Source organism: Tachyglossus aculeatus, chromosome 14 (assembly GCF_015852505.1).
Source record: "Tachyglossus aculeatus isolate mTacAcu1 chromosome 14, mTacAcu1.pri, whole genome shotgun sequence".
Classification (NCBI taxonomy): domain Eukaryota; kingdom Metazoa; phylum Chordata; class Mammalia; order Monotremata; family Tachyglossidae; genus Tachyglossus; species Tachyglossus aculeatus.
The window spans coordinates 43113883-43185971 of NC_052079.1; the positions used below are offsets into that span (position 1 = coordinate 43113883).

General features: G+C 44.5%; 2 protein-coding genes across 3 annotated transcripts; one reads left to right on the forward strand and one right to left on the reverse strand.

Moving 5' to 3' along the window:
* Positions 1-946: 946 nt before the first annotated feature.
* Positions 947-43963, reverse strand: PAH (phenylalanine hydroxylase). 2 transcript variants are annotated; one of them, XM_038756165.1, is made up of 13 exons: positions 43811-43963; positions 39925-40032; positions 30236-30419; positions 21070-21158; positions 15559-15626; positions 12357-12553; positions 10674-10809; positions 9599-9668; positions 7588-7644; positions 6304-6399; positions 4141-4274; positions 2186-2301; positions 947-1314 (listed from the first exon to the last, which is right to left on the reverse strand). In XM_038756165.1, exons 1-13 carry the CDS (start codon positions 43895-43897, stop codon positions 1271-1273), a joined length of 1386 nt encoding a protein of 461 aa, XP_038612093.1. In that variant the 5' UTR covers positions 43898-43963; the 3' UTR covers positions 947-1270. The 2 variants fall into 2 exon arrangements, with proteins under 2 accessions (XP_038612093.1, XP_038612094.1); XM_038756166.1 differs by having other exon boundaries at positions 43856-43962.
* An 18544-nt stretch (positions 43964-62507) lies between these two features.
* ASCL1 (achaete-scute family bHLH transcription factor 1) lies at positions 62508-63857 on the forward strand. Its single transcript, XM_038756950.1, has 2 exons — positions 62508-63445; positions 63771-63857. The coding sequence occupies exon 1, from the start codon at positions 62689-62691 to the stop codon at positions 63397-63399; it is 711 nt and encodes a 236-aa protein (XP_038612878.1). The 5' UTR covers positions 62508-62688; the 3' UTR covers positions 63400-63445; positions 63771-63857.
* The last annotated feature ends 8232 nt before the right edge of the window (positions 63858-72089 follow it).

Consider the following 72089-nt stretch of genomic DNA (forward strand, 5'->3'; position numbering starts at 1 on the left):
CATTCAGCCTACACAATTCAGTTTTAGATGCACCTATTTTCTTCTGGGAAAAAGACTGGCAACCAGAAGTAACTAACCTTCAAATTAAACTCCTTGAATATATTTTGAAGCTAAATCAAGAGATCATTTTTGCATTAAATATTTCATTTTTACAATACTTAAATCAAAGAAGAGATCGTAAATCTTAAATAATGAGACTAGTCTTATTTTTAACTATATCTCGGTGGATTCACCAATACTGAATCAGAGAGGAAAAAGATTATTTTTGTTCTTAATAAATGCCAAGGCAATGAGCCTCAAAATATGGATGCAAAATTGAATAACAAACTTCAAAGCTATAACACCAGGCTATTTAACCCTTTCAAGCCAAATGCTTCCAGCCAACAATCTAAGATGAATATTACTACATTTGGGTTTTTTTCACCTAGAAGATATATATTGGCAGGGACTAAATTTCTTTGTCAAAAACAAATATTAAACTGATGCAAGAATATCATATTTTAAATCATATTGTATGTATTGGTAAGGACTACATTTCTTTGCCAGAAACAAATGCTAGATGATTTTTTTTCAATAGCATTTGTTAGTGCTATGTGCACTACTAAGTACTGGGCAGATACAAGCTAATCAGCTTGGACAGTCAGTCCAGTCCACTGTCATTTGGACAATCAGTCAATCAACTAATAATAATGATGACATTTGTTGAACATTTTACTACGTGCAAAGCACTGTTCTAAGCATCTGTCCAAGTCCCACAAAGGGCTGAATTCTAAAGGATATCCTAGTGTACAGAAAGATTTATAGACTCTCCAGAAGCGTCTGTCTTTCGTCAAGTAATAGCTAAGGCACTGACGAAGGAATCTATTACCTTGAAACTACTTTGCCCACCTATTTCTAGGTGGAAACTTCATTAAAAATTGGTAAGATTTACAATAGAGACCAAAAATTCAATTGAATCTAACATATAATTTTCATCATTCCTTCATGAGTTCATATTCCATCAACAGCAAAATAGGACATTGTTTGACTAATACAGGTCCTAAATTCAAATTAGAATCAAAGTCTTGTCAAAAAAGCCAAAGCTAAACTGAGAAAATAGAATCATATCTAATCAAATTATATCCCCAAGCTCAGAAGGACAGTAATTCGTAGGGTTAATGCTAGAGAGTTTACACTTAGGGATTAGGTGAGAAAAATAAAGAGAATGCAATATTTTCCTGCAATCAATTTGGTGTGTTACTTCTGGCACATGAGGTTGCTGAATCAATCTTCATTTTATTTTCTGAAGGGCACCGCAGAGTATTCCAACTTCACCTACAAGGTAAGACAACAAAAGCAGCATTGGACCTTTATCCTATGCTATTTTCCAGTGGAGTAAGGAGCCACCTGGGTGATGCAGCTTCCACAGGTGACCTGGAGTCCCAGCAAGGGCTTGGGATGAATGAGCCTTCCTGCAAGAGTGACAATGTCTGAACAGCTCAATTGTTCAGAAGCTGAAGTTTCCCTCCAGCCTGTGGAAGTGTCGAATGGGGAGAGACATGTCACTTTCTCTCTACCCAGGCTCAAACCTGGTTTACTATTCTCTTTTCACTTGCCCTTTGTGCTTTCCAAGTTTAAAGTGCTAAAACCCAGGAGAGTTTGGTTCAAATAAAAGTTGGAAGAATGAAGCTGTATGCTCAATACAGGAACTGGGGTAGGTATATTCAGACTCCAGTCTTGGGACTGGGGATTGAGTTTCATAGCCTTTTTCTTTCTCAGGGAGACAGGAAAAGGGATACTGGTTTTATTTGTGGTTATCTTTTCCCCAGAGAAGTGGTGAGAGACAACAAATTACAGATTGCATCCACTGTATCCTACAGGGGAAAACTAAACCTGGGTGTCATTGAATGGGTTCTCAAAGGTTGACATTTTTTGATTACTGAGGAAATTCACCAAACATGACTGTTTAGGGTAAGGCAGGGCAGGCATTGTTCTTCAGGTGAAGTTGTTTTCAGTTAACTATTATGCAGACGCATTGTTTTCAGTTCAAGTCTCCAAAGTAGTTTGTGGTTGGTATCCAGCAGAGGTGAGAAAATGCAAGCCCAGCCTCTAGGAGGAACCAACTGATCAAAGGTAGTTATTATCCATTTACTGTGTGCAAAGCACTATACTAAGTGCTTAATGGCATAACACTGCAATCACTTACCACTGATGGAATCGGCCAAAATTTTAAGCTGATCTGCATTGTCCAAGACCTCAATCCTCTGTGTGTATGGATCATAGCGCACTGAGAAGGGTCGAGGAATTGTTGAAGCAAAGTTTCTGAAGAAACAAAAACAACTTTTGGTGAAGGAAAAATGTGGGGGAGAACTTACTGATGTTCAAAAAATACTTTAAATAGAGACTTCTCTAAAACCCCGGAACCCATAGGTATAATATTGTTCTGGATATTAGGACTCAAACCATACAGGGAAAGTCATTTTTGAAAAGTATTTTTCCTTTCAAAGTTTACACAGACGAGACAATCATTCATCTGATTTTATGGAACTATTAAATTCCATCTTCATATGAATCCAGGGTAACCATGGGGTATTTTAAGGGAAAAATCTCTGGAACTGTATTAAAATGACAGAATCAGAGGTGTGAGTTAGCTACTAGGAAGTAATTCCTAACTAAGGAAGTTGTTAAACATGTAAGATACAAATGTGACTGGGATCAATTCCCTTCTGTTCTTGTATTTGCCCAGGTATCTGCTGAAGAAAGAATGCCACAAAACAATGTCTGTGACATAAGAAGGCTTGGAGCTCTATGAGGAAGTTTCAGCTTAAAAAGAAGGCACACCAATTGAAGTTTGTTCTTCACAAATCACCAGGAGCTGACTTGTCACCACCTCTATATGTCCTTAAAAGGAGAAGGAGTATGGAATAGCTGAGAGAGATCATACAGCTGTAGGCAAAGACCACAGAGAGAGCAAAATAGTGACTCCCAAAGCAGAAAGAGAAACAGAGTGGAAAAAAAAATTAAAGCTGAAAAATCTCTTTAGAGGGAGTTGAGTTGGTCCATGGAATGGCTTTCCCTTAGATCTTATGTGATCTTCATTGTTTGAGGGAGTTTATGCCCCAGAAGGGGCTTGACAATATATTTGTTATTGGGAATTAGCCTGATTCAGGAAGAGGTTACTTACTGCACAAAGGCATTCAGAAACTGATCATTTCAGACACAACCAGCCGTGGATCTCCATCTCAAATGCTAATGCTTTAGCTGTGACCTCTGCTAAAGTTTGGAAATTCCCAAATGTTTAGGAAATAATGATGCAGATTTACCAAGTTCCCTTCATTCATTCAATCAATCATATTTATTGAGCGCTTACTGTGTGCAGAGCACAGTACTAACCACTTGATCCAAAAAGGGTTCATTTCCTCTCCACTGGACACTGTTGAATGACTTGCCCATGATTCCAAAGAGAGCCTGTGTCAGAAGTGGGACCAGAACCCAATCCTCTTTTCACTTGACCTTTGTGCTTCACAAGTTTAAAGTGCTAAAACCCAGAAGGGTTTGGTTCAAATAAAAGTTGGAAGAATGAAGCTGCATGCTCAATGTGATCTGACACAGGTAACCATTGCCACAAGCATTGTTGGTGGCAAGCATACATGAAGAGAAATTTTGGAGAGGCCATGACGCTACTCTGATGAATGGACTCCTCATTCCCAATTGCCCTAACATTACAGCTGAAGGCCTTGCTCTCTGAGGAAGTTTATTCTGTTTAACCTCATCCCCCTATCCAGCCTCAAAATCTTGGGGCCACCCAAGCTCTCCAACTCTTTCTTAGTACTACTGTGTTCGTATCTTACACATTACTTTTACTACATGTTTGTAGTAGTGTGATGCACTGTATTAAACCCTGTGGAAGTATAACTGAAGCATAAGACACGTTCTTTGCTCAAAAGGAACGTACACTCTGTCTCATCTCCCCCACAGACTGTGTTTAGTCTTTAACACGTATCCATCTCAACCCCCTGAAATCATTTTCCTTTATTCCCTGGGGAAATCAATAAATACCTGTTGATGAAGATGACCCAAACTCAACTAGGGAGACAAACAAAACTGGTGAACAAGCTTAAAATTGTCAAATTACCAGTACTCTAGGGAGAGCAAACTTACCTCACTTTTTCCTTTGCATCTTTAAAGCTTTCAGCAACAAAATAAGTGGGCTGAAATTCAGTGACGCTGTATTTCTGGACTGATGTTTTTTCCAGGTCCAGTGGCAGAAGCTGAGGCTTTTCCGATAAACAATACTGACAGCCACGCAATCCGGTGTTTTTACAATTAAAGATGGGATTAGTAGGTAGAAAATACAACTAAAAACAACTAGATGGCTTGTTTCTTACCAGACCCATTGAGCTCCCTGCATCCTCCCCTTTTCTGGCAGGGTGCAGGAATCTTCCTTGGGTTCCATGAAGGAAATATGTTTGTTTTGGTTTTTTTTTTTTTAATTTTCAGAAGTGTCATTATATACCTTGAAACAGCAGCCTGGGAAGTTAACCCAAGGGAATGCAAAAGTAACTGTTCACTGACCTGGGGAATTCCCACTAGAGGGAAACTTCTGGGCCTGCCCCTCTGCCCCCAGCCCACCCTGCCCCTACCCTCTCCCTTGAGATGTAGTGTGGCCTAGTGGACAGAGCACAGGCCTGGGTTCTAATTCCACCTACACCACTTGTCAGCTATGTGATTTTGGGCAAGTTGCTTTACTTTTCTCTGCCTCAGTTACCTCATCTGTGAAAATGGGATTAAGACTGTGAGCCTCATGTAGGACAGGGACTGTGTTCAACCTGATTAACTTGTATCTATCCCAGCACTAGTACATGCCTGGCACATAGTAAGCACCTAACAAATATCAGAATTATTATTGTTATTATTATCCCTTTTCAAGACTACACTCTGTGACTATACCAGTGCAGCAATCCCACATTATTCTTATATAAAACACTTATATTCGCCCCTACATTGGTGTGAGGTTTGGTGGGGGGGGGGGGGGGGCAGTTGGTTTCGATATGGATCCAAATCAATAAAAGATGGTGCTCACTGTGTGCACAGCATTGTACCAAGCACTTGGGAGAGTACAATAGGGCTGGGAAACACTATCTCTACCCAAATCTGCCTCTTTAACACCCCCTTGAAAGAATCTCCTCAGCAGATGGTCCAGAGGGCCCACTTTACTGTAAGCAGTGTGAGTGTAGGTGTGAAATCTGGAATGGGCACAAAGAAAAATGGCTACAGTAGCCATTGTTGTGGTTACGGGTACACTATGGACCCTGAATCATGAGGAGCCTGAATTTCCACTCCTCTAGCCACAGTGCCCTACTGTCTCTTGTTTTTATTTTGTGTGTTGTGCATTTATACTCATCTCTTATGCTGCCTTCATGTTTTATGTTTTATTGCCTATGGTGTGTCTGTCTCCAGTCCTCTCCTTAACCTATAGTCATTGATTATGAGAGCCTCAAGGGACATGGTTCATGTCTTATTCCCATTTCCCATTAATACTCTTTCCCAGCCCTTAGCACACAGTAAACACTTACTATTACTACTACTATTATTCCCTTTACTTCCCTTTTTCCCCTGGCTCCAGCTGCCACAGGTAAACAGAGGTCACTATTGGGCATTATCAGACTGGGTAGTTCTTAGAGGGTCTCCCACATTCCAGTTCTTCTTACACAATGCTCTCCCCCAGTAGGTAGGGCCAGGTCACTTGTCCCTATCCCCCTGCTTTTTTTAGTAAAACCAAGATTGGCAGTAGCTGTGGGTGGGGAGGGGAAGACACAAAATGGCCACCAGCATTTTCCACATAGAAAAGTGGCTTATTTTGGAAACTAGGACATAGATATGTGTTTTTATCTGCCAAACCATTCCCAAATGGCACAAATTTCATAGTCATTAATAAAAGGAACTCACACTACAGATATAATGATGATCCAGGAGTTTCACAGTATAACACAGGACACTTGCCCCTATCCCCCTGCTTCTTTTAGTAAAACCAAGATTGACAGTAGCTGTGGGTGGGGAGGGGAAGACACAAAATGGCCACCAGCATTTTCCAAATAGAAAAGTGGCTTATTTTGGAAACTAGGACACAGATATGTGTTTTTATCTGCCAAACCATTCCCAAATGGCACAGATTTCATAGTCATCAATAAAAGAAACTCACACTACAGATCTAATGATGATCCAGGAGTTTCACAGTATAACACCATGTGATAGTAGAGTCACAATAACTGCCAAATCTACATTACATATGCCAAATTGTGACGAGGGACCTTGGGAACCCACCTGTAATTCACCAAATGAAGACAGAAGCCCGGCACCGTAAGCTTTTATGGAGCCACCTTGTTTACACAGCCCAAACTCCACAGTAAACCAGTAAATCTAAAATGAAAATCTATTTTAAAGCACATTACCAAGCATATCAAAACAAAATTTTTCAAGTCCCCACAGCTGGAGAGGTGGGAGTTGGGACCGTTCCCAAAATTCAGGAAGAATTTCTAGCCAATCAGTGCAAAATCTGATGGAAAAAAAGCAACTTCAGTGTAGGGTCCTTCAGAGTAGGGATAGACAACTATGGCTCAGGAGTCAATTCTGGCTTGTCTTGATACAAGATGTGTCTCTAGAGCAGTGGAGCCCCCTCTGTGGTTGGGTTTAGCACCATAGGTGCCATGCAACTAGCTTTACCCTCACAGATGTTTGGAAAGAAAGTAGCTGGCCCACCTTGACCCTTTGAGCTGGAAAGCAAGATGGTGACTCCACTCCTTTCCTTCCTCTGGCTGGACATGGCTCCTGCTGATCTGGTTTGCTTTCCACTATCCTCACTGGAAAGGAGGGTGAGCTGAAGCTGCTCTTGTTCCCTCTCTCTCAGTGGTGCCTGGGCAAGGGGCAATGATACCAAAGCAGGCCAGCCAAGCTGGGCAGAGAAAAAGAATGCACACACCCTGGCTGGTGGCTGGGTGCCGTATGCACTGGCACAGGAGCAGTGAGATGTGATTCAGGCAGGGAAGCTCTATTGGAGGGGGCAAGAGTGGATTCTGTGCCAGGTCTGAGCACCATGCTCCCCACAGTTACTAGAATAAATGATTCACTGCCACCCTCCCTCTCTGCCCCCCACCCCAACACATGCACACCTTTGTGTGTGTGTGTGTGTGTGTGTGTGTGTGTGTGTGTGTGTGTGTCAAGTCTAGAAACGTGGCAGTGACTTAAGTCAAAGAGGGATGGGAAAGTGGGAATTTGCAACTCTGTCTCTCACCTACCCCCTTCCCAAATAAAATCATCCAGGAATCAGTTTCTTTCTCTCTCTTTCTCTTTCCTTTCCTACCTTTACCTTCATTGCCCTCCTTTTCCCTCTCACACTTCTTTTGAAATTGCCTGACTGGTTCTTTGCACCCCACTGCTGAAAGTTTCCATTTTGTTTGGTTCTTCAGTACAAATGTGCTGCAGACTTCTGGCATAGAATCTGGAGCCCAGAACAATGACCTAGACTGGATCCACCTTGAGGATCACCTACCAACAATCTGAGGTCATTACCCTAACAGATCTGAGGTGTGTTAAGTTTCAACACATTACCGTAGCGAGCTTCTCAATATATTCATCAGGGGCACCCAAAGACGCAAGTCCAATTTCCTGCATCGATTTAAAAAAAAAAACAGGTTTACCAACGCATCTGAGATTGTTTTCCAAGAAAGGAGCCCTGGAGGTTACAAAGTAAACATCCTAAAGAACTATGTAGGGAAATCCAAAACTGCCACTGTGGGGATTTAAAGTCTCTCCCGCATGCTGCTTTTGAAGCTCTCCAATACAACCTTCAGGGCAATCTGAACAGCAAGCGATGAAACTATTATTTTGCTAAATCTTATTATTTGCAGAGCTATGAGCTCAAAGAAATCCATTTGGGGTGTCACCACACAATAGACTGGAAGGTCCTCATAGACAGGCACTTAAAAGGCACAGAATCTAATGCTATACTCAGGACCAAGGCCCATTCATCCATCCTGATGAGCGGCTCCTTCAACATTAGTGTGAGGCTCTGCTCCCAGTGAATAAAGCTGACTGTCTGACAAGAAAGAAAAGAATTTCTGACTTCACGTGACAGTCGCAAGTTTACATCATTATTTTGGATGAACTAAGTCCTAACACTCTAAATCACATCAACCCAACAGCCACCCTTAGCACTTTCTTTTAATGATATTTGTTAACCACTTATTACGTGCCAGGTGCTGTGCTAAGCACCAGGGTAGGTACAGGATAATAATAATAATAATAATGGCATTTGTTAAGCGCTTACTATGTGTGAAGCACTGTTCTAAGTGCTGGGGAGGACACAAGATGTTCACGTTGTCACAAGATGTTCACGTTGTCCCAGGTGGGGCTCACAGTCTTAATCCCCATTTTGCAGATGAGGTAACTGAGGCTCAGAGAAGTTAAGTGACTTGCCCAAGGTCACACAGCAGACATGTGGGGGAGCCAGGATTGGAACCCATGACCTCTGACCCCCAAGCCCGTGCTCTTTCCACTCAGCCATGCTGCTAATCATGTTGGACGTAGTCCCCATGCCACATGGAGCCCACAGTATTAATCCCTATTTTACAGACAAGGTAACTGAGGCACTGAGAAGTTAAGTGACTTGTCCAAGGTCACACAGCAGACAAGTGGAAGAGTTGGGATTCTTTCTCTGACTCCAAGGCCCATGCTATTTCCACTAGACCATGCTGCTCCCCACACTCATCATTTATACCAACCTCCGCACTTATGTATATGCTATATTCATTTGTCCATTCAATTATTTTCTCTTACTTTGCTCAGATAATTATTCCTGGCAGGTTTTCCCTACTCCCTCTTTGTTCCTTGTTCTCCCTCCTGTCCTGATTACATGTAAATCATTTTGTGTGTGTCAATCTTCCCCCCATTCAATTTGCAAGCTTCTTGTGGACAAGGAATGTGTGTTTTGCTTCTGTTGTACTTTCCCAAGTGCTTAGTACAGTGCTTTGAAATCAGTAGACACTAGATAAATATCACTGATTGACTGATTGAACCACTCTAATAATGTAACTCAGGGTGGGGCACTCCTGCTGCTCAACAGTCAATTGTATTTATTGAGCACTTACTGTGTGCAGAGCACTGTACTGAACGCTGAGGAGAGTACAATATAACAGTATAACAGACATATTCCCTGCCCACAAAGAGCTTACAGTCTAGAGGGCCAATGACTAGAGGCAATTTCACACTTTGGTTTTCCCAGGAGACTCCAGCTTGCCCTCCATCTCCCTCCTGGGGCTGCTTGAAAGGAAGAAAATCAATTCTTATTGTGCTTGGTTTAGCCCAGTGTCCAATCAATCAATCAATCATATTTATTGAGGGCTTACTGTGTGCAGAGCTCTGTACTAAGCGCTTGGGAAGTACAAGTTGGCAACATATAGAGACAGTCCCTACCCAACAGTGGGTTCATGAGCCAATGGTGAGTGAAATTCTACCTGAATGTAAACGTTGATTTTTCCCAAGCCCCAGGCTAACTCCAAGGGAAAAAATGATCCTAACACTGTACATTCACTAGGTCTGGTAAAAGAATTCACCTCCTCACCTGGGAAAACTGGGCAAAGCTCCGGTCAGAAAACAATGGCACGTGTCCGAGAAGCTCATGGCAGATGTCCCTAAGAAAAACATGTAGCAGAGGAGTTTAGGATAAAGCATGTGCATGAATCCTCTGCACAGAGTAAGCACTCAATAAATAAGATTGAATGAATGACTGAAGTATCCCGTTTCTTCCCTCAGAGGCTATTCCATACACAGGCCATATACAGTGGAGCTTCTGGGTGGCTCATCCCCCTGCTACTAAAGAAAATGGAATTTGGGAGGGGAAAATATTATTATTATTGTATTTGTTTAGCACAGTGTGTCAAGCATTATATTAAGTGCTGGGGTAGATACAAGCAATTCGGGTTGGACACAATCCCTGTTCCACATGGAGCTCGCAATCTTAATCCCCATTTCACAGATGAGGTAATTGAAGCACAGAGAAGTGAAGTGACTTGCCCAAGGTCACATGGCAGAGAAGTGGCAGAGTGGGGATTAGAACCCCAGGGCCTTCTGACTCCCCTGCCTCTGCTCCATCTATTAGGCCATAGCAGGCTGCCTGGGTCTGGGTAGGTCGGCAAGGTAAGTGTGCATGATAGATGGAGCTAAGGCCAGAAAAAGTTTAGAGCTCCCATTGTGAAGCAACTGTGGAATCAGTGGAGCTACAACCATCCTTGTGACCACCAAAATCCTCTCCTTAGCATCTCTGGTGCTTGGCCCAGATTCCACCCCCCACCTAGGCCCGTGAACAAGTGAGAATCACCAGACACCAATATCGATGAGAGAGCCCCTTCTCCCTCACACATTACTTTATATGTCCTATGGCTTCTGCAAAACTGTCTCTACCTGGAGCTCATCCTGTCTAATGCTTTTTCAACCTCGAATTCCTAAAACCAAAACTCTGAAAGCCTCTGGATCCAGTCCAGACCTACCTCCAAATCTATAAGTCAAAATAACCAATTGCACAACTGGAGGTCAAATAAGAAAAAACTGATCTCAATGCATGGGTTCAATCATCTGGCTCCCCCAGTGAAAGTTAGTTTGGGGGCAATAAGGCAGGTAATTTCCCATCAGATACTCACGGTTCTGGTGTGTACATCGGTTTGGATCCGTGTCTGATGTACTGGGTACAGTGGAACACTCGGAATGCCAGCCCGCCCAAAAAATCCCGGGAAGAAAGAAGGCCGGCCACGGGTCGAATGCGAAACCCAGTACAGGCTGGAGTGGCAGGAAGGGGAAGAAATGGAAGTCAAAGCAGAAACCAAAAAGGTGTTAAAACTCTAGTGGTCCATTATAAAATCTCATGGACTCCTTCATTAGCTAAATTAATTAGACATCTTAATCCTTAGGGTCCATGAGACATAACACTGAGCTAGACAACCACTGGGGTTTCAGCCTAAAACAGCTGGTCCCTGCCTCTGGAATGGTACTTCAGTGGTACTGATTTACCACAAGGAGTAGCTCAGGAGTACAGAATTCCATCACTGTCCTCACTGCATGTGCTTATGTATTGCCTAGCAATCAATCATATTTACTGAGTGCTTACTGTGTGCAGAGCACTGTAATAGGCACTTGGGAGAGTATAATATAGCAATATAACAGAGTTGGTAGACACATTTCCTGCCCACAGTGAGCTAGTCTAGAGGATAAACCAATGTATTGGTTGAGGCTATCAATCAATCAATCGTATTTATTGAGCACTTACTGTGTGCACAGCACTGTACTAAGTGCTTGGCAGATTACAATGTAACAGAGTTGGTAGACACCTACCCTGCCCTTAATGAGTTTACAATTTAGAGAATATTCAAGGAGCTTGTTTCAGTGGGTTCTTTGTGGGATCATTAATCTGGAGGCCATTTCACCCTATTTCCCTCTAGGTAATAATTGTGGCATTTGTTAAGCACTTACTATATACCAAGCACTGGGGCAGATACAATAAATCTGATCATACACAGTCCCTGTCCCACTCAGGGTTCAGAGTCTAAAGGAGAGGGAGAATAGGTATTTAATCCTGATTTTACAAGGAAAGTAAGGCACAGAGATGTCAAGTAACTGGCCCAAGATCACACAGCAGGCAAGTGGCAGACCTGGGATTAGAACCCAAGTCTCCTGACTACCAGTACTCTGCTCGTTCCACTAAGCCATGGAATCATTCTCTTTTCACTCTCATTCCAGGCTCTGACAACCTTTTTCACCACTTTCCTTTGTTTCTGTCATCTCACAACTAGGAAGAGGCTAACCCTAAAGAGAGAGAACAACATGTTAAATGTTCTTAAAAGTAGGGATCAATCTACCTTCTTTATTTGACAAAAATGCTATATTCCATGAATGTCTTCTTGCTATCCTGCCCATTTTTTCTTAGCTGTTAGGTTTGTCCAAAAAAGTGTCCATTTTAGAATGCAAGCCCCAGAAGTCATGGGACCCTTTTTTCTATTAGTCTCTGGCACCAAGGTTTAATTTAATGTCTGGCACAGTGCTTTTTGATGGTGATGGATTTACCTGGAAACCACAAATAGGTCATTACTTGAGCCAAGTGAAAAACCCCTCTGAATGTCCGCTGGACTATGTGTGCCTATTATAATAAAGGGGAAGATTAGCTACCTCAGCACTGCCTCCAACTTAGACTGTGAGCCCCAAGTGGGACAGACACGTTTCAATCTGATTATCTCACTCCACACCAGAGCTTAGTACAGTGCCTGGCACATAGTAAGCACTTAACAAGTACCAAAAAACCAAAAACAAAAACACCCCAAAATGCCACTTACTTTGGAGGAACTGTGAAACATCTTCTAGTTGTGGAATGTTGCCTTCTTGAAAACCACAGTACTTTTCCAGAAGAGGGAAAATGTGGTTGTGTTCATAGCAGGCATGTGTTGTATATAATGATTTTAGGGTTCTGAACACTGTGCCCCATGTTTTCTTCTCCTCTTCTGTATATTCAATCTTCGGGATGGGTTGCCCACTGAAAAACAGCAGATATACTTTGTAAACAATAAAAATAAGCAAACACATGATCATAACACCAATCAACGGTACTGTGTGTAGATCACTGCAATGAGTACTTTAGAATGTACAGTATAACAGAGTTGGTAGATATGTTCCCTGCCCACAAAAAGCTTGCAGTCTAGAGGGGGAGACAGACGTTAAAATAAATTACAGATATAGAGTGCTGTGGGTCTAAGGGTGGAATGAATATCAAGTGATTATCAATATCAAGTGATTTCCACTAGGCTCTTACATGGCCTAGTGGAAAGAGCACGGGCTTGAGAGTCAGAGGACCTTCGTTCTAATCCCAGCTCTGCCACTTGTCTGCTATGTGACCTTGGGCAAGTCGCTTCTTTGTGCCTCAGTTACCTCATCTGTAAAATGGGGATTGAGATTTTGAGCTCCATGTGGGACAGTGTCCAACCTGATTACCTTGTATCTACTCCAGCGCTTAGATAAGTGCTTGTCATGTACTAAGTGCTTAACAAATACCACTATTATTATTATTATTGTTAGTCCTTAAACAACCATACAGGGCCCTTTCATGCCATCATCCCCTCCATAGTAGATAGTTCTAATTCCGGCTCCGCCACTTGTCAGCTGTGTGACTTCGGGTGTATCGCTTAACTTCTCTGGGCCTCAGTTCCCTCATCTGTAAAATGAGGATTAAGACCGTGAGCGCCACGTGGGACAACCTGATTACCCTGTATCAACCCCAGTGCTTAGAAAGCTGCTTTGCACATAGTAAGCACTTAACAAATACCATAATAATAAAAAAAGTGATTAAGGTACAGATCCAAGTGCATAGGTGATGCAGAAGGGAGAGGGAGTAGGGGAGATGAGGGCTTAGTTGCGGAAGGTCTCTTGGAGGAGATTTGATTTTAGTAAGGCTTTGAAGGTGGGGAGAGTTGTTATCTGTCTTACATGAAGGGGAAATTCCAGGTTAGGGGGAGAATGTGGGCAAGCGGTAAGTGATGAGATCAAGGTATAGTGAGTAAGTTGGAGGAGGAGCAAAATGTGCAGTTTGGGTTGTATTAGCAAATCACCGAGGTAAGATAGGAGCAGGAGAGCTGATAGAGTGCTTTAAAATTGATGGTAAGAGGTTTAATAATAATAATAATAATAATAATGGCATTTGTTAAGCGCTTACTATGTGCGAAGTTTCTGTTTGATTTGGTGATAGATGGGCAACTGTTGGAGTTGTTTGAAGAGTCAGGAGACATGAACTGAATTTTTTTTAGATAGAGGTCTGGGCAACAGAGTGAAGTAAGGACTGGAGTGGAGAAAGAAAGAACACACGGAGATCAGCCAGGAGGCTGATGCAATAATAGTCAGGGCTTGAATCAGTTTAGTAGCAATTTGGATAGGGAGGAAAAGGTGGATTTTAGTGATGTTGTGAAGGTAGACCTGACAGGAATTGGAGGCAGAGTAAATATGTGGGTTGAATGAGAGCGATGAGTTGAGAATAATGCCAAGGTTACGGTTTTGTGAGACAGGGAGGATAGTGCTATTCTCTATGGTGATGAGAAAGACAAGGGGAGGTCAGGATTTGAGTAGGAAGATGAGTTCTGTTTTGGACATGCAAAACATGAGTTGGCAGGACATCCAAGAGATGTCTTGAAAGCAGGAGGAAATATGAGATTGCAGAGAAGGAAGGAGGTCAAGGCTGGACAAGTAGATTTGTGAATCATCTGTATAGAAATGGTAGGTGAAGCCATGGGAATGAATTAGTTCTCCAAGGGAGTGAATATTGATTGCGAATAGGAAACACAAAACTGAGCCTTGAGGGACTCCCACAGTTAGAAGTTGGGAGGCAGAGGAGGAGCCTGAGAAGGATACTGAGGAGGAACAGCCAGAGAGTTAGGAGGAGATCCATGAGAGGATAATGCCAGTGAAGCTAGGAGAAGGGGGTTGTCTGTAATGACAAAGGCAGCTCAGAGGTAGAGGAGTCTTAGGATGGGGTAGAGGCCATTGGATTTGGCAAGAAAGAGGAAAGGCAGTTTCCGAGGGGAAAAGGGGATGGAAGCCAAACTGGAGAGGAGCCAAGAAGAGAATTGGAGGAGAGGAAGTGGAGGGAGCAGGTGTAGTCAACTCTTTAAAGGAGTTTGGAGAGGAATGTAGGAAGAAGATGGGGTGAAAACCGGAGGGAGCTATAAGGTTAAGGGAGAGGGGTTTTTTTTAGGATGGGGATACATGAGCATGGTTGAAGGCAATAGGAAATAATAATAACCATGGTATTAGTTAAGTGCTTACTATGTGCTAGGCACTGAACTAAGTGCTGGGGTAGATATAAGAAATAAGTGTACACATTCTTTGAAATTTATGGCATGGCATACCGCAGCTTGCTAAACTTCCATATTTGTTCCTTGGAACAAATAGGTTTTTAATCTCCCCTACCTCCCTGGTAACTTTTCCTGAACACCTGGCTCTATCTATTAAAAACACCCATCTTATGAATTACTATAAACTTAAAGATTCCAGTTTTTAGTCTCTGCTGTTCATACTGGATTGAGAATAGAAAAAAACATATTTACTTTTGACATTTTCTTCATCTGAAATAATAATAATAATAAATACCCTTAAAATTGTTCAGTGCAGCTGGGTCATATGGGATAAAAGTAGAGCATTGCATGCTAAATTACACTGGAACCATAAGTGATTCATTATTTTAATAATGTGTCCAGCTCTTTCTTTAATGTAAATTATTCTTTCTCCCTCCTTTAAAGCGTTTAATGTGAAGAATACCAGAGGCTTCATTATTCAATGCTTAGGTCTTTGTAGTAGCATGTGATATTGCTGAGCAATTAGACACCAAAGCTTAGGAGTGTTCATTTGAATGGGTGCCTGGAACTATTCTGTTGGTTTCACCATCAATTTTTGATTAATGCTATTAGCAGGAGAGTTAAAACAGGAAGAATTTCGCCTCTGAGTAAAAGAAAGATGCATTTAGATTTCTTCCCTATCAGAATAGGCTTTACTCACTGTCTGTAGTTGTAGGCAATATCAGCAAACTGCTTCCGTCTAGCCCGGTATACAGGATCTTTAAAACCCTGGAAACAAATCATCACATTGATTCTTTTCTTAGCATAATATAATGAAAGTTTTCTTACAGTCAAGGGTGGTTTCTCTGGGGATGAAGGAAAGCTATCAGTAAAAGCAGAAATCGTTCTGGCCTTCCAACCAATGACTGCACAAGTGCCTAGATCACACAGCTTTTGGTTGTTTGTTGCAATCATATAAAGATGAAGGCCAGAGGCGAACTGATATTTCAGTCTTTTTGTTTTATGATCTTCCTTGAAGATATTTAAGAGGTTAAAGATAACTGGTATTTGTTGGTGCTATGTGCCATGCATTGTGCATAAGGGTATATGCAATTCAGTCAGACAGATCAGACTTCCTATTCCACAGCTGCTTATTTTCCCTAAGAAAAACAGTCTGTTGAACTGTGGGCAGAATTCATTATTGGAAAAAGAAAGACTAGGATAGTTCACACTGCTTCTTGAAGGAAAATGGCAGACAGCCATACGGATGACAGCCTTGTACCCCAAAAGTCTCAGAGAATGAAGTGCAGATTCCCACCTCACTGTAATCGTGGCCAGCAGATTGAATGGATGGCTAATTGCTCATTAGTCAACAGTGTGGAATGGAGTATTAGTGTTCCTTTCGGTCAGCGAGGCTCAAAAAGGTTTATGCTCACTTAGCCAAGTCACCCTAAGAGGTCTCTATTGGCAACCAGATGTATATTCCAGCCCTTCAAGTTCGTCCCTGGGTCCCAGAGGACCATGGACAGGCAGGCAGATGCTAACTGAACTGAAAGTGCAAGAGAAACTGAAAGCATGTAGACTGGAAGAAAGTGTTAAAACTGGGGGAAACCTGTGTGAGAACTCAGTTATAGTCCCTGACTTCAGGACTGTCTACCAACTTTAGTGTACTATATGCGCTCCCAAGTGCATAATAAAATACTCTGCACACAGCAAGCACTCAGTAAATATCATCGATATATTGACTGATAGATGATCACCTTCTGATCCCTGGTGGGAGTGTCTCTTTAGGAGCAGCTGTGGTAAAAAACACAAAACCTAAGAGGCCATTTTCAGGATTCCAAAAGCTGAAAGAGGTAAAACTGCCTAGTATCAAAGGAGTAGGCTGATTCTCTAGGAGGAAATGACATGCTGAGAGAGTCAAACTTAAATGACTATTCATGATAAGAAGGATGAGAAGCAATATTGTTGGAAGGGTCAAAGCTTTCAAGGGGCACTGATCTTCTGGAAGGCCTTCACTCAAAGTCACAGGTCATTTCACTGCAGTGCTACAGGTAAACATAATAGGCTTGTTGGTTGGCCAGGTGAAAGGCTTTCATTCTGTGCTATTTCCCCCAAATTGGGCTGTGTAAGCCCCAATCACCTCAAAAAAATTGCATATTGTCCTTGTGCTTAAATCCACCTGTTGGACAAATCCACCTGTTGGACATCTTTGTTTCTTGACACTTACTTTGAGGAAGTGTAAGTGGAGATCACACAATGGTAAATTGACTGTACACTTATTTGATGTTTCTAACGATGGTATTTATTAAGAAAGCACTGTACAAAGTGCTAGGGAGATTCAAGATAATCAGTTTGGACACAGTCCCTATCTCATACAGAGATAATAATAGCAATAATAATGATGGTATTTGTTAAGCACTTAACTTTGTGCCAGGCACTGTACCAAGCACTGGGGTTGATACAAGCAAATCGGGTTGGACACAGTCCCTGTCCCATGTGGGGCTCACAGTCTCAATCCTCATTTTACAGAGGAGGTAACTGAGGCCCAGAGAAGTGTAGTGACTTGCCCAAGGTCACAGAGCAGACAAGTGGCCAAGGCGGGATTAGAACCCATGACTTTCTGACTCCCAGGCCTGTGCTCTATCCACTATGCCATGCTGCACAGTCCTGTCACAGAGGGAGGGAGGACAGGCATTTTATCTCCTTTTTAGAGATGATGCGGAAACTGAATCAATTCAGTATACTGATTAGTGTGCAATTGAGACTTTCCGATCAGATCAATGGATCAGATATAATTTATTCATTTCAGGACTTGATTTGGATTATCTTTGCTTGTGTTTAAATTCTGTGTTATTTCAGTTGATGTGAAAAATGAGGGGTGGCATTGAATCTACTCACTATAGTACTATTGGCTTTTGATTTCCCGACAACCATACTGGGTATCTTGAAAATCTGAATACAACATGTAATACATTTTGGATCAAATAGTAGTTGGTGAATGACTAATCACCCTGTCTCAGTTAAACTAATAGCAGCAATTTTAGTGGCACTGCATGTAATTTATTTATAATCACCCCATCTCAATTAAACTAATAGCAGCAATTTTTGTTACGCTGCATATATCTGAGTATGTTTTGACATGAAAATAAGTTGTTGTTGAAAGAGGGAGGAGGGGGGTATTTCTGTGTGATGTGGAGTTATAAAAACACCTGAAGGCTGCATGCAATAATTATTGGAAACAAACTCACGGTTTCTATTATTCGGGAAGCTTAACAAAACAATACAGGTTTTTATCAAAGGAAAGAAAAAAAACTGGCTGTTTTGCCGGACTGAGGTACTGAATTTTTCTCATTATCTCCACATTTGTATTGGAGGCATGCATTCTTATTCCACAAATTTTACTGAAATGTTTAAACCAGTGCTTTGAGTGCCCAGATGGTCTTCTAAACTCCGTGTTGGGCTGAATCCCATTAGGCCTTTCCCAAAAGTCCCATTCAGGTGTGTGAAGCAGTAAGAAAGCCCTCAAATGTAGTTTACAAGTCTCCCTATAGGAACCGTGCAGTCTAGTCTCAAGCTAGTTTCAAATTGCCACACATCTGGTTGTCAATTCTAATTTTAATATCCATTCGTGCCATCACACCTGATTCCTTAAACCAAAAGTAGACTGCAGAGAAAGGAGGGGTGCAGCACCACAGGAAGTGGGGGTCCAGGAAGCTGAGGGTCACCTAAATCTTTGGCAGGATCTCAACTGTTCCTGAGCCAGTTTGGAGCATGCTGTTCTAGAGGCAGTAGTAGAGCTATGCAGGGAGAAGATGAGCAGGAGAAACTGGCATGACACAGTAGCAGCCTCCTACGTATGCTGAAACTCCATTTTGGAGCCTGGGTCATCATGGAATAGAATTCAATGAGGCAAACATTCAGTGACTTCACCTTCCCCTTGCCATATCCCCACCCAACCCCTTTCCCATCAAGGGACCAGGCTTTGCCTGGCCAGAAGAACGGGGGATGATGAGAACACCTGGGTCTGTTCTAGGGAAGCTCTGGAGAACTAAATTGAACTCAGGGTATTTGGGGAGAGAAGCAAAAGGGAAGAGAGGAGGTGGAGGAAAGGTAGGGTTCTGTTTAAACAGTTGCTGAATTCTCTTCACAGAGCAGACAAATGTTTGAAAAAAGAATATGACCTGATCTGTACTACCCTTTGTATATACTGGCACTTTTTATCTGGCTAAATTGAAATCATACTGGATTATCTATCATACACTCCAGTAGGGAAAATTAGGTTAAAGTTTTAAATTACTTATTCTTTGCTCCTACTGCAACCACATTTTATTTCTAGTGGGAGTACTTTAGCAAACTCATGTTTGAGAACAGTATAAAGGTTTACAGTAAAAAGCAGGGCTAAAATTGAATGTTATTGAAATTCAACAATTTTATTTCTCGATGCTTTGGACTGCTAGTAGTACAGTAAAATAATTCAGCCTGTTTGGGTCTTCCTTCTTTTCATGTTACTTCTTTTTAACATTTCAACTCACGAACAAATAATGAAACATTTTACTCTCAATTTTGAGGCCAGTCTCTTTTCTCCTCATCCCTAAAAATGACTGGCTCTGAGACTCTGATATGAAATCTAAGTGAAATCAGTTTAAAGTACCAAACTGAAAGAGTGGGAAGAAGGAGGTCAAATTCAGTGCACCAGAAAAATCAGAACAGAGGGTCCTTCTGGAAGGAACACGCCTGCTTTTCTCTGGTCCGTATTTACATTTTTCACGATATATCTGTTTCATTCCATGATGTTGTTCGAGGGGCTTATGCTGATGGGGAGAAACAAGCTGCTAAGTTTGCTCTGTCCTTGGACTAATTTCCCAGGGCTTGGCTAAACCCCCAGGAACACCAAGAACCTGGCTCATCCTTTGGGGTTCAAATGTACCTGATGAATTTTATTTTTATAAGAAAACTCACTGCTCTGAGTCAAGTACACTAGCTGGATTTGAAAAAGAAACACCAGCTAATGTTATGACCAACCATATCTGTGGTTCTGCTAGGATAAGACTAATAAGAGCTCAGGGTCAGGGTATATCTCCCTGCCTTCAATTCACATTCTCCCTCTCCCACTGTCTTGTGCAACCAGAGAGATGTTTAATGGAGAGAAATAGGGATGGGAGGAGGAGCAGATGAACCTGAAGAATTGACCATGGTGGAAACAGGACCTTGGATCCAAGAATGATGTTTTGGTAAACAGATGCCAATGGAAATGATTAGCTGTCAATCTGGGCTTCTAAAAGATATCAGCCTGAATCATTGATATCTAACTCTAGTTGAGGCTTCAATTGAACCAGTTCTCATAAACTCTTCCTATATATGTCCACGCCCATCACTCCAACCAAAACTATTCTTTCTCATCCAAATATGTGATCCAATGCAACAGCCCAGTACATTTTCTATGGTAATCCCTGCAAGGAAACATAGCCTGGGAACAGATAACAGGTCTGCAGAGGATGAAAATGAGACATCTTTGGGGAAAAGCCAGAACATGCCCTGTGGTCCAATGGGCCATTAGGGAGACTCCCCCTCATAAATGACTACTGCTCCAGCACACTAACAGCACCCTGGGGAACCTGAAAGAAGCTCATCTGTTTAAAAGATGATCTTTAACTCTCTGTCTTCCAAAATTCTGTCTGTCCGACTGCAGGCTTCTAGGGAACTGAGACACAGAGTGATGAAGCTTCCCAGTAACCAGAAGATCTCTCCTGTTCTCCTTCATGAGTTGACCAGCCAACCTGGTTGGGATTTGGGCCCAGAGCTCCGCAATTTATTCCAATTCTGGGTGGAAACTGTAGCAAATCAGCAAACCTGATTCTATTTGCCATTTGGTGAACTCCCTATGAGCAGGGAGGGGTGGGTTCTATCAAGGATGGAGTTCACGTTGAGCTAGCAGCGTGGCTCAGTGGTAAGAGCCCGGGCTTTGGAGTCAGAGGTCAAGGGTTCAAATCCCATCTCCGCCAATTGTCAGCTGTGTGACTTTGGGCAAGTCACTTAACTTCTCTGTGCATCAGTTACCTCATCTGGAAAATGGGGATTAAGATTGTGAGCCCCCCCGTGGGACAACCTGATCACCTTGTTACCTCCCCAGCACTTAGAACAGTGCTTTGCACATAGTAAGCACTTAATAAATGCCATTATTATTAATATTATTAAAATATACAACCCACTGTTAAAGCATTACACTTACTGGGTGGTCTGCGTCCAGTTCAGCCCCATAGCTGAGAATCTGATTGGCAAATTTATCTAACTCTTGAATTGTTCTTGGGAACCAAGGCACTAGAAAATAGAAAGGGAAACAACAGTTTTTATTTCTTCCGGCCACCTCTTAAGAAATATTAGCAGACAGGAGTTGAGAGTAGGTCCCAGTTTAGAAAGACCATCTACTCCGGTTACTTGAACAAGCAGAGATTAAGGGCAGTTGGCAAGGGACTAACACCCTAAGGGATCCCCTTAGCCAAAACCCCCCTCAGTCTCTGGAGGCTCCACCAGATCCATCCCAGCAGCTCTCCCCACTTCTTCTAGACTGTGAGCCCACTGTTGGGTAGGGACTGTCTCTAAATGTTGCCAACTTGTACTTCCCAAGCGCTTAGTACGGTGCTCTGCACACAGTAAGTGCTCAATAAATATGATTGATTGATTGATTTCATGCATCCCCCAACATTCACCTCAGCCACAGAGCACAGACCTGGGAGTCAGAAGGTTGTGGGTTCTAATCTCAGCTCCACAAGGTCTGCTGTGTGACCTTGGGCAAGATACTTCACTTCTCTGTTCCTCAGTTACCTCATCTGTAAAATGGGGATTGAAAGTGTGTGCCTCATGTGGGACAGGGAGGCACAGGAGGAGATGCGGGCCTGGAGAGAGGGGGAGAGAGCAGGGGCAGAGATGTAGATCTGGGTGTCATCAGCGTAGAGATGATAGTTGAAGCCGTGGGAGTGAATGAGGTCACCAAGGGAGTGCGTGTAGATTGAGAACAGAAGGGGACCAAGCACACTTGTCAGCTGTGTGACTTTGGGCAAGGCACTTAACTTCTCTGTGCCTCAGTCCTCTCATCTGTAAAATGGGGATTAAGACTGTGAGCCCCCCATGGGACAACCTGATCACCTTGTAACCTCTCCAGTGCTTAGAACAATGCTTTGCACAAAGTAAGCGCTTAATAAATGCCATTATTATTATTATTATTATTATTATTATTATTATTATTATTATTACTCGGTTTCTCCACCCCTTGGTCTTCCTGGTAAGAATGTGGTGGGAACAAGCCCCAGAAAGCTTGGCAAGGAATATGTCTACCTACTCGGTTATACTGTTGCACTGTACTCTCCCAAGTTCTCAGACAGTGGTTTGCACACAGTGCAATCAGTCAATAAATACCACTGATTGATTGAGAAATTCCCAGAAAGACTTTAACATACTCTGCCTGCATAAAGTCAGCAGTAGAGACTCTTCCAGAGCCCACGCATTCACGCCCATTACCCAGAGAGATCTGGGGATCCCCAAGGAAATGGCAAGAAGTTGCAAAATGGACACTGATAATCAGAAGGGCTTTTTCCAAAAACTTTATGAAATGGTCATGAACACAGAGATTCAAGGCAAGGAACTTGTGTAATAAATGTATCAGATGCTCATTCACCTAAGAATGTTAATGAAAGGAGGGTAGAATAGAGTCGAAATTGATTTTTTTTTCTTAATGGAGGAACTTTCGTTCTTCATTAACTTAGGTAAATTGGTCCAAAAACTTTGTTGCTATACTCCAAAGTGTCACTAGATGGCATCAGAAACAGCACACCCACAATTTGGATTTTTATAAGGCTTCAGTATTTTGGAAGAAAGGTTCCCATATTTAGTTTAGGGTCCCAAAAAGAAACCAAGGAGAAATCGTTGAAGACGATCAAGAAGAGAGCAACTAAAATGATTAAAGGTCTGAGAAACGGATCCTATGAGAAAAAAGCTAAAAGGATAGGGTATTTAATTCTATGGTGTTCTCCGGAGCATTTAGTACAGTACTCCTTTACACAGTGAGTGGTCTATAAATACCATCGACTGATTGCTTGATTGAATTACGAAAAGAGAAATTTGAAGGGGCTGAGAACTGCCTTTGAAAATAAGAAGGATCCCTCTGAAGGAGAGGTAGTGGTGTGCAATTTTTCTCTGATGCCTTGGAAGTCATCATCATCATCAATGGTATTTATTGAAGCTTAATGTGTGCAGAGCTCTGTACTAACCGCTTGAACAGGCATAAACCATAGACCTTCCTGAAAAGGTTAGAAGACACTGGATTATGTCAACAAGGGGGGTTGTGGAATCTATTTTGGGGGAATTTCTAAGGATGAGTGTGAAATTACCTCAGAAGACAATGGACATGGGTGGGGGACAGAGGAGCTGGGATGATAGCTAAGGGAACTTTCTCCCTTTCTAACCCTAAGTTTTGAGGAAATATCTTAACGAGGGAGGAGGTATGCAATAAGACCTGAAAGTGCCTTCCTGATAACTGTGAATTACCTTTTACCTCAGGCTCCCTCCTGCAATTATGAAATCATTAAGATCAAATATTTCTGGAGAACCTTTCTGACTCAACACATTTTCTACTTCTTTAAAACTTTCTGGCTCCAGGGTCACCAATTCCTCCTAAGTATCTTATCCATTTACTTTTAATTACCCCAGTGCTTAACACTGAGGGAGCTCTTATTAAAGACCATTATATTACACTAGGAAACTTAGGGGAGGATCATTTAAAAGGAATGGCAGAATTGGATCAAGTTTAAGGAAAATATTTCCTTGACAAATAGATGTCTGGGGGAGCATTTGGATTGAAAACACTTTAAAAACACCCAATCACCTTGCCCCCTCCCATTTTACCTCACTGATTTCCTTCTACAACCCAGCACATTCACTTCACTCTAATGCCAACCTACTCACAGTACCTCGCTTTCATCTCTCTCACTGCTGACCCCTTGCTCACGTCCTGCTTCTAGCCTGGAACTTCCTCCCTCTTCATTTCTGACAGATGATCACTCTTCTCACCTTCAAAGTCTTATTAAAATCACATCTCCTCCAAGAGGCCTTCCCCAATTAAGCCCTTATTTTTTCTACTCCCTGTCCCTTCTACCTCACTTTTGCACTTGGATTTGTACCCCTTATTTAGGCCACACTCAGTCCCATAGCACTTATGTACACTTCCGTAATGTATTTCAATATCTGCCTCCCCCTCTAGACTGTAAACCCCTTGTTGGCAGCGAAAATTTCTACCAAGTCTCTTGTATTGTACTCTCCCAAGCACATAATACAGTGCTCCGCACAAAGCTCTCAATAAATGATTGTCTGAATGACGGATGAATTAGCATAGAGAATACAATGCTTGTTCACTACAACATGCATTCATTTCCATAGAAAAATGTAATGATTGTCATAGGAAAATGCTATGAAGGAATCAATCAAAATGCTGACCTTCTATCTCCCAAAGCCCATAAATAAGTGTACCTTATCTGACCTTCTTATTTACTACACAAGTTCATACCTAACATCTTCAGAAAATATTGATCTGGCACTGAAGTTAACATAGAACTTGGCCAGTGGTGGTCTGTGTGATCTTGGGTAAGTTATTTAACTTCTCTGTGCCTCAGTTTCCTTATCTGTAAAATGGGAATCAATAGTAGCATTAGTATACATGAAGGAATGTATGAGAATAAAGGACGCCACAATTGACATGAAAGCACTTCAGAAACACAAAGCACTACTCAAATACTAGTATTATTACTATTACTTACTGTTTTTATTATTACACCAGATACTGGCAGGAAAATATTCTTATAGAAATTCTCAAACTCCCCATCTTCCCACTACTGTAAATGTGTTCTCTCACACAGACCTCAATAAACCCTGCAACTATGAAAAAAGACAAATGGCATTATCCAGTTAATGGGTGTTTAAAATACTTTGTCAAGGCCTAGTCGCTGGCCTTGGCTCGGCAGACAGGCTGACTGCTTGCACTGCAGTTAATGAATTACCACGGTAGATGGGCTCAACACAGACTGAAGGAACAGAGTGGGCAGATCATTAATAAATATTGATTTGTTTCTAACTGAAACTGCAGCATTTATGAGTTTGCCCTGGACACCCAAGTTGTGGTCAAATTAACATGGGGTCAAGTGCTGAATGGGAGACTCAACAGCTATTTATATGTGGGTGACCCAACAGAAGCACTGAGGAGCTGGTGCCCAGAGTCTGCTTTCTGACCATTGGGATGGGGTCATGTACGGGTCTATTAAATTTAGAGAAACTCAAGGCTCATGTTGAGCCCAGTCTAAACAGCCCCAAATGCTCTGGCCAGCCCCAGGGTTTAGTAAACAATGCCCCCATGTAACATCAGCCTCCAGTCTGCCTCAGAAAAGCAATAAATCCTCCATCCCTTTTGCCTGAAATAGAATAATATTTAATTCTCCCTCTTGTGGGCTCCTGGAGGTCTACCAAGAGGCAACGAGTTTCCAGAAACATTAGTGAAGAGATGCTCTGTGTCAGTCTGATCAACTATTTTAACCCAAGACAGAGTTCAGAACAATGAATGACTTCATAGGCCTGGCATCACTGAAGGACACAACTAAATGACTTCCAGACCAGAGACTTCATTTTCTTAAGAACTCCTAATTTGCTATTTAATTTTACTCCACAGACCAGAGTGGAGCTGTGCGATGTGTTCCTGAGTTACACTGGGTCACTTATCCCTAGCTGGCGTGCGGGAGATTGAGACAGAGATGGAAAAAGTGAGAGAATGGGTAAGAGAGGCAGTAGTGGGTCAAGTGGGATTTGTTAAAAACTCAATGTGTGCAACACACCATGATGAACAATCAATCAAATTTATTGAGCGTTTACTGTGTGCAGAGCACTGTACTAAACTCTTGGGAACTACAAGTCGGCAACACATAGAGACAGTCCCTATGCAACAGCGGGCTCACAGTCTAGAAGGGGGAGACAGAGAACAAAACCAAACATACTGACAAAATAAAATAAATAGAATAGATATGTACAAGATAAATAAATAGAGTAATAAATAAATAAAGAACAGCTGGGAAAGTTCAATAGAAGTGAGGTGCTTCCTATTCACTAGGAGCCTACACTCTAATGAGAAGTTTACACCCTTCATTCATTCATTCATTCATTCATTCAATCATAGCATGGTGTAGTGGATAGAGCACGGACCTGGGAGTCAGAAGGTCGTGGGTTCTAATCTCAGCTCCACAAGGTCTGCTGTGTGACCTTGGGCAAGATACTTCACTTCTCTGTTCCTCAGTTACCTCATCTGTAAAATGGGGATTGAACGTGTGTGCCCCATGTGGGATAGGGAATGTGTCCATCCCGATTTGCTTGTATTCACCCAGTGCTTAGTACAGTGTCCGGCACATAGTAAGCACTTAAATACCATGATTACTATTACTATGATTATTACTGTGAGCAAAGCACCGTACTAAGTGCTTGGGAGAGTACAGTACAACAAACTATGATTTACGTAGTCCCTGTGATTTGGGGTTTCTATTATGCTAAGAATAATTATGGTACTTCTTGGGTGCTTATTATGTTCCAGGTACTGTACTAAGTACTGGAGAAGAGCCTACAGCACCCAGTATTCTCAGGCAGTCTCCCATCCAAGTACTAATCAGGCCTGACCCTGTTTAGCTTTTGAGATCAGAGGAGAGTGGGCGTGTTCAGGGTGGTATGGCCAGAGACATGCGCACAGCATACTGCATTTGCAAAATACTTTAAAGTTATGGGTTAGTTGTTTCCTAAAATAACCTTGGGAGCCACAGTCAGCATTTCCTCTTGAACCTTCCTAGCCTCATCCTCCCCATCAAACTTCAGGTATTTCCTGGGCACTCACAGTATGACAGGAAATACCAATGTCGTTAAGGCACCATTCTTGCCTTCTTCTAATTGTTCCTAGTAATAGTGACTATGGACATTCCCAGAGTGGGGTGATTTTGTGCTGGGGTTAGGCAGTAGAGCTCCAATCTTAGAAGCTCAGCCTCCTCAGTTATCTTATTCACCCCCAGCTATTCCTTTGCCCTACCATTTCTCTAAATTCCAGCCTGCCCAGCAATGAAATGATTAATTGCTCCTAGACCATCAGGGCAATAATGCTGAAACTGAAAAACAGAAAAGGAAAAGCGGGCAGTGAAGTGGTAGAAAGACAGGAGCGGGCAGGTGGGAACTGATTTAGCTTTGGTTTTCTACAACAAATTGCTTCTCCGAAGCTTTAGTTTTAAGTTTGGCTTTCCTGAAAGGAACAAACAGAACTGTAAGTTCCCTGAGAGAGAGAGAGTCTTTTTGATCCACACAGGACATACAGTCTCATTATGCCTGGGCCAGCCTGACACCCTGCTGTGACACCTTTAATCACTGGAGCTTAGTGAAACCCACTCCAGTCATTTTCTTTCCGTAATTCAAAACAGAAAACCCTCTTCAAAAATTTGATGTTCATAAATCTCTTTCCAGCCATATTGCTTTGTCTCCTTTTTTCTTGATCGCCGCAATCTGTCTCCACGCAGGAATGTTTTCACCCTCTAAATGTAATGTCATGGAGAAGACTCAAAGGGGAAGGTAAAGGGATTAACCGATTTATTGATGGAAGATATTAATGCTCTTTCATGTTGTTTTGAGGAAGGATTTTAGAACATCAGGAAGGGGAAGAATAGACCCAAAGCATTCAAAGCCCCTCTCATCCGAAATCCTATTAAACTCACATTGGTTTCTCAAGGAGGAATTAGGCATTTATAAGGTTGGGATTTCTGTTTAACATGGCATTGTAATTAACATTCACTTAAGCTGTGTGGGGTGGGGAACTTTCACAATTAAAAGCCTAAAACTTCAATTTTCATCCCTACTTAGGCCCTTGAGCCATTTAATGAACAGTAATGAAGACTAGTTGAGTTTAATTTCCTTTAGGGGTTCAAATGATCCAGTTCAACATGCTGGCCTGCTCCTGTCATCCATCCTTACTCCTTGAATTCTTCCTCGGGCCAAATTTCCATTCAAATCGAGAAAAGCAGCTCTTCAAAGCTAAATTGCAGCAATGGGCCTGATCTGTCAGCTGACTACTCTCTTTCAAGGGCTCCCTAGAAGGGACAGCTTTGGAAAGTCATGGAGAGCTTCCCCAAAGAGAATAAAGGACAGTAACTGTTCCCTATCTAGCTAGCAGTGGCCTACATCATAGCCCAAGGGTACCAACATTCCTAGAGGTGGTGAAAAGAAATCTGTTTTCAATATCTATTCAATTCCAAGCAGATGGTATGTTGCCTGTAAAATAATGTGGAATAATAGGATGTTCTATCTCTGTTTAGGATCAGAAATCTCCCTGTTCACTTCTGAATTTATATAATAGTTACAGAAGTGCCCAGAAAGACATACAAAGTGCCTCCCAACTTGACTCTTTCCTCAGCAGATAAAAGCTGGGCATGCTATTTAATGGCATGTTCGGTCTCTTTGGATTGCTTCAATTTCAGAATTTTCCACAATTTTATAGACTGGGAGATTTAACATCAATGGTATTTACTGAGTGCTTATTGTTTGCCCAGCACTGTACTAAGCCCTTGGGAGAGTACAATACAACAGAGTTAATAGACACGTTCCCTGTCCACAAGGAGCTCACAGTCTAGAGGGGGAGACAGACATTATTATACATATATTACAGATATTCATATAAGTGCTGTGGGTCTGAAGGTAGCATAAAGATCGAGAGTCTAAAGGGTACAGATCCAAGTGTAGATCAACACCATGAAATCTCACTTAGGTCAACAGCAAAGCTTAAGGAAACAAAATAACTTAAAATGTACTCTTAAATGGAAGAACAAACCAATTTTGTACTTACTGGTTCACTTTCTCCTTGGTATTCTGACCAAGGAGAGGATTCTTCCCCACACCATTCCCTTTCACTTCTCAAAATAGCTCCTCCTGGCAAATGTTCCTCTCTACTCTGCCTCTTTCCCCATATCAGCTGAGACAGTCAACTATCTTGCTTTCCTGTGGTGTTTGATTCTTGGGGTGAGGTGATGGAGAACACTATCAGTACAGATAGGGAGGAAATCAATCAAGCAATCAATCGTATTTATTGAGCACTTAGTACATGCAGAGCATTGTAATAAGCACTTGGGAGAGTAATAATATAAGAGAATTGGTAGACACATTCCTTGCCCATAGAGAGCTTACAGTCTAGAGGACGAAAGGTGAATGTAGAAATATGTAAGAAATAAGAATAGTTTTGCTTCAAGTTGTAATCTGTGGGTTTTGACCTGACAGTTTTTCTTTTTAGTGCATCATGCTAACTTTACTCATTTGTTTTTCTCAAGTATCCCACATAACCACTTCCCGAACTACTGTGGAACATCTTAGTAGACTGACTGCTTGTTGCTTGATGCTCCTTTGAGGCAGCCACCTTCTTGTTTTCCTGCTCAATGATCCTTCTGAGGCCACCCAGATTCTATCTGCCTGAGCTGACATAATCACGTTTCCCTTTCTTACTCACTGGCCTGAGGCTTAGGCTTAAACAGGTGCACAAGAAAAGGAAAAGATGCTAGCAATCAGGGAATCAGCCATGGATTTGAAAAAAAGAGAGTGAGATGAGCTGAAGATTGCCCTACCCAAGAATTTTCTGAACCTTGAAACCCTTCTGCCTGATTCAGAGCCCTCCTGCAGCTTCCCCCAAAACATTAGGAAATAGGTCCAAGCTGTCATTCATCTGGGATTCAGTCTCTTTGAACTGATTGTTGCTCAATAAGGGGTCAGGGTTAGAAGAGGAAAAAATAGTGCAATTTAGTTTTCACTTAGCCATTTTAAAATTATATAAGGTTGAGAGTGAGCTCCTTCAGCAGCAGACAAAATTTAAGTTTGCAATGAGAGTGTCTTCCCATTAGAAAATATCTTGACAGATTTTGAGAGCCAGGTGAATAATCTACAAAAACTACCACCATCATCACCACCCTGCTTTGTGAATATTTGTGATAAATATAATGCATCTAAAACCTAAGCCCCCATATAGCTTTTCTCTGAAATTGTGTCTACAAGGAAACTAACAGGCTGAATTTACTGTAGTTCCACAAAAAGAATCCAGTTTCTCCTCAGGATAATGTTAGCCTCTAACCACCAATCATTCAAGGATGAGTAACTGGATTACATTTCACAAGTAGAGTATATGGCCTTTTAGCCACCTGACAATAATAACCGTGAGATAAGATAAATGTGAAAATAACAGGGCTGTGAAAAGAAACAACTTTGCCATGGGAAATAGCAGTAGATTCAAGATGATCAGGCTGTTGGTATTTCATAGCCATTGCTGCCTTAGGCAAAACTCAGGAGTCTCTCTTTCTTACCTGTGTCCTTCTTCTTGTCTCGAGAAAGTTCATGAACAGTGGCACCGATTTCGAGTCTCAGGCTCTTTATGATTTCATCCAGGGCTGGTATGTTCCTGTTATCCAGATTTATGAAGAACTCATATTCGTCTTTATTTAGAAGAGATGGCCTGGATTCAATGTGGGTTAGATTTATATCTTTCTCCTACAAGAAAAGATTGGGAGCATAATCTGTGCTTCTGTAGACTGTGGATAAAGGGGACAGTTATAATCAGAAGTAGAAAAATTAAGAACTGGTCAGTTATTTTACATAGGCTGTTAGAATTATGTACCCCTCTCCTACCTAGTTCACCCGAGCCACAGGAGGAAAATAAAAAAACAAATCCCAGGACCCCACTGCTGATTAAGTACTCCCAATCTTTCCCCTTGCCTGTGCGCCCTCCACAGACAGCAGTGGCACCACGCAGAACTCTAATGGCACCTTACCTGGTCACCTTCTGAGTCTAAGATGAATTCTGCAAAACTTCTTGCCCTGCAGTTTTATCCTGCTGCCAAATGAGGTAACTTAGGAACAGAGAAGTTAAGTGACTTGCACAAGGCCACATGGCAGACAAGTGGCAGAGCTGCAATTAGAACCCACGACCTTCTGACTCCCAGGCTGTTTTACTAGGAATGGCTGTGGTGATGGTGGGCTGCTAGAAAAGAGATTGGCAATCTATGGTTCTTACAAGCCTCCTCAGGTTCTTCTTGGAGAAGGGAATGTGGGTCTCTGAGCTCTAGCCCTTTTGAGGGGAAGAGGGGCCCTCCCTCGTCTTCCCCATGGTCCAACCTTGGGAAGTAGCTGGTGGGCGACCACAGCAAATACCAAGACTGTAGGACATTTTCTTAGTTTCACACTCTCGAGGCAGAGAACTGCATGAATGGGTGATGGCACGATGGGGGCGGTGATGTCTGCCTACCGGGATCCGGAGAGCAGAGAGGCGGACTGGCACGAGTCGAGCAGCAACACAGGAGGGAGGAGCAGTAGCAGCAGGGAAGGCAATGTGGTGGCAGAGCTGTCACCATGCCCTGCTACTACTGCTACCACTCCATCTACTCCATCACATCCAGAGCCCCCATGGAAATGACAGCACAGGATAAGGCAGTAGGGAAGGGGAGGATGTGTTGCGTCAGCTCGGCTTCTGCTCCTTTTGCTCTGGGTAGTTTTTCTATTCCTACTGTTGCTCTCTGTTGGGCTACCACTCCCTGTGCTGCGTGGCTGTTGCGGCTGCCAATAGCCCTGCCACTATGCTGCCTCCTCTGCAGCCATATGGAGGAGAGCAGAAGCAGCAGGGAGCCTAACGGAGATCCCCACACCCGCAGGCCCACATGAATCAGTGCAGTCCATGCTCCTCGTTGCCATCAGCTGGCTGCTAAGGGGCAGGGTGACTCCATCCCTACTGAAGAAGCAGCTTGGCTTAGTGGATAGCCTGGGAGTAAGAAGGAATTGAGTTCTAATCCCGGCCCCACCGCATGTCTATTGTGAGACTTTGGGCAAGTCAATTAACTTCTCAGTTACCTCATCTGTAAAGTGGGGATAAAGACTGTGAGCCCTGTGTGGGGCAGGGACTGTGTCCAATCTGATTAACTTGTATCAACCTCACCACTTAGAACAGTGCTTGGCACATAGGAAGCACTTAACAAGTAACATTATTATTATTATGAAGACAGTATGCTGCTGGGAAACTCACTCTGTGTATGTGTGTGTATATATGTGTATCTCTTGGCTCCAGGCCTTTCTCTCTTCTTCTCCTGTCTTTCCCCTCCCTCTCTTCCCTCACCTGCTCTCTCTGTCGCTGTCTTTCTGGCTTGCCTTCTACCTTAGAAGCCATCTACTGGAGGCCAGCCTTCACCCAAGCCCCCCATCTATTTGAGCTCCTGAAAATACAACAGCCCTAAAGGATGGTGAGAGAAGATTAGGATGGCGTTCCCTTTCTCCCTCCACTCAACTGGTGAGAACCCTTTCTTCTAGAAGCCACCAACACCCTTCCCCTGCAGCAGACTGAGAGCTGCCCTCTGGATTGCTGCCCAAGTTCCCAGTGAAATTGGGGCTGGTTCTGGAGGCCCAACCTGATATCAAATGTGTGACTCATTCCTTTTCCCACAACAATGAATCCATAAAACATGCAAAGGATCAGGTGATTGACCCTAACCCACCACTGGCACCTATGCCAGGACTGCAACTTCGAGGGGGGAAGGAATGGTGTGGAAAGAGGATGGAAAGAAGGGCGCACAGAACCAGTTAAATATGGGGACCAACTAGTGGGTGCTGGTTTGTACCACCCCTCTCTAGGCTGGTTTCACCTAACCTCAACCATCAGTCAAGAGTATTTACTGAGCGCTATGTGCAGAGCAGTCAGCCGTATTTATTGAGCGCTTACTGTGTCGTATTTATTGAGGGCTTACTGTGTGCAGAGCACTGTACTGAGTGCTTGGTAGTGTACAATATAACAGACACATTCCCTGCCCACAATGACCTTGCAGTCTAGAACACTGTGCTAGGCGCTTGGGTGAGAACAATACAACAGAATTAGCGGACACTGCACAGGGAGGCCATTTACCCAGCGCTTTATTATCTTTGAGGCGGGAGAGGCCACGCAATCCTGAAGAAAACACTGCCAGTTTTTTCATAAACCAGTCCCTCTCCAGTCTGTTTGGAGATTGACAGACTAGATTAATTAAATCGGTACTACACTTTCAGTTCCTAATCTTAGCAGTTCTCTCAATTACGACATCACTTAAGCCAAAATCAGTTCTTCCGAAAGGACTTAAGTGGATATTCTGCTATTGGTAGCGGAGCAAACAGAACGAACAGATTTCCGAAAAATCCGCGGAAAAGCCCAGAGCGGGTAGTCACTGAAAGTCATCTTGGAACAACCACTCCCCCTGGTGTCGAGAGTTGGTATTTTTTGCCATTAGGATTCTCTCTCTCAACCCAAATTTGCCATGAAACTGACTTAGATACCCATTACTGGACCCCGTAATATAACATATTGTACCCCTATTAGAAAAACATTGTCCTTCATCTTGCAGAAGATCAGTTACAGGGAGCTACAGCGAGAAGCACTGTGGCTCAGTGGAAAGAGCCCGGGCTTTGGAGTCAGAGGTCATGGGTTCAAATCCCTGCTCCACCAACTGTCTGCTGTGTGACTTTGGGCAAGTCACTTAACTTCTCTGGGCCTCAGTTCCCTCATCTGTAAAATGGGGATGAAGACTGTGAGCCCCACGTGGGGCAACCTGATCACCTTGTAACCTCCCCAGCGCTTATAACAGTGCTTTGCACATAGTAAGCACTTAATAAATGCCATAATCATCATTATTATTATAATTAATAATCATTATTATATTAATATTATATATTATCATTCAGACTTGAGGGTTTACTCTTGAGTAATGCATCCTTGAGATGGGTGTAGTAACCTTTGAAGCTGAGACAGCCCGCCAGGGAGTTCTATTATTATTATTATTATTACTACTACTATTATTGTACTTATTAGCACTTACTATGACAAGCACTGTTCGAAGCACTGGGGTAGATAAAAGTTAATCAGGTTGAACACAGTCCCTTTCCCACATGGGCTCACAGTCTAGGTAGGAAGGACTAGGGTTTAATCCCCAGTTTAAAGATGAAGTAATTGAGGCACAGAGAAGTTAAATGATTTTCCCAATGTCACACAGCAGACATGTGGCAGAGCTGGGATTAGAACTAAAGTCTTCTGACTCCAAGGCCCGTGCTCTTTCCACTAGACCAACGCTGCTTCTCCATGAGCTGCATAAGCGGGTTTTCCTCTCTCCGAGCTTGATTCAAAGCTCATTATTCATCCAATCACATCTCCCCACCCATCCAATCCCCCAACCTTTACTTACACACTTACACACCACCTAAACACTTGGGTACACTCACCCATACCAATCATGTACATCTTATTATATTCTTTAACTTCCTCCTCTCTATAAATTTATTTTCATTTCTGTCTCCCTGCTAGACTCTATGCTCTCTAAGGGTAGGGATAACATTTACTAATTTTATGGTACTCTCCTAAATGCATACTACAGTGTCCTGCACAGAACAGACAGAAGAGAAGAGACCAGAAGTAGTGAAGTCTGGTGGAAAGAATGCAGTCCTGGTAGTCAGAAGACCTAGGTTCTAATCCCACTTGTCTGTTGGGTGACCTTGGGCAAGTCACCTAACTTCTCTATGCCTTGGTTACCACAGCTGTTAAATGGGGATTAAGATTGTGGGTTCCATATGGGACAGGGACTTCGTCCAAACTGATTATCTTGTATCTACCCCAGCCTTAGTACAGTGCCTGGCACGGAGTTAAGGTTTATCAAAAACTATTAACAAATAGGTGCTCAGTAAATACCATTGATTGAGAGCTGTTTCTTTGAGGAAGTTTCCCATTGTTCCTGATTCACTGAGTGACCCAAGCACTGGGCAATGAACCTGGTAATGCTGCCCACATTCAAACAGTGCAAGGGTACAAAGAGACTCAGCCTGTCTCATCACTCTCCGTGGTCCCCGATCCCCTAATAGGGAAGCTAGACCCATAAATAACTACATTTATAAATGCCAATCAGTGAAAAAAGTGTTGTTTCAGCCAATTCTGTCAGGTACCAATCAATGCTATCAAGTGCTTAGTTTTTTGAAGATCACCATACTAAGAACTTGGGAGAGTGCAATTCAGTTGGCAGACACAATCCCTGTCCCCAAAGAGCTTACAGTCTATAAAATTAGAAAGCTGGGGCTGTTGTTCACAAGCATCCCTAGTTCTCCACTGCAAAATATGTGTGTTCAACTTCACCACACAGGTGATTAAATTACTCATTCTTAGGTTGGTAGTTTTAAATATAACTCAGGAAAATTCTCTTTATTTTTGTAATGTCAAGAAGGAAATTTAAAAGAAATACATAACCCCATTAGTCTGGGGTCTGACGAAAGGGAAAAAGAAAAAATGAGGAAGAAACTGCTTACTATTCCATTTCCCCATCCTTTCTCATTGGTGCGCCATCTCAGAATTACAATATAAAGGAATAGGATCTAGTGTTCTGCTCAAATATAAATGAGGTTGATGGATTTATATTTCACTTTCCTTGATCCTGTCTGGGATACTGATCAACGAAGTAGTCACCATTCTCTTAGTCATCATTCTCTTAATAATAGAGAGCATGGCAATATTTATATTTCCATATTTTATATTCTGCAGGATACAGACGTCTCCACACACATCTTCAAATTTCACCTCGAATATCTATAGGTAGCTTCCTATATGGGTCTTCAGGATTATTGCTGTAATAGTTTGTTTCATTTTGAACATTATCTTGTAAGACTCTAAAGGGCAGAGACTTAGTCTTTCACTTCTATAAATTGTAAGCTCCTTGTGTGCAGGGAGCCCATTTACCAGCTTTCAGTACCATGCTCTGCATACAATAAAAGCTCAGTAAATACTATTGATTTACTATATATTAGTAAATCAATGTTAATATTATTTATTGAGAAGCAGTGTGGCTCAGTGGAAAGAGCACGGGCTGGGAAGTCAGAGGTCACGGGCTCTAATTCCAGCTCCACCACTTTTCATTCATTCAATCATATTTATTGAGCACTTACTGTGTGCAGAGCACTGTACTAAGTGCTTGAGAAGTACAAGTTGGCAACATATAGAGAGGGTCCCTACCCAACAGTGGGCTCACAGTCTAGAAGGGGAAGAAAGACAAAACAAAACATGTGGTCAGGTGTCAAGTCATCAGAATAAATAGAAGTAAAGCTAGATGCACATCATTGACAAAATAAATAGGATAGTAAATATATACAAGTAAAATAAATAGAATAATAAATCTGTACAAACATATATATAGGTGCTGTGGGGAGGGGAAGGAGGTAGGGCTTAGGGGATGGGGATGGAGAGAGGAAAAAGGGGGCTCAGTCTGGGAAGGCCTTCTGGAGGAGATGAGCTCTCAGTAGGGCTTTGAAGGTTGTCAGCTGTGTGACTTTGGGCAAGTCTCTTAACTTCTCTGTGCCTCAGTTACCTCATCTGTAAAATGGGGATTGAGACTGTGAGCCCCATGTGGGACAACCTGATTACCTGGTACCCCCCCCAGCACTTAGAACAGTGCTTGGCACATAGTAAGTGCTTAACAAATGCCTTCTAGACTGTGAGCCCATTGTTGGGTAGGGACCATCTCTATATGTTGCCAACTTGTACTTCCCAAGCGCTTAGTACAGTGCTCTGCACACAGTAAACACTCAATAAATACCTCTGATTGATTGATGGGGGCATTTCCCAAGCACTTGGTTCAGTGCTCTGTCCACAATACGTACTCAACAACTGATAATGACGTACTGTTACACAAGTCCAAAACCTGGAGACTCAGTCTAATATTAATATGGTGCTGAGATAGAACATACCAATTCAAACAGGCTACTTCTGTCCATGGCATCATAATCTAGTAGAAAGAGCCCAGGACTGGGTTTTAACTGATCTGGGTTCTAATTCCAACTCCACCTGTTCTGGGACTTTGGTCAAATCGCTCAGCTTCTCTATCAGTTTCCTCATCTGTGAAGTGGGGATTAAATGCCCATTCTACTGTGTCTTATTTGATTATCTTGTATCTCTCCCAGCACTTGGCACAGTGCTTAGCATATAGTAATCCACTAGACTGTAAGATCCTTGAGGGCAGGGATCAAGTCTACTAACTCAACTGTCCTCTCCCAAGCACTTAATACAGTGCTCTGAACAACATAATCACTCAATAAATATTATTGATTGCAAGCACTTAATGAATACCCCAATCATTATTATTACTATTATGTTCATGCCTATGTGTAGGTGATAATGATGATATTTGTTAAGTGCTTACTATGTGCCAGGAACTGTACTGAATCAAAGAGAAAATGTCAGTATGGAAATGTCTTTCCACTGCAGCTGGATAACTGGTATGACTCCTCTGCCTGGTAAGAAGAATGGAAAATGGAACTGATGGCCAGAAAGATAACACTTCCTTTGAAGTTTTATTTGTTAAATAAAGTTTGTTTTCTAAAGCTAAAACAAAACCAAAAAGGCAAGATCATCGTGCTTGGCTCTGAAAGAGCTAACAGTATGATCAAGAGGATTGGTCTCAAAATGACCATTTACGTAGGCTGAACTTCTGCTTTTGTTTGAAAAGAGTATTACTCAAAGAAAAAATTAGCCAATCAGGACATTCTGCAGGGGGAGGCAATATTGCAACAGTGCCTGCTTTTTAGACATAGCCCTCACGTGGGTGTTTGGGTAACTGACTGACAGAGCAGAGAGAGGTAGGGTGGGAAGTTTGTTAGGAGATCCTATCAGTAACTCCACCACCACTGCCCCAGACGCCCCTCGACCCTGGCCATCAGACACCACCCTCTCTTCCTCCAGTAAGGAGTTGTGTTTTTGTTTTGCAGGAAGACTGCTTATCTCATTTGGAATCATTTAACTAGTGGAGAGGCTTCTAACTACCTAGTGGATAGAGTACGGGCCTGGGAATCATCAGGACCTGGGTTCTAATCCTGGCTCTGCCATTTGTCTCCCCTGTGACCCTGGGCAAGTTACTTAACTTCTCTGGTCCTCATTTACCTCATCTGTAAAATGGGGATTAAGACTGTGAGCCCCATGTGGGACAGGGACTCTGTCCAATCTGATTTGTCTGTATCCATCTCAGTGCTTAGTACCGTGTCTGGCACACAGTAAGTGCTTAACAAATACCACTATTATTACTACCTATGTTTCCCCAACTTCTTATCAGGGTCGATCACATTTTCTGCTGTTGCATATGAATGCCTGTGAGTCCCCCTGACTAAGCAGGCTAGCAGCACTTAGCTTTAGAATATTGGTTTGTACTTTTCAAAACCCCTCTCAGGGACCTGGAGAGTTCCCAGTAGTCTACCAGTCTCAACTGCTGGAGGGATAGTCAAGCAGAGACATATCCACTCCGTTGCTAGGTTGGGCAGTGGCTATCAAGTAGAAGGCAATCAGCTGCAAGTCAAAACTTTCCTGTGCTGGGCAGCAGTGACATGGGAGAGAGTCAAGGGTGGAGACACAAGTTTACTGCGTGGAAGCAGGCAATGGTAAACCACTTCTGTATTTTTACCAAATAAACTCTATGGCTATACTACCAGAATGACTGCAGATAGAGGTGGGACGTTCTGGGAGAGATGTGTCCATGGCATCGCTATGGGTCAGTGATGACTCAGCAGCATAAGACAAGACTTTTCAAAAGCAAAAATCCACGGAAGAGGGTAGGTGATGCTGATGTAATAACTTTCAAAGCTGCACCTGCCAATCATTCATTTATCTTTATAAGGTCGAGGTTACTATCAATAAAATGTTTAATATTTAACTAATCCAAATAGGATTTTTTTTTTAAAAAAAGCCATATACATGACCTAGCTTCTTCCCCTTGAGGACTTAGGGTCTAAAGATAGGTTACATAACACACAGATGGTGTACCACACAAACATTTCTGATGTGGTAAAATGTAGTGCCTTTCATTGGTGTAAGCCTGAGCACCCTGTTGGAAAATGAAAGGGGGGGAGGGGTGTATGTATGTGTGTGTGTGCATCCGTGTGCACTTGCATGCGTGACAATATAGCTGTTTTCTTCCTTCTCAGAGACCCCTGGAAGTCTATGCAATACAAAACTCAGATACATCATCTGCAGCTCTGGGAGCTTTACACCCCAGATGCCATGCACCCTGAGAAGCTTCTCCCAGATGCCAAGCCTCATGGGGACTTTTCCAACCGTCTAGGGGAAGCAGACCAACTTGCTCCAAAGAGAGAGCAAGGAGGCTTGAAGGTGTTCTTCCTTGGAACACATGGGATTCTCTTAATAGAAGCAAGGATACAGAACAAAGCCATGCATGGGGATTTTTTTAAGTAATATCATGATACTGTACTTTCCCAAAGGCTTAGTACAGTGCTCTGCACACACGAAGAGCTCAATAAATGACTGATTTGTGATCTTTGTCTTCTAACCTGTATTTCTCTCAGAATTCCTTCTGTCATTTCCTCAAAATAGCATTTGGACAGAGGCAAAGGAGAAAGGTACCAGATGATTAACACTCCAATGTCAAAACAAATTTCACTTCTTATTCTGAAGAAGTATTAGTCTTATAGGCAACACCTATTTTTTCTTTTTGGTTGTCTTCTTAAAAAAGATAATATTTGTTAAGTGCTTATTATGTGCTAAGCACTGTTTTAAGCACTGGGGTAGATACTAAAGTAATCAGATTGGACACAGACCCTGTTCCACATGGTGCTCACAGTCTTAATCCCCATTTTATAGATGAGAGAACGGAGGCACAGAGGAGTTAAGTGACTTGCTCAAGATCACACAGCAGACAAGTGGTGGGGCCAAGATTAGAACCCACATCCTCTGACTCCCAAGCCCATGCTCTTGCCACTAGGCCATGCTGCTTCTCAAACTTACCTCACTCCCTGTTGGGGAATCAAACCCCAGTCTTCCACCTGACAGGTGGGGATACTCACCACTGTACGAATGAGGAGCAGAGCCTGAGAAATTCAACTGGAGGAGGGTTTTTTCTTGGCTTTGCAAGGAGCAAATATATTTTTAAAATAAAGGACTACTTTTGAAACAGGTTAAATGCTATTCAGAGTTTTCCACTATTTTAGTGGCAGAAATGAATGTTCTTACCTCAAACAAGCATAAGACTTTAGCTAATGCTCCTACTTCTTCTTTGAGAGAGAAAATCAGGGAGATGGCACCATTTTTGCTTGAGTTATCTTCAATGTAACTTGTCTCCTAGAGGTCAAAAGAAACACAATTAATCATTTTTCCCCAAATCAGTTTTCCACCTTGTTGGGTGCCGAGTGCTTAAATATGTTTCTTTTCTTTACCCTTGAATCTTTTCCCCTGGGCTAATACAATACCAAAGCTATGCCTTGCCTTCCCATCCCCAGGAGGCTCAAGTTCTGGACCAGGAGAGTGAGTTTGACTTGGGTTGGTGAGGATATTCTTTGATTGTCCTTAAGCCAAAGGGCCCTCCAGGATGCCAGAGATTGAGGGTCAGAACTAAACCCTGGAGCTCTACCTGTGTTAGAAGCACAGGAGAAACAAGGGCTGGATCCAAACAGGGCAGCTAAATGCAATTTGAATAAGTGGCAGCATAATGGTAATACTACATCTGTTTATTTGGATTTCAATGATGCTTTCATCTGGAAAAACAACATGCCTGCAACACCTCCACAAATCCCAGGCATGCCAGGATACCATGAGAAAGGGGTGTATCATAGATCTCTCAGTGATGGGCAGATCTCTCTTCTGTCTCTGCTGGGAATGCCTTTCTCTAATTCTCTACATCTTTTCAGCCATGTTGTCCTAACAGTTACCTCAACACACATGCATTTAACTGTTAATTTATTATTCATTTACTCCCTCACTGGTGTCTCGTGTTAAATTATGGTATATTATTGATTTGTGTCTACTCTTTCCCATAATTACACTGACATCCCCTTGGGGACGGGGATCTGGTCTTCTATGCCTCGTACAGTTCTCTATATGCAGATGGTGCTCAGTAAATACTAAAGTTAGTGACACTGGGTTTGATACTTCTGCTCATTCTCATGCATTCTCCGTCCCAGATTTGCCTCAGACACGGAGACATCTTAGCAAAAAACTGGAAGATGTCTATGACAGATAGCACAGCCAGGCTTCCACCTGAATCTTAGAGGCCTATGTTTTCCCCCTGCCTGCTTTGGCAGGAGTGGGACAAGCGGAAACCAGGGCTGTAGCAAGCTCAAGTCAACTTTTACGTCATAGGGGAGAGTTATGAATGTTGGACCAGAGTCAGCTCTGCCTGAACCTTGGTGGAGCCTGGAAGCTACATCTTCAGCAGTGATGTTCTGCAGTTCTTCTTGTTGCTGTCATCCTTGTTTTGTTCCTTTTTTGGACTTGCTTCATTATCATATTCTCTCCTTGTGTAGCCTTTGTCAGGTCTTCATTCTCCCATGCTCACTACCCTGTGTTATGGTGAGTCCCTTAGGGACCAGAGATCATGTTTTGTTGTCCGTCTCCCCCTTCTAGACTGTGAGCCCGCTGTTGGGTAGGGACCATCTCTGTATGTTGCCAACTTGTATTTCCCATAGGTTAGTACAGTGCTCTGCACACAGTAAGCGCTCAATAAATACGATTGAATGAATGAATGAAATATTCTCCTTGCACCTTTCCTCAATCTCACCTACAGTGCTTTGCACAAAGTAAACACTTTAAAGATGGTGCACCTTTTGATCAGAAACAAGCGGGTGAAAGCACAAAAAGCTACAGGTCCTGCAAATCAGCAAACATGATAGCCCACAACAGCTTTTACGTGTGCACTGTGTGATTGGAACTGTTAGTCTCACACTGACCTTTTCAGCCACTCTTGACCCCTGGGTAAGATTTACCAACAGCTGAGTTATTTTCAGATATGAAGGACAAAAATATATGCCTACACACACACCTCATAAAAACCACATGACCATATGCTCTATGACATAGAGGGTCTTAATCAACCAATGGGGCTATATCAATTGATCTATGGTATTTATTGAGCACTTACTGTGGGAAGAGCACTGTACTTGCTTTTGGGATAATACAATACAACAGAGTCAGTAGACACGTTCCCTGCCCACAACAAGTCCATATGAGGAAAACAGACTGTTTATATAGGCAAATATGAAATCCTTGCCACAATTATCTGAGTAATTTAGCACAAAAAGCCTTGATAGTGGAAGAAACATATTTCATTTTTGATCAGAGGTACGAGATACCCAATTTCAGGTTTATATTGACTAAATTCAAATTTAACCTTCCACTTCACTTTGTTGATGTAAGCACAGATTGAGCACTCAGGAATAAAAAAAATGGACGCATGTCTTCATTTCTGATTTCTGGGTGCTATCTCAAGGACAAAACTTTACTTTCAAAAAATAAATCTACTATTTCTGGGGATGACAAATGCCCACACCTTTTAATTGACCACACTGCAATGATGGATCTCTTCCAAACCCTTACACTGAAGAACACTAAGCCCTTTGTCAGTTTACGCATCCTCTGATATTTGCTGACTCCCTCATAGATCTGAACACAGGAGCAAATTTTGTTCAAGGAGGGTGAAGGGTATGATCCTCTTTGTTGCTAGCAAGAAGATCAATCACTTCAATGAATAACAATCACATTTACTGAATACAGGTTCGCCATTTTATAGGGATGTTTTTTCACCTCTGAGGTGGTGTACTTCAAAGCAGTTAATGATATTTCAAATCAAAGTTAACCAGAAGGTCAACAACTGATTTCATTACATAACCTAATGCTGAAACAGACATATATACACCTCACTTGCCATTTAATTAAACTCAGCCTTCTTCCCAAGAAGATTTTATAGCTCAATAATGGCCTTAGTGAAAATGTTCTAGCTGCATCCCTGGACTCAGGGGTTGCATTAGAAGGCTAACTGGAAACCACAATTCTGAAACAATGGTAGGCCTGCAAGTGTAAACCACATCCATGTGGTAAAGGATAACTTTTACAAGCACACAGGTGGAATAGAGGTCTCTTCAACACACCTATAAATATGGATAGGCTCTTATGTGTCAGTTGTGCCACCTTCTAAGGCATATAAGTGCTTAGCCTGCTCTAACTTGAGAATGTCCCTTAGCAAATGATGGGGCTCACTCCTAGTGGAGGACATCCATTGACTGACACCACTCTATCTCCCCAATGGGACTCCTGTTCAAGCTTTACCGTGATCACGTGACTTTTCATCCCATTTTGAAACCAAGAAAGCCCAGAGGTTTCATTCATTCGGTTTACTCAATGGCATTTATTGAGCGCTTGCTGAGTGCAGTGCACTGTTTGGCTTTCTGCAACTCTAGGTCTTACTTTCTATAACCTCGGCTAGTGCAGTGTCATTGAAATGAAGTGAAAAACATCAGAGAACTGTCAGTAGGAAATTCCTCAGGTTACCAGGCCAAAGATCAATCCCATCCAAACAAGTGTGCAGGCTGGGTTGCAGTTGGTAGCAGGGAGGTGAGGTGGAAGGGGGCAAGCTGATTGAGTGCTTTAAAGCTGATGGTGAAGAGTTTCTGTTTGATGTGGAGTTGGAGGGGCAGCCACTGGAGGTTCTTGAGGAGTGGGGAACCACGGACTGAACGTTTTTGTAGAAAGATAATCCGGGCAGCAGAGTGAAGTGTAGACTAGAGTGGGGAGAGGCAGGAGGCAGAGAAGTCAGCAAGGAGGCTGATACAGTAATCAAGGCGGGGAAGGAAAAGTGCTTGGATTAACATTAGGAAAATTCATTCGTTCACTCGTATTTATTGAGTGTTTACTGTGTGCACAGCACTGTACTAAGCGCTTGGAAAGTACCATTCGGCAAGAGATGGGGACAACCCTTACCCAACGACAGGCTCACACTCTAGAAGGGGGAGACAGGCAACAAAACAACTAGACAGGCGTCAATACGCTGGGGAAAACGGGATTCCATAGCATAATCAGTGTACTTAACCGAACAACCCAAGGCATTTGATTTACAACTCAAATTTACCTTCCTCTCTAGGCTCCTTCCCCATTCCCTCCTGGCCCCGCTCACCTGCAGGGCATCTCCTTTGGTCCTGGGCCCGTTGTTGTCCATCGAAGGAAAAGGGCTGGGCTGGGCTGAGCGGCGGGATGATGATGCTGATGCTGATGCTGATGCTGCTGCTGCTGCTGCTGCTGCTGCTGCGGGCGGTTTGCGGGAGCAGGCCCGGATTGCGGTATTTCAGGTTGGGACCAAACACCTCCCCCGGCCCGGCCCCAGCCTCACGTGACAGCGGCCGCCTGCCCCGCCCCTCCCCTCGCCCCCCGCAGCCTCATTCATTCATTCATTCATTCATTCATTCATTCATTACTATTGATTGAGCGCTTCCTCTGTGCAGAGCACTGGACCAAGCGCTTGAAAAATACAAGTCGGCAACAGATAGAGACGGTCCCTACCCAACAACGGGCTCACCGTCTGGAAGGGGGAGACAGACCACAGAACAAGTAGACGAGAAGCATAGTGACTCAGTGGAAAGAGCACGGGCTTCGGAGTCAGAGGTCTTGGGTTCAAATCCAGCTCCACCAATTGTCAGTTGTGTGACTTTGGGCAAGTCACTTAACTTCTCTGGGCCTCAGTTACCTCATCTGTAAAATGAGGATTAAGACTGTGAGCCCCCTGTGGGGCAACCTGATCACCTTGTAACCTCCCCAGCGCTTTGAACAGTGCTTTGCACATAGTAAGCGCTCAATACATGCCATTATTATATTATTATTATTAAGTAGACAGGTAGACAGCCTCACGCCCTTCCCCCTCATCCAGTTCATCCATTCACTCAATCGTATTTCATCCATTCGTATTTGTTGATCACTTACTACTACTAATAATAATGATGGTATTTGTTAAGCGCTTACTATGTGCAAAGCACTGTTCTAAGCGCTGGGGAGGATACAAGGTGATCAGATTGTCCCACGTGGGGCACAAGTCTTAATCCCCATTTTACGGATGAGGTAACTGGCACAGAGAAGCTAAGTGACTTGCCTAAGGTCACACAGCTGACAATTGGGGGAGCTGGGATTTGAACCTATAACCTCTGACTCCAAAGCCCGTGCTTTTTCCATTGAGCCACGCCGCTTCTCAATAATGATGGCATTTGTTAAGCGCTTACTATGTGCCAAGCACAGCTGTAAGCGCTGGGGGGATACAAGGTGACTGTGTGCAGAGCACCTGGACTAAGCTCTTGGAAAGTACAATCCGGCAACAGATCGAGACAATCCCTAGCCAACAACGGGCTCACAGTCTAGGAGGGGGAGACAGACCACAAAACAAAACACGTAGACAGGAGTCAATATCATCAGAATAGATAAAAGGAATTACAGATAATAATAATAAATAATAATAATGATGATGGTATTTGTTAAGCGCTTACTATGTGCAAAGCACTGTTCTAAGTGCTGGGGGGATACAAGGGGATCGGGTTGTCCCACATGGGGCTCAGAGTCTTCATCCCCATTTTACAGTTGAGGGAACTGAGGCACAGAGAAGTTAAGTGACTTGCCCAAAGTCACACAGCTGACAAGTGGAGGAGCCAGGATTAGAACCCATGACCTCTGGCTCCCAAGGCCGTGTTCTTTCCACTGAGCCACGCTGCTTCTCTGATATAGACACATCATTAATAAAATAGTGTAATGAATAGGTACACATATAAACTAGTGCTGTGGGGAGGGGAAGGGGGTAGAGCAGAGGGAGGGAGTCGGGGTGATGGGGAGGAAAGGAGGAGCAGAGGAAAATGGGGGCTCAGTCTGGGAAGGCCTCCTGGAGGAGATGAGCTCCAGTAGGGCTTTGAAGGGGGGAAGAAAGCTAGTTTGGAGAAAATGAGAAGGGAGGGCATTCCAGGCCAGAGTATGCGCTTCCAACGTGGTTTAGTGGAAAAATAGTGAGGGCCTAACAAATAATCATTTTTTTTTTATAAAAAAGGACACTTGTCCCTCTACTTTCATTGTGCCTTAACTCAACTCTCCCCAACTTCAAAGACTTCCTAAATCCCATCTTCCCCATGGAGCCTTCCTTAATTAGTTTCCCATAACCCAGAATATTTTTAATGGTATTTTTTAAATGTTTACTATGTGCCAGGTACTGTTTCTAAGTGCTGGGATAGATACAAGAGAATCAAGTTGGACACAGTCCTTGTCCCACATGGGGCTCACAGTCTTAATTCTCATTTTACAGATGAGGTAACTGAGGCACAGAGAAGTGAAATGAATTACCCAAGGTTCCACAGCAGACAAATGGTGGATCCAAGATGAGAACCCAGGTCCTCTGATTCCCAAACCCATGCTCTTTCCACTAGATTGTAGTAGTCAAACAGCCACTCTTAACACTCACATATTATACCCATCATCAATTAATTATTCAGCTTCTGTATTCCATTTTGACACACATGCTACTTCTTGTAGCCATGTCACCTGGTCTCCTCCTACCTCACCTAGCTGTTCTTCCATTACAATCCAGCCCACACACTTCGCTCCTCTAATGCCACCAACCTGTAGCTCATCTATCTCACCACCGACCTCTCCCTCACGTCCTGCCTCTGGCCTGGAACACGTTCTCCCTCTTCATATCCGACAGACACTTACTCTCCCCACCTTAAAAGCCTTATTGAAAGAACATCTCCTCCAAGAAGGCTTCCCTGACTAAGCCCTCATTTCCTCTTCTTCCACTCCCTTCTGCGTCACCCTGATTTGCTCCCTTTATTAACCAACCCTCCTCAGCCCCAATGTACATATCTGTAATTTATTTATTTATTCATATTAATGGCTGTTTCCCCCTCTAGACTGTCATCCCATTGTGGGCAGAAAATGTGCATACCAACTCTGTTATTTTGTATTCTCCCAAGTGTTTAGTACGGTTCTCTGCACACAGTAGGTGCTCAATAAATATGGTTGGTTGACTGATGATTCCTCCTGATCCCTCAATTTCAGCCTGCCTCCTCTGTCATACTATCAGTCTTTTGAAGGCAGTTACTGTGTTTTTATTTCTGATACACTCTCCCGATTACTTACTATAGTCCTCTGCTCAGAGCAGTTGCTCAACAAATACCACTGATTATTTGATTGAGTCTCAAGGTGGTGAGGATGTCAACTCTGTGGACGGATTGTTCCGAAGGGGAGGGGTAGGTTCCACAAACTGGATTGAATGAATATTTGGGAGAATCCATCAGCCTTCCGAGTGTTGTCTCTCCAGAAACAGTAACAGGATGCTTAGATGAATTGTGCAATGGTTGTCCATTTGGACATCCTCTATGTGGTTATGAATGTTGCATCTAGCATCCCTAACTTTTTCTTTGAGTAGCCTATCATGGATCTATTGTTCTTATATCTATTTAACCTGTTAGCATCCCCAAATTTTCACTCCAACACCCCTAAAGTTGTTGATATAGAGGGCAAAGTCAGACACTTTCCATTGGTTTTATAAAATGGGAGCACCATCATCAAATCTGGCCTGAGTGCAAATATGTCTATTCTGAATTCCATCCTGCAGCTGGAGAGTCAGTAAGGTTGCAGAGCCAAATATCCACCTCCCGGGATATTTAAAGAATAGCTATAGATCTCTAAATTAAATAAAGGAGATAAAATAGACAAACACCTAATCATTGTAAATAGATTCAGTGAGTTGCTGTAATTTCAAGAATGGTTTGAAGCAGTGGACTGTACTGATAGGTTGAGGGATAGTTGGTATTCGGGAAAAGTTCTTGGAGGAGGTGGTCTCTGATCTAAGATTTTTAAAAGGGGAGGGAAGTTCCAAGTAGTTTGGGCAGGGCTATTTGTTCTATTTCATTCTCTTGGGTTTCAAGCAACTAAGATGGTGAAACAGGCTCACAAAGAAGTGTGGGTTTGCAAAGTTACGACTCTCTCAACAATAAAAGGCTTCCACAGAATCGACCCATAGCAGAATGGAAAAATTAAACAGTTTGTAAAGCTGCCTCTAAAACAATCAAATGCCAGGGAATTTACTCAACATGATGACTGCACTTGAGAAAGTTTGGTCGCCTGCTGCTAGTATCATTGAAATGAGATGAGTTAGTTTTGGTTCCTAGTGTGTGTTACATTTAGACAATGTGAGTCCAAGAATTAGAATCCAGATCTGTATCCACAAGGCTTCATTTGTCTTCTTAGCTGACTGACTCCTGGCTATAAAATGGGTAGGGGAGGGAAGATGTTGCAAGCTGTCTGTTTGTGTACTGGGCAATCCAAGGTCAACCTGGGTCAGATTGCTCCTGATTTTACTTTGAAGTTGCAAATTACCCAACCAGTGTATATTGGAATAAATGTTTAACATGGTGAGCATACAATCATCGTCATAATCATAGAACGATAATAAGGAGCATTTAATGTTAACTGGCTTTTGCAAACAGGGTATATTGCCTCCCCTCTCCTGGACTATGCCCAACATTTCTACATCACAACTTACGTGATCAGTGGATGTAGAAATTTTCCAAGTATGTTTTCCTTGCCTCTGGATTTTCCAAAATTGCAGAGGAATCTGGGGGAAGTACTGCATGGATCCAGAGGAATGGACTATGTTGCCAATTTGTACTTCCCAAGCACTTAGTACAGTGCTCTGCACAAGGTACGTGCTCAATAAATACGATTGAATGAATGAATGAATCAATGCCTAGGTGATTTCTCAGGACTCCTTTAAAATACTGTTATTCTATGAAATGGCAGAGCTTTATTAACTCTCTTAATAGCAGATACATTTAAGACTGATGATAAACAAAGTTTTCCTAAAAATAAAGAGTTTTGTTATTCCCAGTATTGGAGACAGATCTTACTTTTTCTTTCCATCCACCCATTAAGCCATACCACACCCTGTTTCTTCTCGGAGTTTGCTGTCCTGGAAAATCTCTCCCAACTCTCAGATCATTTAGGTCCAAGAAATAGGAAAGTAGGTAGGTATATAACTGTTTCAAGAGGGTCATAGGAAATCCTGTGTTGTTTCTACTTTTTCATAAAACCCAAGCTCAGTTTCAATCTCAAGATTTTTGTAGAGAAACCAGTACAAAGGCTAGATCTCGGGAGGCACAATGAATGACCCTGGAGACTATAAATCAGAAAGTCCCAGCCATACTTTTTCCACTTTTTGTGTCATTCCCCTTTGGGTCTCATCTCTCTTCATGGCAACCCTAAGACGTGCAGGTGTGTTTCTTTGTGGCAGATCTTACCAACTCAATAGACAGTCTACATGGAGTTACATGGAGTGAGGTCTTCTTGCGGTGCAATTCTCAATTCTACTCTAGTGTCAGTTATAACACAAACCTATGTACCTACACACCATATTTCAGATCCAATCGGACCCAATAACAGCATTAGGGTATTTTTAACTTCATAGATCTGTGTAGGTTTAGCGCCACCATCTGGTTTAAATGGGAATTACTGGTTTAAATCCGAATTGGTCTATTAAGGATAGACGCAACAGTCAATCCAAATGGGATGAAGGGGTAGCAATAAACATCCCCGATGAGCTGGTTTTGGAATTCAGTGCTTGGTCCCCCATCTTGGGAAGTTATTTTCCATTCACTTTTCACACCTTCCCTGTCTCCAGCTTGCACCTTCTTTTTTTAAAGCTATTACACTTTTCTAGTTTTTTACACTCCCATATTTCTTCACTGGTTTCTTCCTATAGTCTCCCCTTGTTGAACAAACTTAATCTACCTTATTAGTCAAGGCCTCATTTAGTTTCATTATTTAACATTTTACTACCACCATGATCTTTCTGTTTCTTTGTCTGAAATATACTCCTACCTAAATAATTCTCTGCACCACTGACAAATTCACCTGAATCCTCCAGAATGACATGACCTCCTTAATCATTTTTAGATAGAGATTCTATTAAATCCATCTTGGCCCTTCAGACATGTAAGGCCCCTGCCCAACTCCCCTTGGCTATTGTAATAATAAAAATAACAATAGTGATCATGAGTATTGTAACTGCATGGCTCAGTGGAAAGAGCATGGCTTTGGAGTCAGAGGTCATGGGTTCAAATCCCGGCTCTGCCACTTGTCAGCTGTGTGACTTTGGGCAAGTCACTTAACTTCTCTGGGCCTCAGTTGACTCATCTGTAAAATGGGGATGAGACTGTGAGCACCTCGTGGAACAACCTGATCACCTTATAACCTCCCAGTACTTAGAACAGTGCTTTGCACATAGTAAGCACTTAATAAATGCTATTATTATTATTATTATTATTATTATTATTTGTTAACTGCCTATTATGAGACAAGAACTGTGCTATGGACTCGGGTTGATACGAGGCAATCAAGTCAGACACAATTCCATATGGGACTAGTGGTCTAAGGGTGGGCAGAACACAGATGAAGAAAATGAGGCACAGGGAAGTTACATGACTGTAATTTTTCAATGTTTACCTGGGTAAAGGATTGAACCTCTTTGAGAGATAGACCTTTTCCCCTGAAAATCCCCAGAGAAAGAGCTCCCACAAACCCCGCTGATCATTCATTCCAGGGTTTTGTGTCTTTCTATTTTGCTTCCTGTCGGTTTTATTGGAAAGTTGTAAGGTGGATTGGTCTTGAAATAGTTAAATTGGGGGGTTGTTCTGTCATTCAGTTCTCTCACACTTCCCTCCCCTGTTCCCTCCTGTTTTCTTGAAAGAATTGTTTCTAGGATACATGTGAACTCAGGGGAAAAGAATTGAGGACGATCAAACCAAAATATCTACTTCTCCCTACCTTGTAGGGATATTGTGAGGAGCTCCTGGTAGCAAGGATCACGTCTACCAGCACTTGGGAATTGTATTGTACTTTCCAAATGTTTAGTGCCGTGCTCTGCACGCCATTAAGTACTCAATAAATACCACTGATTGATTGACTGATAAATGTGGGAAAGTGCTTTTTAAAAATAAAACTCTTCCTTTTTGAGGGTAAGCCCTTGAGGCGACCCTTCTCTGGAGTGCACCTGGAGAGTTTCCAGTACTGTACCAGTCTCAGCTGCAGGAAGGAGAGTCAAGCAGTTGCATCATAGAAAAGCAGCATGGTGTGGCTAGAGCACAGGCCTGGGAGTCAGGAGGTCATGGGTTCTAATCCCAGCTCCACCACTTGTCTGCTGTGTGACCTTGGACAAGTCACTTCACTTCCCTGTGCCTATGATACCTCATCTGTAAAATGGGAATTGAGACTGTAAGCCCTCCATGGGGCAGGGACTATTTCCAACCCAATTTGTTTGTAACCACCCCAGCACTTAGTACAGTGCCTGGCACATAGTAAGTGTTTAACAAATACTATAATTATTATATCCATTCGATTCCTGGCTGGGGTGGTGGTTAGCGAGTGGAAAGCAATTAGTCAAAACTCACTTGTGTTGGGCAGCAGAGGAATGGAAGAGAGTCGAGGGTGGAAACTCAAGTTTACTGCACGGAAGGAGGCAATGGTAGACCACTTACATATTCTTACCAAGAAAACTCTATGGATACACTACCAGAACGATTGCAGATGGAGGTGGGGTGTTCTGGGAGAGATGTGTCCGTGGAGTCGCTATGGGCTGGAGTCGACAGCATAAGATAAGACGAGTTCTTGAGATGAGGGGAAAACAGGAAGAATTCTTATCAAAAGTTTTCCTCCCATTACAGTGTCCCCGCTCTCTCATTTCAGCAGCACTTTAAGGGGGATGAGATTAGGCCAGACATCACTCGTGATGCTTTTTGGGAGACCTTGAGAGCAAACTCTTCCCTCTAAGTACATTTGAAACTAACCCAGTTCTAATAAAGTTGCTAAAGTCACAGCGATCCCAGCAAAAATCAAATTTAACATTCTCTCTGAAAAAGGAAGTCCCAAAGGGAAGCCAGCACTAGCCTAGTGCATTTTAGAAAAAGGAACTATGATGAAATGCAAACTTTATTGAAGAATGCCAAAAGGAATAAATAAAAATCCTTCCAGAAGCATGGAGGTTATTAAAAGCATTATATTAGATGTTGAAGTAACCCATGTGCTCACAAACAAAACCAAAAATTAATCAGGCAATCAAAGAAAAGCCCTCATCGGTGAACTGTCAGAGAGAAAAAATGAGAGGCCTTATCCAGATGTCGGGGGAAGGGGGAGACGGAGGGAGGAAGGGGGAGGCAAACACAACACTGTCTTCACTGGATGTAAAAAGCTCAAGGAATTCTGGTAATGATACCTGTCAAAAAGTGTGAATTCTCTTAGACCGTGAGCCCCACGAGGGTGTTCATTTCCACCTGTGTATTTTCTAGCATCACTTAGTACAGTGCTCTGCATACAGTAAGGATTTAATAAATACTATTACCTTTACTACATGATTGAGGACAGAAAAGTCTATAAGGAAAGGCTGGTCAAGGGCAAACAGGAAACTAGGTGAGGCGAACAAAAATATAAAGAACATCTCGCAAAAGGGAGAGAGAATGTGTGTATGTGTGTGTGCACAGGTGTTTATCTCCTCGAGCTGGTCCTCGCATTACTGTAGAAGGCCCCTAGGTGGCGTTCCACACACATAAAATCTTACCATCATTTTAATCAGTTTAATTTGCCCAAGATCTCAAAAAGAAAGCAAGTGCACTATAAGGGGGTGAGAGGATTGCCAGGTTAATGCAATTAATCAAAGCAAACTTGGCGTTTCCAACAGGGAATTCCAGTTGTCCTGCACCTGGATCAGCACCTGCCGTTTCCTTCACTCTCAGTAAATAGTCACTACAAAGCCAGATTGGCGCATTAGCAGCCTCTTAAAGGAATTTGGTCATAACTGCATTCGGCTATTCTGTCCTTACCGTTCACCCTTAGATGTTTGAATCAGCGGAGGTCCTTCTTTTGTATCTTTACGTATGTATTTTTGTGTATGGCCTGAGAAACTGTAAACTCCTTGTGGGCAGAGAGCGGTTCTACCAACTCTGTTATATTAGAGTCTCCTAAACGCTTAGTTCAGTGCTTTATCCACGGCAAACGCTTCATATAGACGACTGATTGACTATTAAATCAGACCACAAGTTCTGACTTCCTTCGCGAAAGCTGAGCGTGGGCTGTCTTTCTCTTGCAGGGCTTCGGATTACTGCCTTTTCTCTACCTATCGATACCATCTTGTTGGTGACCACTCGTCAGTTAAAGCTGTGCGTGCAAATCGATGAAAATGAGAACTGGATGGGAGACCTGATTCCACGAAACGAATACAACTCGGTATTTCGAATCCTGACATCCATCCCCATGCACTACGAGTTAAAAAAGAATAAAAATAAGAATTTCTTGTTGGGAATACCTCGCCGGGAAGAGGTGGACTGTCCCTTCTAGACTGGGAGCCCGGCGTGGGCAGGGGTTGCCTCTCTTTAGTGCTGAATTGTACATTCCAAGCTCTTTGTGCAGTGCTCTGCACACAGTAGGCGCTCAATAAATACGATTGGATAAATGACTGCAGTTCCTTTTACCGTTTCCAGCTGTCTGTTACCTGGTCCGTACCGAGGCACGCTGCCCTTCTGTGTGGCGGGAAGAAGGAGAAGGATGGAGGGGAGCGGGGAGAGCATTTCGGCCGAGATGAAAGAGTTAAGAGAGAGCTCCTGATTTGCATGCGCTCACCTCCCAAGGTACAGAGGTTAAGTGTCATGCGTGCACAGTTTCCTCCAACCTGTTGGATAAGCATATATCTCCCTATTCTTCCCTGACGTCCGGGGGCTGGGGGCCAACAGTGGGGGAAACGGGGAATAATTTATGGGAGGCAAATGTTTCCGGGAGGAGCCGCAAGGAGTCGGGCCGCGTCGGACTTTAGGGAGACGATGATGGACACAGGACACGTGGCCGCACAATGAGGACACACGACTGACCTCAGCCACTTCGGCAGACTGCCCCTGTCCGCTCCGGAGCAGCTGAAACGTTCCAGGAGACTCCGCCAGCTTCGCCACTCAGGCCGACGCCAGCCAGAGGCAACATTTCAGGGACTCTGACCAGTCGCCCAAGGGCCACCCCCGACCCCACCAGGGCTGCCAAGGGAAATGGGTCAGACGCCTCCGGTTGGAGGAAGACAAGCAAGCGAGGGCTGATCGCCTGCACGCTCACCCGAAGCCTTCCACTTTTTCAAAGAGGCTCCGCGCGGTGCCTTCCACTTGGGCACCGAGAACCCACTCGGGACCGGAGGGGGGGGTGGAAAAAAAGGGGAAGGGGGACGAGGGCTATGACGCCACAATATCCTCTGAAAGGATGTCAGCCCTGAAAGCGACTGGGAGAGGGAGGCTACGAACGGTTTCTAGGCGTGCGATTGCCACCATCGAAGTTTAAAAACGGGAAAAAGCGATCGGGCATACAAGTAGGAAAAGAAGTTGTATTCTGGTTTCCCCCTCATCCTACATGCAAACTGGTTAGAACGTGGCTCGTTAGCACTAATACGCTTAAAACCTCTAATTATTTATTATGCCCTTAATGAAGTGTTTCGGGACACAGACGCAGTTCTGACACCTTAAGTCCTGGAATACCCTAAGGTCCAAAAATGCTCTTGCCAACAGATACATCATTAACAGTCCATCTACGTAAGCTATCATTGGGAAAGGCGGGTGGGGGGTGGGGGGGAGGTATTTTTCGGTTGAATCATTTTGAATCAAGGAGACAGAAAGTTGGGTGGAGAAAGAGATACGGCGGGTGGAGGTGGGTGGGTTCTTTCTAGTGGCTTGCCCTCAACTTTTCAAAATTATTTTTCTTGCAATTATGACCGAGATTTAACGTTCCAAAGATCAAGGCTCTAGGAGTAATCCGAAACTGAAAAGGGTTTGCTAAAATGGAAGCAACACACTTATGTGCAACTCCGAAGGAAAGTAACTAGAAAAAGAAATAAATACATGAGTTGATGGAAATTTGGTAGGCACATACTTGCTGTAGGTAACAAAGCCCCTTAGCATGGCAACTAGTAAAGTTTGAGACCCTCAGCATAAACGTTCTGCTTTATTCAAAAAACACTTTCAAAATAAGTTAACCTGTTTTTTTTTTCTAATTGTCCCCTTCCCCCCACCCCCTTCGAGCCTGTTTTATGTGTCTCCGGGTTGTGCCAACTATTTTATCTTTATTCCTTCTCTTTCTCTATTTTCATTCATTCTTTTTTTTTGTGTGTGTGGCTTCTCAGTCTGATCCGTAGCTCGTTACCACCCACTGCACGCTCTCTCCTGTAGCGGAGGTGTTTCTATACAAACTTCAGCGTCCAGTTGTCATATTAATTATTACACTGAGTAATGACTGAAATAGTCAAAATAAGGGGAGACTCAAGAGAGCTTTTTCTTACTGCTCAAAGATTCAGCAAAGAAGCCCTGCAACAAAGCACTAATTGGTCCCCAGAAATCCTCTGACAAGGCATGGAAGATAGGTTTCATAAAGCCCAGCAATTGTGAAGGGGGAAAAGATCTTTGAATAGACCCCACGCTTCTTTTCTAAACTCTCTTGCTGAGCAAAAAATGGACTGCTTCTTGAATACTGGCCTGATCTTGAATGCTATACCCAGCAGAGAAAAAAATGCACCATTTATTGTAAGTTTTTTTTCCAGCTATTCATGTGTTCTATGTGGAGAATCAGCTGGTTTTGTTTACCATGAAAGACCTTTACTTTATTTTCACTCTTAGGGAGAAGGAAAAAAAACAAAAAAAAAACATGTGCCTGGACCCAGACGAGCTCGCCTACTGTAACAAAATAGAGTGTAACAAATCCTACAAAAGTTTAGAATGTATTGATTCTTTCAAGATCTATATAGATTAACGACTTTCGTTATGCTTATCCAGGGAAGGTATTCAATCATAATGTAAATGAGTCTTTTTTTTTTTAAAAAAAAAAAAAGCTTAGCGAAGTAAGGACAACTTCAAAAGAACGCGTGAGGGTGGCTGCAAATTACCACTCCCCCCGCTCCCTCCCCGAAAAAGCCACAATAAAATAATGATAGTTCAAGGTTTTTTGTCTCGCTTTAAAAAAATTGAAAAGGAAGAGATTTATCATTATGTTAGAATTAAGATCTCTCCAATGCAGGTGCACTGTTGCCTAATCACAAAAACAACACTGCTCAAAGCAAATGGGATGTGTTTAATGGCATTTATTGTGTTCTAACTTAACATGTATGTCACATGTCTATGCATTTACTACCTTCTGTATCAGCCAATACTTAACAGAGTATTTACCTTTGAGAGTTAGCGTTCATAAGCTGGGTTTCACCTTTCCCAAAGAGAAAGATTAGACTTGTCTTTCTTCCTCATAAAAGTTGATACGGTAACTGTCCGAAGACTGAAGACTTAAGGATGCGCCCTGTTTCCCGTTTAAACGCTTAGTACAGTGCCCTGCACATAGTAAGCTCTCAGTAAATAGGACTGATTGATTGTTTCCAATTTCTACTCACATGGTCTCTCCATCTGTTAATGGCACATTTTCAACTCAGTTCTATATCAAAGTACGATTTAATCTGGAAGCCCAGAAAAATGTATGCAGGGTTTTGGAACTTTTTACCCTGCTGGTGAAATAGAACCCGAAGTCTCAGATGTCCTAGTGCTCGGAGTTGTAAAATGCTTTTAATGTTCCTTCAGTACACTAAGTAAAAAGCGGATAGAGCTTTTCTTCTTTTAAAGTGAAGGACAATTCTTAACGCAGTATTGTCCTTCCTTCCTCCCTTCCTTCCTTCCTTCCTTCCTTCCTTCCTTCCTTCCTTCCTTCCTTCCTTCCTTCCTCCCTCCCTCCCTCCCTCCCTTCCTTCCTCCCTTCCTTCCTTTTTATTGAATGCTTACTGAGTGCAAAGCACTGTACAAAGCTCTTGGGAGAGTACAATATAACAACAGACACATTCCTGCCCAACAGACACATTCCTGCCCACAGCGAGCTCTTGCCCAATCTCAATTCTCCCCTCTTTGGAAGAACGTGTAAATTTTGGTGCATAGGTTTGTGAAGGAGGCGGGGTGGGGTGGGGGAGAACAGATAGACTCCTGAAATGGACTGTAGTACATATTTCTATGTTTTTCGAAGAGCTTAGCCTCCTGAAACCTCGCAAAGTTGATTCAACTCTTTTCCAAGTAGGGGGTTAATCAAAGGGACGCTGAATATTGATACATCACGTAGGCCTATGCCATTTTCTTCTGGACTCTTCTCAATTTCCCTCATAAATGAAATTTCTTAATGCCTTAATAGTCTCTGGAAGTGCGGACTTCAGTCTAATGCCATGAGAAGGAAACAATCAGCTTTTTACCTTTATTTTCCTTCCTCCCTATACAATATGTAAAGGTAATACCAGGCATACTGTTCCATCTTCTAGCCCCCTCTTCCAAGTTCTGCACCTCTATAACCGTGAGTTTCGAGTGGCCTAAAGAATGTTCCATTCTTAAACTTTTGCTTCCATTTTATTTAACTGAAACATTAAAAGGAGCAAGTTAAACCTCTGTAGGACAGCGTTTTAAATAGCTTTAAACCACTGCCTCACTACTTTTAGGTTCCTACAAACGAGGACTTAGAAATGAAAATCCACTCCATTGAAATTGCTTTTCTGTTCCTTCTATGTGTTTACTTTCTGATTGTATATTTGGCTGTCTTTCTCTCGTGGATCCCATACCGGGGCCCACCATTCACGATTACCTATTTCCACTAGGCCCTCTCTAGGTTGGATGCAAACTCTTTAGGACTTTGATCAGAACTAATTAGAGCCGAAGACATTTGAGCAGGGGAAAGCAAACACCTCGACCGGAGTCAGAAATAATAATAATGATGGCATTTATTAAGCATTTACTACGTGCAAAGCACTGTTCTAAGCTCTGGGGAGGTTATAAGGGGATCAGGTTGTCCCACAGGGGGCTCACAAATCTTCATCCCCGTTTTACAGATGAGGTAACTGAGGCACTGAGAAGTTAAGTGACTTGCCCAAAGTCACACAGCTGACAATTCGCAGAGCGGAATCTGAACCCATGAACTCTGACTCCAAAGCCCGGGCTCTTTCCAGTGAGCCATGCTGCTTCTCAATAATGAAGAAATACTTTCTGGGTGCTTCAAGTTCCTGGCCATTTTCAAATTGGGTTAAAAATAGTAAAACACCGTAGAATGTAATCTCCATATTGCAAATCCTGCATCCCGAAGAGCGCTCTAGTTATGGTCAGAATGGATTCTGTCACGTCTAAAATTTGATTAGTGGACGCTCTTTCTATGCCACGCCTAATTATAAATTATGAGTGGCCGTTCTAGTAAATTTTCATTGGCTACCAGAATTATACTTATAAATTAAACTACCATGTTAATCATGATAGTGTGTTCACAAGTTCACAATAGGATTGACAAAATCGTAAAAGAAAACGTGTTCTCCAAACCTCCCCTCAACCCTCAGGCAGTTTAGATTTGTCGGGAATTTCCCCTTCCACCTATGGCCTTTGCTAAGACATCGCTCCTCGAATAGGAAGAACGCAAGTTCTTGCTTTACATCATATTCTGATCTCCCGCTCTCCAAATAGTAATATCATGGAACTAATCAGGAAGCTAACTGCCACATAGCAAGCTAGTGTCGAAACACACGTATGGGAAAAAGCGATCACGACAAAATAGACGGTACACCCCAGAGCCTAGTAGAAGCTTAAGAAAATCCTTCAATTTGTATGACGTACAGATGTGATGGCGACAGTGTATAGAGTCAAGTGGATCGACACTAGAGAATGCTAGAGAACCAGCAAGACACTTCGATTTCTAAAGGGACGAGCAAGTGTTTGATGGAAGGGGAGAAGAGGGGAAGTAAAAGTCAGGAAATTACAGAATATTTTTCATTCTTTCTATAAGGGGCATCGCTGAGCACGGAGGAAGAATGAAAATTAGTATTAGCAATTTCTGTTGTCACCGGGGGCAAATGTTTGCTCCGAAATCCCTAGAAGATTCCAGGGAGAGGGATCTCTGAGGCGACTGGCGAGTGTCATCTGCTTAATTTGACAGAGGCGGCTCACAACTTTTTATCCAATTGTTGAAGGATGGGCGGGGCGTAGGGAGTTAACGGGGGGCGTTGGCGGGGCAGGGATGGGGATGAAGGGAGTCGGGAATGAAAAACACCTGTTCGCCCCAACCTGGGTCTGGCGGCTTTTTGTGACGCCACCCTTAGGCTCCTCGGGGAAGATACGCTCAAACAACGCTATTTAGGCCTCTCAGAGATGGGGAAATGGTTGGACTGTGCCTCAGTTTCTCCCACCCTCCACCTCCCCTCTATCTGTCGTATAGTAATACCGACTTTGTTTCACAGTTCCTTGTGGGCTGGGAACGTGTCTACCAACTCTGTTGTATCGTACTCTTCCAAGTGCTTAGTACACTCTGCACCCAGTAAGCGCTCAATAAGGAAGACCGATTGATTGAATGGAGAGTCAACCGGGAGGGAAGAGATTTCCGTGGTCTCTTTCCTTCTGGGAAGGTAATATTCCCTCCCCACGTCCCCCTTCCCTCCCCCTCGTCCCGGCTCCTCCCGGGCGGGTTAGCGGGACTTGTATTTCCGGGGTCTCTGGGCTCGATTTTTGGCAGCCTAATCAGCCCCCGCCCCCCACCTCGCTCCCTCGTCCAAGATATAATAATAGTGGCAGTTATTGAGCGCTTACTATGTGCAAAGCACTGTTCTAAGGTCTGGGGGGGGGGGGGATACAAGGTGAACAGGTTGCCCCACGTGGGGCTCACAGTCTTCATCCCCCATTTTACAGATGAGGGAATTGAGGCCCAGAGAAGTGAAGTGACTTGCCCAAGGTCACAGAGCTGACAAGTGGCGGAGCCGGGATTAGAACCCACGACCTCTGACTCCCAAGCCCGGGCTCTTTTCCACTAAGCCACGTTGCTTCTCTGGACACGGGGGGCCACAAATAGAGAGATGAGAAAATGATCCGGATCATTCAGACGTCCGATGCTGTCCCCAGTGTAGACCCCTCCCTAGGGCAGTTGTAGCGTTGGACCATCCCCTCCCTATCTCCTCACACCCACTGCTCAGTCTCCAACAGCATCTTGGAAGAAGTTGAGGGTTTTTTTTGGGGGGGGGGGTCAATCTGGGGGCGAGAAAAACGAGGGTCCAGAGGACCTTGCATTCCCGTTTCGGGTTCCTGCGCCTCATCCCCCAAAGTGGGTCCAGCAGCAGGATTCCGCGGACGCTGTGCACAGAGAAGGGGCTGGGTGGGCTTGGATCCTCTGCTCCCTACCAGCCTCCGCACTCCAGGAGAGGAGTCTCCCTCAGGGCGAGAAAAGAAAAGCCCCTCCTCTGCCCAGGACGGCCCACCCGTACCCCTCCCTTCTGCCTCCGAGGCTACTCCACCGCCCCTCACCCCGTCCCCAAACCATATTCCCTCCTCCCCCTCCCGCCCCCTCCCACGAAGCGGCACGGGGCAATCGGGACCCCCCACCTGCACCACCGCTCTTCTCCGCTGCCAGCCGGAGAGCTATCCTCCTGCCAGCCCCCATCCCGCCCCAAAGCCGCACTCTGGGAGCGAAAACGGGCCCCCGGGCATTGGCAAGGGTCCACTGCGGACGACTGCTTCATTGCGCCTTTCCTGGGGCAGGGGCTGGAACAGGGGTAGGGGCTGGGGCTGGGGCAGGGGCTAAGGCAGGGGCAGGGACTGTGCCTCGTTCTTGCCTGTCCCGCCGTCGACCCCCGGCCCACGTCATCCCCCTGGCCTGGAATGCCCTCCCTCCGCACATCCGCCAAGCTAGCTCTCTTCCTCCCTTCAAAGCCCTACTGAGAGCTCACCTCCTCCAGGAGGCCTTCCCAGACTGAGCCCCCTCCTTCCTCTCCCTCTCCATTCCCCCAGTCTTACCTCCTTCCCCTCCCCACAGCACCTGTATATATGATTGTACATATTTATTACTGTATTTATTTATTTTACTTGTATATATTTATTCTATTTATTTTATTTTGTTAATATGTTTTGTTGTCTGTCTCCCCCTTCTAGACTGTGAGCCCGCTGTTGGGTAGGGACCGTCTCTACATGTTGTCAACTCGTTCTTCCCAAGCGCTTAGTACAGTGCTCTGCACACAGTAAGCGCTCAATAAATACAATTGAATGAATGAATCAATGAATGACTGGGGCAGGGGCAGAGGCAGGGACTGGGGCAGGGGCTAAGGCAGGGACAGGGTCTGGGGGAGGGGCAGGGGCTAAGGCAGGGACAGGGTCTGGGGGAGGGGCTGGGACAGGGGCAGGGGCTGGAGCAGGGGCAGGGACTGGGGCAGGGGCTAAGGCAGGGACAGGGACTGGGGCAGGGGCTGGGGCAGGAGAAGGGACTGGGGCTGGGACAGGGACTGGGGCAGGGGCAGGGGCTGGGGCAGGAGAAGGGACTGGGGCTGGGACAGGGGCAGGGGCAGGGGCTGGAGCAGGGGCAGGGACTGGGGCAGGGGCTAAGGCAGGGACAGGAACTGGAGCAGGGGCAGGGACTGGGGCAGGGGCTAAGGCAGGGACAGGAACTGGAGCAGGGGCAGGGGCTGGGGCAGGATAAGGGACTGGGGCTGGGACAGGGGCTGGGGCAGGGGCTGGGGCAGTGGCAGGGACTGGGTCAGGGGTTAAGGCAAGGACTGGGACTGGGGCAGGGGCAGAGGCTGGGACAGGAGCTGGGACAGAGGCATGGGCTGGGGCAGGAGAAGGGACTGGGGCTGGGACAGGGGCAGGGGCTGGGACAGGAGCTGGGACAGGGGCAGGGGCTGGAACAGGGACAGGGACTGGGGCTGGGGCTGGGGCTGGAGCAGGTGTTGGAGCAGGAGAAGGGACTGGGGCTGGGATGGGGCAGGGGCTGGGGCAGTGGCAGGGACTGGGACTGGGGCAGGGGCTGGGACAGGAGCTGGGACAGGAGCTGGGACAGGGGCATGGGCTGGGGCAGGAGAAGGGACTGGGGCTGGGACAGGGGCAGGGGCTGGGACAGGAGCTGGGACAGGGGCATGGGCTGGGGCAGGAGAAGGGACTGGGGCAGGGGCTGGGACAGGGGCAGGACTGGGGCAGTGGATGGGGCTGAGGCAGGGGATGGGACAGGGGCTGTGGCGGGGGCAGGGGCTCCGGACTAGGACGAGCCCCCGTTCCCGGCCCCCGGCCCCCGGGCAGGGGAGTTCCTGCGCCCCGGTCCCCGGGTCCCGCCCCGCTGGGCCGCGGGCTCCCCGGTTGTTTATTCAGCGGGCCGCGCGGCACGCGCCGGGCGCACGCACTGCAACAACAAACCGGGTCAATGGGCAAACGGTTTGCAAGGAGCGCGCGAGGGGCTGGGCGGGCGGGGGGCGGGCCGGGGCCGGACCGTGGGGGGGAGGGGACCATGGTGGGGGGAACGGACCGTGGGGGGAGGGGGGGCCGCCGCCGCCGCCGCGGGCGCGGGAGTGGGGGGCGAGGCGGGGCCAGGGCGAGCGCGTGGGGCGGTGGGTCCCATTGAAAAGGCGGCCGCCCTGCGGACCGCAGGCACTCACTTCAAGCCAGGAAACGTGGAAGGCGTAAAGAGGGACACGGACAGAGACAGACAGAGGAGGGAGGGCGGACAGAGGACGGGGAAAACAGTAAGAGCCCGGGAGACCAAAAAAAACCACCAAAAAAAAAAAAAAAACCCAAACCAGCGCGAAGCTTGCAGCCTCAGGGAAGGGAGTGGAGAGCGAGCGCGCTCAGCATCCACTTTTTTTTTTTTTTTTTTGCCAGGAAGCGTTAGCGGCGGCCTCACACGCGAGCGCCACGCGAGGCTCCCGAAGCCAACCCGCAAAGGGAGGAGGGGAGGGACAAGGAGGAGGAGGAGGAAGAAGAGGAAAACCATTCGCACCTTATTTCTCCCTCCCAGAGAAACCTCCTTCGCTTCCCCCCCCCTCCGATCTTCCGTCTCTCCCTTTCCATCAGCGTCCCCTTCGTGCGCCCCTGTCTCTCCCTTTGCCCTCTGTGTCTCCCCACGTCCCCACCCCCACCTCTCCTGGGCGCTCCCAAGTCGGCGGTGCCAATGGAGAGCTCTGCCAAGATGGAAAGCGGTCCCTCTAGCCAGCAGCAGCAGCAGCAGCAGCAGCAGCAGTTTTTGCAGCCGGCCGCCTGCTTCTTCGCCGCAGCGGCTGCCCAGAGCGTGCAACAGCAGCAGCAGCAGCAGCTGCAGCAGCTGCAGGAGCAACAGCAGCAGCAGCAGCAGCTGCTGCAGCCGCCGCAGCGGAGCCCGGCGGCCGGCCAGCCGTCGGGGGGCGGTCACAAGTCAGCGCCGAAGCAAGTGAAGCGTCCGCGCTCGTCCTCCCCGGAGCTGATGCGCTGCAAGCGGCGGCTCAACTTCAGCGGCTTCGGCTACAGCCTCCCCCAGCAGCAGCCGGCCGCCGTGGCCCGGCGCAACGAGCGGGAGCGCAACCGCGTCAAGCTGGTCAACCTGGGCTTCGCCACCCTGCGGGAGCACGTCCCCAACGGGGCCGCCAACAAGAAGATGAGCAAAGTGGAGACCCTGCGCTCCGCCGTCGAGTACATCCGCGCCCTGCAGCAGCTGCTGGACGAGCACGACGCCGTCAGCGCCGCCTTCCAGGCCGGGGTGCTGTCCCCCACCATCTCCCCCAACTACTCCAACGACATGAACTCCATGGCGGGCTCCCCCGTCTCGTCCTACTCGTCGGACGAGGGGTCGTACGACCCCCTGAGCCCCGAGGAGCAGGAGCTCTTGGACTTCACCAACTGGTTCTGAGCGCCCGCCGGGGCTGGGCCCGGAGGAGCCGAGCGCTTAGCGGAGGGTGAGTGTCGCAGCTCCCGGCCTGGGGCGGGGGTGGGTTGGGGGGCGTCTAGTCCTCGGACCCTCCCTCCGGGGGCACGGGGGGTCGCGAACCGGGTGGGCATTTTGGCAGCCACGGGACGGGGCGAGTAGGACCGGAGGGATGTCCCAAGCCCCCCGGGGCAAAACTTGGGCCCAGCCTCGAACTCGTCTGACTCCTTGCAAAGCCGTCAGAGCCGCCTGCGTGTCCGTCGGGGACCCGTCCCCACCCCCGCCCCGCCCCGCCTTCCCGGGCTCGGCTGGGCCGGGCCTCCGCCCTCATCTCTCCCGCCCTTGTTGTCTTACAGGACCGGCTGCAAAGCCAACGGCCAGGAGGTCTTTTTATCCCTTTGCGCCAGCTACGTTGGGAGGAGAGGAGAGGAAAAGGAAAAAAAAAAAAGGAAACCCAACAAAACAAAAAGGAAGAGACGATCACCCCACCGGCGACCACCCGACCAAGCCGACGGAGTAGCGCGTCCGTCCAGGACCGGCCCAACATCCCCTCCGGTCCCCGTCCGCCGGCCGAACACGGGCCTGAAGAAGCCTGCTTGTCCCGCCGTGTCCTCCCGCCCAGAACGGGGGCCGCACATGCTACTCACATACGTGCATGCACACGCACGCACGTGCACACACAACGCGAAACGGCGAGGGGCTTCCTCCCTTTCCTCCTCCGCCTCCTCAACTCCCCCTCTTCCTCCCCTCCCCCGGCAGTCCTCTCGTCCTTTTACAGATTGGGTCGGGTCCCCCCCCCTCCCTTTTTTTTTCTTCTGTTTCCCCCCATTGCTCTGTGGACACGTTTAGTTTCCTCGTCGCAGTTTGTCTGCAATGAAACTATGCCGTACTCAAAGAATCCTTTGAAATCCTGCCCCTCCCCGGTTCCCCTCGCCCCGCCCCTCCTCCGGCCCCCACGCCTCCCTGGAAAGGTCTTTTCTACCGGTTCATCCTAGAATGCTTCCAATCTTTTGTGAATTTTTTTTATTATAAGAAGATCTATTTGTATCTATCCTAACCAGTTTGGGGATATATTAAGATATTTTTGTATATAAGAGAGAGAAATTTATAGACGTTTTGTACAAATGGTTTAAAATGTGTATATCTTGATACTTTAATATGTAATGCTTATTACCTCTGCATACTTAGACGTGTAGCCAACATTACCTTACCACTGCCATTTTTTTCTATGTGGTTTTGTAAAGGACTCTCCTTACAGGTGGGATGGGAAGGCCTCCAGATGTACTTCAGCACCAACGTGTCTTACTTTTTAGAAACTTCGTTAATGTATTAATAATGTTATTAAACCCTGTTCAAGGTGAACAAAGTTTATGCAGCTATTGTCCAAACGCAAAATGGCAGCCCATTGTTTCAAAGGGCTGTCTTTTGGAAAACTTATACCACTGCCTTTTTCTTACTGTTTTATTACAAACTTACAAAGACCCTGTATAACCACGTTTTATACAAACTAGTTTCGTAATAAAACTTTTTTAAAAAAAAAACAAAAATGAAAACGGTGAGCCGCCTCCCACAGTTATTGGCCAGTGTGGCCACATCCCTCCGGGTTGTCCCGGCCAAATGGAAGGGACGGGGAATGGGGAGGCTGCAAAGATGACAAAGAAGTGACAGTGGGGCAGTCAGATCCCTGTGTTGTCTCTGTGATGAATGTACAGGCCAAGATAGATAGGTAGCAATTGTGTTCTCCCCCTTCTGGGCTGCAAATGTGTAGACGTATACCGAGAGAATAGAGGGTGATTAATGGCGTCATTGTCCGTGGGCGAAATCGCTGCACATCGAAGAATTTCTCCAAAGAATAAGTCCGAAAAAGAGGGCGCTCCATCCCACACTTTTCACCACTCTTCCCCGTGACCCTAAACTTCTCACTGGGCCTGCAGGAAGGCGCTCTATGAAATATGGGGGAGGGGAGGGAAGGTGGGGGAAGCCCCCAAGCACCGCAATATTCAACTTCTCCTGTTGTGGGTGTAGTTTCTTCCCCCTTTTCTTCTCCTCTTCTTTGCCCTGTTAAGTAATAGACGTGCGTTCAATGAATTCCTTGCCAAGGGGATGAAATTTAAGAAAAAATAAATAAAGAGAAGAAGAAATGTATGGCAGATTAGAGACATTGATCTATCTAAGCCTGTTATTCTATCCAAATAGCGTGATCTGCGTGTAAAAGTACCCAATTACCAAGATTCAAAAAGAAATTGGTGGGTTTTTGGCTAGCCTGCTTGTTGTCAGTTAGCAAGGACGTGACCAGAATCCTACTCCTGTTTTCGCCTGGCTACTTGTTCGCCTCCTGCATTACTTGCAAATTCAGTTTGCGTGCATCAAGCCAAGCGGAAAGCAAAGCGCAAAATGCATCTTACAAAACCCAACAAAGAGCGGAGAGCTAGCATGTCTTACAGAGTTAAAAACCTAGCCTATGTTTGTACATCCATACCATTTATTTGCACAGAATTTTGGGAAAAAAAAGCGCTACGATGCATGGAACACTCCAGAGTTTTCTGTCTGCTTGGTGAATGGTTTCTATAAGGTGCCAAGCTTCAGGGTCTCAGTCCCTTTGAAAATTATTAACATGACTTTGAAAAAAAAAGCAAACCCCTCATGGTCGTAAATAATCGTACTCTGAGGGACCAGAGAACCGATTTAGCGCACACTTATGAAAATAATATCCTCATAATGTGTTCAGCATTTGTGCTTCAGCTTTTTAATTTAGCCCCTTAGCAAGTTTATAGATAAGGTAGGCAAAGAAAGTGTAGCGAGTAATTTATGGCTATGAATACAACATCAGGATAATGTTTCATTCTATACAAAGGCGAAATTTCTCTTCCTTGTGTAGACAGGTGTTCTTTTGCTCACTTCTGAATAGTAAATATCCAGACTCATTAAACTAAAGGCAAAGTTACGCCGTTGTTTGCTACAATGTGGAAGACAGACTCAGAAATTCACAAAAACACACAATTTTACTGAAGATAGGAAAGGGCAAAGCAGGATTGGGGTAAATCTCATTACATCTGCTCTAATCGCTTAGCAACACAAAGCCCTTTCTTGTGTTAGTAGGGAGAACCATTCACGGCACCCTGACAAGCAGTATTCAGCTAGCATTAGTAAACTCCATAAATCAGGGGCTTCTATTGGTCTCGGTATAAGTTTTCAAGCAGCCCTGGGTTAACAGAGAAATACAAAAAAGTACATCCAGGTGAAAACGCTTTTCCTCTGGGCGTAGGTGTGTGTGTTGGGGGGAAGGGGGGACACGGACAGTAGAGACTGTGAGCTATAAAATGAGCCGAATTATCAATATGAAATCTCGGTTGCACTTTTACTCACCAGGCCTGCAAGTAGGGCTGTAGAGAGTAAATACTTGCTTCAAGTCTAGCGGGGGAGTAGGGAGGGAGAAGGAAAACGCCAAAGAGCCTCCTACTTAAATCGTAGGACTGAATAACTGGGACCAGTGCTGAAGTTCATTCAATCGTATTAATTGAGCCCTTACTGTGTGCAGAGCACTGCACTAAGCACATAGCACACTGTACTGAAGTACGCAGGCTCAGCTGAACACCAGTGACATTCCGTCTCTTTCGGCCCTTTATCTTTGTTTTTCTTTTCCTTGCGGAAGGAGTTGGAAGGTTATTTCAGTCTCCATGAAGGATCGAGAAGGTCTCTTGCCCAGGAAAGGGTGCAGGAGTGGCGGGCATCCAAAAATCTTGGAAAGAGTTGACTTGGGCTTCATGTAGAAGGAGGGGGGCGAAGATCCAGACGGATTCGGTGGGCGTGCTCACCGAACGTACTCATCTGCCCAGAAGAATTCTGAGCGCTCTAGTAGGGGATAAAACTGGACTTCTCCCTTTATCCTCGGTACAGGGTGGCAGCTGACCTCTAACTTTCGGACGGAGAGGTCTAAAGGACAGAATTCTAGCCTAGATTCCTGTTTTCACCTTGAAGTTTTGCGGTTGGGTGGGATGGGGTTGGGGGGTGAAATAGGCTCTGGGACCAAGGCGAGATCAATCAATCAATCAGTCAATCAATCGCATTTATTGAGCGCTTACTGTGTGCAGAGCACTGTACTAAGCGCTTGGGAAGTACAAGTTGGCAACATCATCATCATCATCAATCGTATTTATTGAGCGCTTACTATGTGCAGAGCTGTACTAAGCGCTTGGGAAGTACAAGTTGGCAACATATAGGGACAGTCCCTTCCCAACAGTGGGCTCACAGTCTAGAAGGGGGAGATCACTGGGTAGATACAGCCCAGTCTTTGACCCTGAACTCTCGGCTGGTCATTCATTCATTCATTCAATCGTATTTATTGAGCGCTTACTGTGTGCAGAGCACTGTACTAAGCGCTTGGGAAGTACAAGTTGGCAACATATAGAGACAGTCCCTACCCAACAGCGGGCTCAGGTCTGTACTTACCCACTTGGGACAATAGCTGTTGTTGTGCTGGGGCCGAGTCCTGCCGAGCCCGAGGCTGGGGGACCTGATCGAAAGGGGAATTCGTATGACACGTCAGACCCTTGGAAATCCGAGGAACTTCTAAGGAGGGGGTGGATGGTGCAGTGAAGAGAGAGGAGAGATAATAATAATAATAATGGTATTTGTTAAGCGCTTACTATGTGCAAAACACTGAGAGATAGTCACTTAATTGATCAAAGGCTTAGGAAAGGACTGGGTTTCGAATGTATTTTCCTTTAAACCCTCCCTCCCGCTGCATTAAGCTGTCCTAGAGGTCGAAAATATCGTGGCTAGCCGAAAGAGCAAATGCTGTGCACATTCCAGCGCTTAGAACAGTGCTTTGCACGCTTTTAGACTGTGAGCCCACTGTTGGGTAGGGACTGTCTCTATATGTTGCCAACTTGTACTTCCCAAGCGCTTAGTACAGTGCTCTGCACACAGTAAGCGCTCAATAAATACGATTGATTGATTGATTTTAATAAATGCTATCATTATTATTTATTTTGCTGTTGCTAGCACTTTTCCTCCCATTTAAAAATAAGCACTTCTAGACTTGGCTAACAACCTGTTCAGAGACACACCCCCAAGATAAGCGGAGTAGGTTATTGACTTTATTTTAATTTTTTAAAATAAGCGTCCGAAGGACTTGGCTTCGCTGCCAATTGAAGTTATATTCCTTTTTTTTTTTTAAAAAAATGCAAGATTAGATCGGTTGGTTAATGGCAGGAAGCAAGTTGCATTACAGAGCGCCCAGACTAGAGCGCGTGTCACGCTTAATGATTTATTCAAGCTATATACCATCGCAGCTGGTCCCCGTCGCTGATTGGCTGGAGGCATGCGTCCACTGTCAGCTGCGCGCGTCTCGGCCCCGCGGTGCACAAGCCGGGCCAGGACCACGGCGGCTACCTGATTGGTGGAAAGGAAGAAGGGAAGGCGGCGGGGGGGGTGTAGTTAGGGAAGAGATGGGCAGGAGGACTGAGAAAGGGAGGGGGTCTGAGAGAGGGAGGAGAAATTGGGGAAGGAGGGGTTTGAGGGAGGGAGATAAAGAGGGAGAGGGGAAAGCAGAAACCCTCAGGATGCAAAATTAAAAAAAAAAAAATTGAAACCACACTCCCCAAACCAGGTAGTTCGCAAAGCCTGTTTTGATCAAAGTCGTTAACTGATGATTTTTGAGTCCGGGCGTTGGTGTCAACTTGGAAGCCCAGTCGCACTCCTGGAACGAGGCTTCTTGCGAAGTGCCCTGGCGGACTCTGTTCGGGATGAAAGAAAAACAAAAAGTTCAGGGGAAAGAAAAAGCCCACCACCTGCCAAATGCAAAACTCTCTTAGAGAACACCTACTTTATCCTTCACTGCACGCAGTTCTGGGATGAAACGGTTAGTATTGAGAACTACCCTGTTCGGAACAATGCGTTTCAGGATTAACGTGGTTTCTAACACAATTCGCTCTTCCCTCTCTCCCTCCCCCATTCTCATTCTCTCTCTCTCTCTCTCTTCCCCCTACCCCGCCCCTTATACCCTTTTTCCTCTCCTCCTCTCCCCAAACATCCCTCGTCTTTCTATGTATAACCCCAATACATATATTTCCATTACCCAGATCGAGAAACACCTTCTTTGAAAGGGGAAGGGTGAGGAGTGCACGATGCGTGTCTTCACTCTTTCTCCCGCAAAGTCTTGTGAAAAGAATATCCTCAGAATGTTCGTCAATGTTACCTCATAAGTGCTACTAGAGCCCTTATGCTACATAAGGCAAACTGGATGTCAGCTTACAAAACTGATATGGTTTATATGTTTGTTATTCTTTCCCCCCAAAGCCACCAATTGCTGTTGTTTTTCCAAACGGCAAGCTGAGGCAGAGGGGAACGCCATCATTCCAAGCCCCAAAGATGAATTTCTTGATGTACATCTGAGCGCACAGTTATCTCTTTAACAGGAAAAACAGTTCGCCTCCATTGTCCAGTTGCCAGCACCGCCTTTTGAGAGAGGGAACCCGGCTAGTCTTCTGATCCAACTCAAAGGTTAGTTAAAAGACAAAAACAGCTGAAAGTCTTCATGAATAATGCTGTTCCCCCCTTAGCTCAATGTAGTGCGAGCACACATTTCAATGCCCTAGCACTTTGTTATGCTGCTCGCCTAAGTCAGAATTTCACAGAAAAGGCAGAGAAGAAAAGCTTCCACAATTAGGGGTCGCCTGTCAGAAAACATTAACGCCTTCCTCTCCCAGCCTGTCAAGCGGACTGAAAATAAAAACTGCCATGGCGAATTGCCCCTCCACCCCATGAAGCACTGGGGAGAAAATGTAGGGATGGGGGTTGGGGTAGGGGGGTCACAATCAAAGTTGGATGTGTCCAGCTTTGGGGGCAGCCTAACTCAGGCTTTACAGAGTTGTCTTGCTCTCTCTCTTGCCTTCCTTCCATCTCTCATCCATTTTACTGTAACCGTCTCAAATTAGAGACCCCAGAAGAGTGAGAGGATCCCTACATCTATTCCTGAAAGCACAATGGCCTGGCCAATCCACTTAAACAAGACTCTTAGAGGCAGCCAAGGTCCTTGATTCGGTTTAGAGGACATTTCTCGAGGATCTTCTCACCCAGCGATCAATATAGACTCTCAGGTCCACCCACTTTCCTTCTCTCTTAAGGCCACATAGATATGGAATGATTCATTCCACTCCTGTGGTACTCATTAAAATACTCTCTATCGTATTGTACTTTCCCAAACTCTTAATACAGTGTTCTTCATCCAGTAAGCACTCAATAAATACCATTACTCGACTGACTAGAATCAATGGTCTCTGGGGATAATCATGTTTATCAGAGGACAATGAAAATTTTCTTCTTAAAGAAAATTCAGCACAACAATTATGATATCAGAAAGCAAACTCATACTTTGCACTAAAATAATGTTCCATATTCATTTTTTTAAAGGACCTTCAAAGGATGACTTTATCATAGATGAAGGTAAACCTTCACTTTGAGGGATGGACTAACCTAGACCACTAAGGGTGCCATTTCAAGCACTAGAGACAATCCTTTTTTTTTTAATTAAGGAACTTTCAAGCCCTGTAGAAGATAATTCGCTTCCAAAAAGTGAGCAACTTAATCCTCTGGAAGTATCAGTTTAATTATTTGATGATCACTCACATGGCAAATCAAGTAGGGAACAAGTCATTATCATCCCATTTTACAGATGAGAAAACTGAAGTGTTAAGCAATTGTAACATGCTGCACAAGACGCGTCTGAGCAAGGAAGCCAGCCACTTAGTTTCCAGTCTTGATTTCTAATCGATTTAAATCTCTCCACATTCTCAGGTCTGTCTCCTGGCTTGGACAAAATATCTTTAAAAGTGAGGCACAAAGCTCTAAGATTTTACCATCATCATTATCACCTATCATGACTATTTCAAACATGGTTTTAAAAAATTAAAAATATTCAGAAAACAATACAAATTGCCTTTTTGACAATACTCTGGCAAAATTGAAGTAAAATCAAATCGAGGCCATGATAATATCTCTAGGGTTCATCCAACCATGACATCACTATCAGAGATGCTTTTCCTACAATGGTGTATCACTTGCATCTAATTCCCTTGAAATCTTCCCCAGCAGCAGGACAAACAAACTGTAAATGGCTAAAACTGTGAATTGCTATCTTCATTTACAGACCAGTTAACATGGTAGTATGGGAAAGAAGGAAGTCTCTCCCTTCCTTAATTTTGCTCATCAACAATTTCATCCTACAGAGAGCCATGACAGAGATGCTGAAGCCCTAAGACCACTCCAAGTATTGTACATCCCTCACCAGTTCACGATTTTCAGTTCCTGATTTTAAAATGCATATTAGAGGGTCCTAGCTTTATCCTACCTATAGCTTTTTCCTATTACTCCAGAAGAGGCATGGAAACAAATTGCAGTTCAGCAATGTGTAAATCTCCAAGGGGAAAGTAACTCCATTGCAACACCCAGTGCAATGGCTTCTACATATTCTATATTTTGTGAGTGGAGTTTACATTAAGCAGAATCCTAAGTGTTCTTTTTCAGAGTTGGGATTAGAAACTGCCCCCTCAGCTGGAGAGGGCCAAAAGAAAACGTGTATCTTTTCCAAATATTTTATGACTAATGTACTACTTGGGAGCCAAATAACACTTTGAGAAATTAGAAAAGTAGTTAGGAAAAAGGTACTGATCAAA

Bases quoted from the DNA above. Each gene is read 5' to 3' on its own strand.
- PAH (XM_038756165.1), bottom strand. From the start codon at position 43,897: ATGGACAACAACGGGCCCAGGACCAAAGGAGATGCCCTGCAGGTGAGC. The intron at 21,159-30,235 runs GTAAGAAAGAGA...TCTATTTTCTAG, and splicing joins AGACAAGAAGAAGGACACAG to TGCCTTGGTTCCCAAGAACA. The intron at 15,627-21,069 runs GTAAGTGTAATG...ATTTGTTTCCAG, and splicing joins AACTGGACGCAGACCACCCA to GGTTTTAAAGATCCTGTATA.
- ASCL1 (XM_038756950.1), top strand. From the start codon at position 62,689: ATGGAGAGCTCTGCCAAGATGGAAAGCGGTCCCTCTAGCCAGCAGCAG.